The 71,035-nt window shown below is 48.0% G+C and overlaps 4 protein-coding genes and 1 non-coding gene across 5 annotated transcripts; 2 read left to right on the forward strand and 3 right to left on the reverse strand.

Annotated features, from left to right (window-relative positions):
- The first annotated feature begins 23,888 nt into the window (after positions 1–23,888).
- Positions 23,889–26,446, forward strand: LOC103649503 (proline-rich receptor-like protein kinase PERK15). The gene is made up of 5 exons (XM_020549236.3): positions 23,889–24,059; positions 24,213–24,666; positions 24,778–25,341; positions 25,420–25,712; positions 25,810–26,446. The coding sequence occupies exons 1-5, from the start codon at positions 24,000–24,002 to the stop codon at positions 26,263–26,265; spliced, it is 1,827 nt and encodes a 608-aa protein (XP_020404825.2). The 5' UTR covers positions 23,889–23,999; the 3' UTR covers positions 26,266–26,446.
- A 1,206-nt stretch (positions 26,447–27,652) lies between these two features.
- Positions 27,653–27,726, reverse strand: TRNAT-AGU (transfer RNA threonine (anticodon AGU)). The gene has a single exon. It is a non-coding gene; the product is annotated as a tRNA-Thr (tRNA).
- Positions 27,727–30,223: 2,497 nt separating this feature from the next.
- LOC103648312 (uncharacterized) lies at positions 30,224–31,534 on the reverse strand. Its single transcript, XM_008672805.3, has 2 exons — positions 31,063–31,534; positions 30,224–30,975 (listed from the first exon to the last, which is right to left on the reverse strand). Exons 1-2 carry the CDS (start codon positions 31,317–31,319, stop codon positions 30,669–30,671), a joined length of 564 nt encoding a protein of 187 aa, XP_008671027.1. The 5' UTR covers positions 31,320–31,534; the 3' UTR covers positions 30,224–30,668.
- Positions 31,535–35,063: 3,529 nt separating this feature from the next.
- Positions 35,064–37,270, forward strand: LOC103648311 (Formin-like protein 18). The gene is made up of 2 exons (XM_008672804.4): positions 35,064–36,127; positions 36,212–37,270. The coding sequence occupies exons 1-2, from the start codon at positions 35,430–35,432 to the stop codon at positions 36,879–36,881; spliced, it is 1,368 nt and encodes a 455-aa protein (XP_008671026.1). The 5' UTR covers positions 35,064–35,429; the 3' UTR covers positions 36,882–37,270.
- Positions 37,271–38,272: 1,002 nt separating this feature from the next.
- Positions 38,273–41,026, reverse strand: LOC103648310 (putative DUF594 domain containing family protein). The gene has a single exon (XM_008672803.3). The coding sequence runs from the start codon at positions 40,985–40,987 to the stop codon at positions 38,405–38,407; it is 2,583 nt and encodes an 860-aa protein (XP_008671025.1). The 5' UTR covers positions 40,988–41,026; the 3' UTR covers positions 38,273–38,404.
- Between the last annotated feature and the right edge of the window lie 30,009 nt (positions 41,027–71,035).

Here is a 71,035-nt window from a genome sequence, read left to right on the forward strand (position 1 = left end):
AAGCTTGGTCATTTTATTGCTAACTGTCCCGACAATGATAGTGATCAGGATCAAGGGATCAAGAGGGAGAAAAAGAAGAACTATAAGAAGGCAAAGGGCGAGGCACATCTTGGCAAGGAGTGGGATTCAGATTGCTCTTCGTCCGACTCCGACAATGAAGGACTCGCCGCCACCGCCTTCAACAAGTCATCCCTCTTCCCCAACGAGCGTCACACATGCCTTATGGCTAGGGAGAAGAAGGTATGTACTCGAAACTCTACTTATGCTTCTTCAAGTGAGGACGAATCTAGTGATGAGGATGAAATAGATTACTCTAGCTTGTTCAAGGGATTGGATAGAAATAAAATTGATAAAATCAATGAATTGATTGATGCCTTGAATGAAAAGGATAGGCTTTTAGAAAAGCAAGAGGATTTGTTATATGATGAACATGATAAATTTGTAGAGGCACAAAAATCCTATGCTTTAGAAGTTAAAGGAAATGAAATGCTTTCTTATGAACTATCTACTTGTCATGAAACCATTTCTACTTTACAAGGTGTTAACAATGATTTAAATGCTAAATTAGAAGTAGCAAATAAATCTAATTCTTGTGTAGAACATGTTATAATTTGTACTAGGTGTAAGGATTTTGATATTGATGCTTGTAGTAAACACCTAGTTGCAATTTCTAGATTAAATGATGAAATAGCTAGTCTTAATGACCAACTTAAGACTAGCAAAAGTGATTTTGATAAACTAAAATTTGCAAGGGATGCCTACACGATTGGTAGACACCCCTCAATTAAGGATGGACTTGGCTTTAAGAGGGAAGCCAAGGACTTAACAAGCCATAAGGCTCCCATCTCCACCAAGGAGAAAGGGAAGGCCCCTATGGCTAGTAGTGCTAAAAAGAACCATGCTTTTATGTATCATGACAAGAGACAATATAGAAATGCTTATAGAAGTTATAATGCATATGATGCTTTTGATTCTCATGACATGTTTGCTTCTAGTTCTTCCTATGTGCATGATAGAAATGTTGGTAGGAAAAATGTTGTTCACAATATGCCTAGGAGAAATGTTGCTAATGTTCATAGGAAAATTAATGAACCATCTACAATTTATCATGCTTTAAATGCTTCCTTTGCTATTTGTAGAAAGGATAGGAAGATAGTTGCTAGGAAATTAGGGGCAAAATGCAAGGGTGATAAAACTTGCATTTGGGTCCCTAAGGAAATTGTGACTAACCTTGTAGGACCCAACAAGAGTTGGGTACCTAAGACCCAAGCCTAAATTTGCCTTGCAGGTTTATGCATCCGGGGGCTCAAGCTGGATTATCGACAGCGGATGCACAAACCACATGACGGGGGAGAAGAAGATGTTCACCTCCTACGTCAAGAATAAGGATTCCTGAGAGCACCTAGAGGGGGGGGTGAATAGGTGATCCTGTTTAAAGTTCAAAACTTAAGCCACAAAAACTTGTTAAGGGTTAGCACAAGTATAGCCAAGTGGCTAGAGAGAACTCAAAACACGATAACCACAAGAAAGCAATCACAGAGTTGACACGGTGGTTATCCCGTGGTTCGGCCAAGTACAAAACTTGCCTACTCCACGTTGTGGCGTCCCAACGGACGAGAGTTGCACTCAACTCCTCTCAAGTGATCCAATGATCAACTTGAATACCACGGTGTTTTTCTTTCCTTTGATCTTTTCCCGTTTGCGAGGAATCTCCACAACTTGGAGTCTCTCGCCCTTACAATTGAGTTCACAAAGAAATACGGAGTAAGGTGGGAATGAGCAACGCACACAAGACTCGAAAATCAGAGCAACAACACGCACACAAGTCGCAACAAGAGCTCGCAACGCAACACAAAGAGTTCACAACTCCACAAGAGCTCTATATGCTATCACAATGAAACGAATGCGTGAGATTGATGTCTTGGTGCTTAGAAGAGTTGTAGGAATGCTTGGTGTGCTCCTCCATGCGCCTAGGGGTCCCTTTTATAGCCCCAAGGCAGCTAGGAGCCGTTGGGAACAAATCTGGAAGGCCATCTTTGCCTTCTGTCTCGTGGCGCACCGGACAGTCCGGTGCACACCGGACACTGTCCGGTGCCCGATTTGTTTCCATAAAAAGCGAAGCCGACCGTTGCCGACCGTTGCAGATCTGGCGCACCGGACAGTCCGGTGCACACCGGACAGTCCGGTGCTTCCTTCCGATCGTTGGCTCGGCCACGTGTCGCGCGCCGATCGCGCGGCCGACCGTTGGCCCGGCCGACCGTTGGCTCACCGGACAGTCCGGTGCACACCGGACAGTCCGGTGAATTTTAGCCGAAGTCGCCGGAGAAAAACCCGAGAGCGGCCTCTTCGGCCGAGGCAGCCTGGCGCACCGGACACTGTCCGGTGCACCACCGGACACTGTCCGGTGCCCCAGACCGAAGCAGCCCCTTGGCTGTACACAGCCAAGTCTTCTCTTCTTCTTCTTCTTTCTGTTTCTAAACACTTAGACAAGATATTAGTACACAAAACCAATGTACTAAGGCTTAGAAACATACCTTTACTTGTGATTTGCAACTTGTCCATCCATGGGCATATTTTCACATATTGGCACCTGTGTTTGCACTTAATCACCAAAATACTTAGAAATGGCCCAAGGGCACATTTCCCTTTCAATCTCCCCCTTTTTGGTGATTTATGCCAACACAACATAAAGCAACTAGAACAAGTGCAAAATCACTTCAAATAAAAACTCAAATTGGTTTTGATTCAATTTTGGCATATATGGATCATCCTTTGCCACCACTTGGTTTGTTTTTGCAAATCAAACTCAAATCTCTATCTCTAAGTCAAACACACATGTTGAAGCATAAAGAGAGTTATTCCAAAAGAGATTGATCAAAGATTTCAAAAACTCCCCCTATTTCCCATAATCAATACTTCTCCCCACAAGAAGCCAACTTTTGACAATAGTGACAATAAAAGCTTTTGACAAAACAAAAACTCTATTTCCCATAATCAAAATCTCTCAAGTGGTAGCTGATCCATTTATCACTTTGGCCTTTATTTTCTCCCCCTTTGGCATCAAGCACCAAAACGGGATCAATCTTGGCCCTCTAACCCCATTGCCTCACCAAAGTCTTCAATTAAGAGCAAATGGCAATAAGATTTCATGAGATGAACTTGGAATTAGTTACCCTCTCATCGGAGTGCAGTGGAAGTCTTTCATGGTCCAAGTCCACCTTTTCCCTTTCAATCCTCCTTCGAGACTCAATCAAGCAAAACTCAAGCAAATGGTTAGTCTCAAAGGGTCAAGTTGTAACACATCTCCCCCTAAACATGTGCATCACTTTGCAACGGACTTGTGAGGTCCAGGGAGTGTTGGTACAACTTGAGCACCACAATAAGCAACAAAATGCAGAATGAACCTGATCAAATGCATAAACACATGTATGCTACAATTCAATCCAAGTTCCGCGAATCTAAGACATTTAGCTCACTACGCAACCTGCAAAAGGTCTTCTCGTCTAGAGGCTTAGTGAAGATATCGGCTAGCTGGTTCTCGGTGCTAACATGAAACACTTCGATATCTCCCTTTTGCTGGTGGTCTCTCAAAAAGTGATGCCGGATGTCTATGTGCTTTGTGCGGCTGTGCTCAACAGGATTCTCCGCCATGCGGATAGCACTCTCATTGTCACATAGGAGTGGGACTTTGCTCAGATTGTAGCCAAAGTCCCGGAGGGTTTGCCTCATCCAAAGTAGTTGCGCGCAACACTGTCCTGCGGCAACATACTCGGCCTCAGCGGTGGATAGGGCAACGGATGTTTGTTTCTTAGAATTCCATGACACCAGGGACCTTCCTAAGAATTGGCACGTCCCCGATGTACTCCTCCTATCGACCTTACATCCAGCATAGTCGGAGTCTGAGTATCCAACTAAGTCAAAGGTAGACCCCTTTGGATACCAGAGCCCGAAGCAAGGCGTAGCAACCAAATATCTAAGAATTCGCTTCACCGCCACTAAGTGACATTCCTTAGGATCGGATTGAAATCTAGCACACATGCATACGCTAAGCATAATATCCGGTCTACTAGCACATAAGTAAAGCAAAGAACCTATCATTGACCGGTATGCTTTTTGATCAACGGACTTACCTCCTTTGTTGAGGTCGGTGTGTCCGTCGGTTCCCATCGGCGTCTTTGCGGGCTTGGCGTCCTTCATCCCAAACCGCTTTAGCAGATCTTGCGTGTACTTCGTTTGGGAGATGAAGGTGCCGTCCTTGAGTTGCTTCACTTGGAACCCAAGGAAGTAGTTCAACTCGCCCATCATCGACATCTCGAATTTCTGCGTCATCACCCTGCTAAACTCTTCACAAGACTTTTGGTTAGTAGAACCAAATATTATGTCATCGACATAAATTTGGCATACAAACAAATCACCATCACATGTCTTTGTAAAAAGAGTTGGATCGGCCTTCCCAACCTTGAAAGCATTAGCAAGTAAAAAGTCTCTAAGGCATTCATACCATGCTCTTGGGGCTTGCTTAAGTCCATAGAGCGCCTTAGAGAGCTTACACACATGGTCGGGGTACCGTTCATCCTCGAAGCCAGGGGGTTGCTCCACGTACACCTCCTCCTTGATTGGCCCGTTGAGGAAAGCGCTCTTCACATCCATTTGGTACAACCTGAAAGAATGGTGAGCGGCATATGCTAGCAAGATTCGAATTGACTCTAGCCTAGCCACAGGAGCAAAGGTCTCCTCGAAATCCAAACCTGCGACTTGGGCATAACCTTTTGCCACAAGTCGAGCCTTGTTCCTCGTCACCACCCCGTGCTCGTCCTGTTTGTTGCGGAACACCCACTTGGTTCCCACAACATTTTGCTTAGGACGAGGCACCAGTGTCCAAACTTCATTGCGCTTGAAGTTGTTTAACTCCTCTTGCATGGCCAACACCCAGTCCGGATCTAGCAAGGCCTCTTCTACCCTGAAAGGCTCAATAGAAGAGACAAAGGAGTAATGCTCACAAAAATTAACTAATCGAGATCGAGTCGTTACTCCCTTGCTAATGTCACCCAGAATTTGGTCGACGGGATGATCCCTTTGAATCATCGCTCGAACTTGGGTTGGAGGTGCCGGTTGCACTTCTTCCTCCATCACTTGATTATCTTGTGCTCCTCCTTGATCAAGCGCCTCCACTTGAGGTACCTGTTCGTCATCTTTGGTTGGGGTATGCACCATAGTTGAGGAAGAAGGTTGATCTCGTTCATCTTGTTCCTGTGGCCGTACTTCTCCAATCGCCATGGTCCGTATAGCGGCCGTCGGAACATCTTCTTCATCTACATCATCACAATCAACAACTTGCTCTCTTGGAGAGCCATTAGTCTCATCAAATACAACGTCGCTAGAGACTTCAACCAAACCCGATGATTTGTTGAAGACTCTATACGCCTTTGTATTTGAGTCATAACCTAATAAAAACCCTTCTACAGCTTTGGGAGCAAACTTAGAATTTCTACCCTTCTTCACTAGAATGTAGCATTTACTCCCAAATACACGAAAGTACGATACATTGGGTTTGTTACCGGTTAGTAGCTCATATGACGTCTTCTTGAGGAGGCGATGAAGGTAGACCCTGTTGATGGCGTGGCAAGCAGTGTTAACGGCTTCCGTCCAAAAGCACTCGGGGGTCTTGAACTCTCCTAGCATCGTCCTCGCCATGTCGATGAGCGTCCTGTTCTTCCTCTCTACCACACCATTTTGCTGTGGTGTGTAGGGAGCGGAGAACTCGTGCTTGATCCCTTCCTCTTCAAGGAACTCCTCCACTTGAAGGTTCTTGAACTCGGACCCGTTGTCGCTCCTTATCTTCTTCACTTTGAGCTCAAACTCATTTTGAGCTCTCCTGAGGAAGCGCTTGAGGGTCCCTTGGGTTTCAGACTTATCCTGCAAAAAGAACACCCAAGTGAAGCGGGAAAAATCATCTACAATAACTAGACCATACTTACTCCCTCCTATGCTCAGATAGGCGACATGTCCGAAGAGGTCCATATGCAGCAGCTCCAGGGGTCTTGAAGTGGTCATCACGTTCTTGCTGTGATGTGCTCCTCCCACTTGTTTACCTGCTTGACAAGCTGCACAAGGTCTATCTTTTTCGAAATGCACGTTAGTCAACCCTATCACGTGTTCTCCCTTTAGAAGCTTGTGAAGGTTCTTCATCCCCACATGTGCTAAGCGGCGATGCCACAGCCAGCCCATGCTAGTCTTAGCTATTAAGCATGCATCTAGACCGGCCTCTTCTTTTGCAAAATCAACTAAATAAAGTTTGCCGTCTAATACACCCTTAAAAGCTAGTGAACCATCACTTCTTCTAAAGACAGACACATCTACATTTGTAAATAGACAGTTATACCCCATATGACATAATTGACTAACAGATAGCAAATTATATCCAAGACTCTCTACTAAAAATACATTAGATATGGAGTGTTCATTAGAAATTGCAATTTTACCTAAACCTTTTACCTTGCCTTGATTCCCATCACCGAATACAATTGAATCTTGGGAATCTTTATTCTTGACGTAGGAGGTGAACATCTTCTTCTCCCCCGTCATATGGTTTGTGCATCCGCTGTCGATAATCCAGCTTGAACCCCCGGATGCATAAACCTGCAAGGCAAATTAGGCTTGGGACTTAGGTACCCAACTCATGTTGGGTCCTACAAGGTTAGTGCAAATTTCCTTAGGGACCCAAATGCAAGTTTTGTCTCCCTTGCATTTTGCCCCTAACTTCCTAGCAACAATTTTCTTATCCTTTCTACAAATAGCAAAGGAAGCATTTAAAGCATAATAAATTGTGGAAGGTTCATTCACTACTTTCCTAGGAGCATGAATAGCATTCTTTCTAGACACATGATGAATAGCATTTCTCCTAGACATATTTCTACCATGCATATAGGAAGAACTAGAAGCAAACATGGCATGAGAGTCAAAATCATCAAAAGCATTATAACTCCTATAAGCATTTCTAGTTTGTCTCCTATCATAATACATAAAAGCATGGTTCTTTTGCACATTACTAGCCATAGGGGCCTTCCCTTTCTCCTTGGCGGGAATGGGAGCCTTATGGCTTGTTAAGTTCTTGGCTTCCCTCTTGAAGCCAAGTCCATCCTTAATTGAGGGGTGTCTACCAACCGTGTAGGCATCCCTAGCAAATTTTAGTTTTTCAAAATCACTTTTGCTAGTCTTAAGTTGGACATTAAGACTAGCCACTTCATTATTTAGCTTTGCAATAGAAACTAGGTGTTCACTACAGGCATTAATATCAACATCCTTACACCTAGTGCAAATTTCAACATGTTCAACACAAGAGTTGGATTTATTTGCTTCTACTAGTTTAGCATTTAAATCATCGTTTATGCTCTTTAAGTTAGAAATAGAATCATGGCATGTTGACACTTCACAAGCAAGCATTTCATTCCTCTTAATTTCTAATGCAAGAGATTTTTGAGCCTCTACAAACTTATCATGTTCTTCATACAACAAATCCTCTTGCTTTTCTAAAAGTATATTCTTTTCATTCAAGGCATCAATTAATTCATTAATTTTGTCTATCTTAGATCTATCTAAGCCCTTGAACAAGCATGAATAATCTACTTCATCCTCATCACTAGATTCGTCCTCACTTGAAGAAGCATAGGTAGAATTGCGAGTACATACCTTCTTCTCCCTTGCCATAAGGCATGTGTGGCGCTCGTTGGGGAAGAGGGTTGATTTGTTGAAGGCGGTGGCGGCGAGTCCTTCATTGTCGGAGTCGGAAGAGGAGCAATCCGAGTCCCACTCCTTGCCTAGATGCGCCTCGCCCTTTGCCTTCTTGTAGTGCTTCTTCTTCTCCCTTTTGTTCCCCTTTTCCTGGTCACTTTCATTATCAGGACAGTTAGCAATAAAATGACCTAGCTTACCGCATTTGAAGCATGATCGCTTCCCCTTGGTCTTAGTCTTGCTTGGCTGTCCATTTCGACCCTTTAGCACCGTCTTGAAGCGCTTAATGATGAGAGCCATTTCTTCATCATTAAGCCCGGCCGCCTCAATTTGCGCCACCTTGCTTGGTAGTGCCTCCTTGCTCCTTGATGCCTTGAGAGCAATGGGTTGAGGCTCGTGGATTGGACCGTTCAACGCGTCATCGACGTACCTTGCCTCCTTGATCATCATCCGCCCGCTTACAAATTTTCCAAGAATTTCTTCGGGCGACATTTTGGTGTACCTGGGATTCTCACGAATATTATTCACCAAATGAGGATCAAGAACAGTGAAGGACCTTAGCATTAGGCGGACGACGTCGTGGTCCGTCCACCGCGTGCTTCCATAGCTCCTTATCTTGTTGACAAGGGTCTTGAGCCGGTTGTAAGTTTGAGTTGGCTCTTCTCCCCTTATCATGGTGAATCGTCCAAGCTCGCCCTCCACCAACTCCATCTTGGTGAGCATGGTGATGTCGTTCCCCTCGTGAGAGATCTTGAGGGTGTCCCATATCTGCTTGGCATTGTCCAAGCCGCTCACCTTATTGTACTCTTCCCTGCACAAAGATGCTAAGAGAACAGTAGTAGCTTGTGCATTTTTATGAATTTGTTCATTGATAAACATAGGGCTATCCGAGCTATCAAATTTCATTCCATTCTCTACAATCTCCCATATGCTTGGATGGAGAGAGAATAAATGACTACGCATTTTGTGACTCCAAAATCCGTAGTCCTCCCCATCAAAATGTGGAGGTTTACCAAGAGGAATGGAAAGTAAATGCGAATTCGAACTATGTGGAATACGAGAATAATCAAATGAGAAGTTCGAATTAACCGTCTTCCTGTAGTCGTTGTCGTCGTCCTTTTGGGAAGAAGAGGACTCATCGCTGTCGTAGTAGACGATCTCCTTGATGCGTCTTGTCTTCTTCTTCTTCCCATCTTTTCGCTTGTGTCCCGAGCCCGAGTTGTTGGACTTGTCATCCCTTGGCTCGTTGACGAAGGACTCCTTCTCCTTGTCGTTGATCACAATTCCTTTCCCCTTAGGATCCATCTCTTCGGGCGGTAAGTCCCTTTGTGAAGAGAACGGCTCCGATACCAATTGAGAGCACCTAGAGGGGGGGTGAATAGGTGATCCTGTTTAAAGTTCAAAACTTAAGCCACAAAAACTTGTTAAGGGTTAGCACAAGTATAGCCAAGTGGCTAGAGAGAACTCAAAACACGATAACCACAAGAAAGCAATCACAGAGTTGACACGGTGGTTATCCCGTGGTTCGGCCAAGTACAAAACTTGCCTACTCCACGTTGTGGCGTCCCAACGGACGAGAGTTGCACTCAACTCCTCTCAAGTGATCCAATGATCAACTTGAATACCACGGTGTTTTTCTTTCCTTTGATCTTTTCCCGTTTGCGAGGAATCTCCACAACTTGGAGTCTCTCGCCCTTACAATTGAGTTCACAAAGAAATACGGAGTAAGGTGGGAATGAGCAACGCACACAAGACTCGAAAATCAGAGCAACAACACGCACACAAGTCGCAACAAGAGCTCGCAACGCAACACAAAGAGTTCACAACTCCACAAGAGCTCTATATGCTATCACAATGAAACGAATGCGTGAGATTGATGTCTTGGTGCTTAGAAGAGTTGTAGGAATGCTTGGTGTGCTCCTCCATGCGCCTAGGGGTCCCTTTTATAGCCCCAAGGCAGCTAGGAGCCGTTGGGAACAAATCTGGAAGGCCATCTTTGCCTTCTGTCTCGTGGCGCACCGGACAGTCCGGTGCACACCGGACACTGTCCGGTGCCCGATTTGTTTCCATAAAAAGCGAAGCCGACCGTTGCCGACCGTTGCAGATCTGGCGCACCGGACAGTCCGGTGCACACCGGACAGTCCGGTGCTTCCTTCCGACCGTTGGCTCGGCCACGTGTCGCGCGCCGATCGCGCGGCCGACCGTTGGCCCGGCTGACCGTTGGCTCACCGGACAGTCCGGTGCACACCGGACAGTCCGGTGAATTTTAGCCGAAGTCGCCGGAGAAAAACCCGAGAGCGGCCTCTTCGGCCGAGGCAGCCTGGCGCACCGGACACTGTCCGGTGCACCACCGGACACTGTCCGGTGCACCACCGGACAGTCCGGTGCCCCAGACCGAAGCAGCCCCTTGGCTGTACACAGCCAAGTCTTCTCTTCTTCTTCTTCTTTCTGTTTCTAAACACTTAGACAAGATATTAGTACACAAAACCAATGTACTAAGGCTTAGAAACATACCTTTACTTGTGATTTGCAACTTGTCCATCCATGGGCATATTTTCACATATTGGCACCTGTGTTTGCACTTAATCACCAAAATACTTAGAAATGGCCCAAGGGCACATTTCCCTTTCAATTCCTAAGATTCAATCATATTCGGTGATGGGAACCAAGGCAAGGTGAAAGGTTTAGGCAAGATTGCAATATCAAATGAGCACTCTATCTCTAATGTGTTTTTAGTAAACAAGTGGGAGGAGCACATCCAGTGGTGGCCCTGAGGGTGGGGCAGAGGGGTGGGCGCCCCGGGCCCCCGAATTTATAGGGCCCAATTCTAGTCATGTGATCAAATAGCAAATCAACAAAATAATAAATATCTTAATATGTTATAAGAAAATTTCAAGGTAATACTATAATATATATGCTTTTATTTACTTATTATTTGATATAAATATTTTTAGATGTATTTTGAGTGTTTAATTAGTAACATTTATACATTAAAAATAATTTGAAGGGTCTCGTTTTGAAACTTTGTCCCGGGCCCCTAAAATGTTAGGACCGCCGCTAAGCACATCACAGCAAGAATGTGATGACCACTTCAAGACCTCTGGAGCTGTTGCATATGGACCTCTTCGGACCCGTCGCCTATCTGAGCATAGGAGGAAGTAAGTATGGTCTAGTTATTGTTGATGACTTTTCCCGCTTCACTTGGGTGTTCTTTTTGCAGGATAAGTCTGAAACCCAAGGGACCCTCAAGCGCTTCCTCAGGAGAGCTCAAAATGAGTTTGAGCTCAAGGTGAAGAAGATAAGGAGCGACAACGGGTCCGAATTCAAGAATCTTCAAGTGGAGGAGTTCCTTGAGGAGGAAGGGATCAAGCACGAGTTCTCCGCTCCCTACACACCTCAGCAAAATGGTGTGGTAGAGAGGAAGAACAGGACGCTCATTGATATGGCGAGGACTATGCTTGGAGAGTTCAAGACCCCCGAGCGTTTTTGGTCGGAAGCCGTGAACACGGCTTGCCACGCCATCAACAGGGTCTACCTTCACCGCCTCCTCAAGAAGACTTCATACGAGCTGCTAACTAGTAACAAACCCAATGTATCTTATTTTCATGTTTTTGGGAGCAAGTGTTATATTCTTGTGAAGAAAGGTAGAACCTCTAAATTTGCTCCCAAAGTTGTAGAAGGGTTTTTATTAGGTTATGATTCAAATACAAAGGCGTATAGGGTCTTCAACAAATCATCGGGTTTGGTTGAAGTCTCTAGCGACGTTGTATTTGATGAGACTAATGGCTCTCCAAGAGAGCAAGTTGTTGATCTTGATGATGTAGATGAAGAAGATGTTCCAACGGCCACGATACGGACCATGGCGATTGGAGATGTGCGGCCTCAGGAACAATTGGAGCAAGATCAACCGTCTTCCTCAACTATGGTGCATCCCCCATCCCAAGATGACGAACATGTACCTCAAGTGGAGGCGCATGATCAAGGGGGAGCACAGGATGATCAAGTTGAAGAAGAAGAAGCACCTCAGGCACCTCCAACCCAAGTTCGAGCGACGATCCAAAGGGATCATCCCGTCGACCAAATATTGGGTGATATTAGCAAGGGAGTAACTACTCGTTCAAGATTAGTTAATTTCTATGAGCATTACTCCTTTGTCTCTTCTATTGAGCCTTTCAGGGTAGAAGAGGCCTTGCTAGATCCGGACTGGGTGTTGGCCATGCAGGAGGAACTCAACAATTTCAAGCGCAATGAAGTTTGGACACTGGTGCCTCGTCCCAAGCAAAATGTTGTGGGAACCAAGTGGGTGTTCCGCAACAAACAAGACGAGCACGGGGTGGTGACGAGGAACAAGGCTCGACTTGTGGCAAAAGGTTATGCCCAAGTCGCAGGTTTGGACTTTGAGGAGACTTTTGCTCCTGTGGCTAGGCTAGAATCAATTCGTATCTTGCTAGCATATGTCGCTCACCATTCTTTCAGGTTGTACCAAATGGATGTGAAGAGCGCTTTCCTCAACGGGCCGATCAAGGAGGAGGTGTACGTGGAGCAACCCCCTGGCTTCGAGGATGAACGGTACCCCGACCACGTGTGTAAGCTCTCTAAGGCGCTCTATGGACTTAAGCAAGCCCCGAGAGCATGGTATGAATGCCTTAGAGACTTTTTAATTGCTAATGCTTTCAAGGTTGGGAAAGTCGATCCAACTCTTTTTACTAAGACTTGCGATGGTGATCTTTTTGTGTGCCAAATTTATGTCGATGACATAATATTTGGTTCTACTAATCAAAAGTCTTGTGAAGAGTTTAGCAGGGTTATGACGCAGAAATTCGAGATGTCGATGATGGGCGAGTTGAACTACTTCCTTGGGTTCCAAGTGAAGCAACTCAAGGACGGCACTTTCATCTCCCAAACGAAGTACACGCAAGACTTGCTAAAGCGGTTTGGGATGAAGGACGCCAAGCCTGCAAAGACGCCGATGGGAACTGACGGACACACCGACCTCAACAAAGGAGGTAAGTCCGTTGATCAAAAAGCATACCGGTCCATGATAGGTTCTTTGCTTTATTTATGTGCTAGTAGACCAGATATTATGCTTAGCGTATGCATGTGTGCTAGATTTCAATCCGATCCTAAGGAGTGTCACTTAGTGGCTGTGAAGCGAATTCTTCGATATTTAGTCGCTACGCCTTGCTTCGGGATCTGGTATCCAAAGGGGTCTAACTTTGACTTGATTGGGTACTCAGATTCCGACTATGCTGGATGTAAGGTCGATAGGAAGAGTACATCGGGGACGTGCCAATTCTTAGGAAGGTCCCTGGTGTCATGGAATTCTAAGAAACAAACTTTCGTTGCCCTATCCACCCCGCAGGACAGTGTTGCGCGCAACTACTTTGGATGAGGCAAACCCTCAGGGACTTTGGCTACAATCTGAGCAAAGTCCCACTCCTATGCGACAATGAGAGTGCTATCCGAATAGCGGAAAATCCTGTTGAGCACAGCCGCACAAAGCACATTGACATCCGGCATCACTTTTTGAGAGACCACCAGCAAAAGGGGGATATCGAAGTGTTTCATGTTAGCACCGAGAACCAGCTAGCCGATATCTTTACCAAGCCTCTAGATGAGAAGACCTTTTGCAGGCTGCGTAGTGAGCTCAATATCTTAGATTCGCGGAACTTGGATTGAATTGTAGCATACATGTGTTTATGCCTTTGATCATGTTCATTCTGCATTTTGTTGCTTATTGTGGTGCTCAAGTTGTACAAACACTCCCTGGACCTCACAAGTCCTTTTGCAAGTGATGCACATATTTAGGGGGAGTTGTGCTACAACTTGACCCTTTGAGACTAACCATGTACTTGAGTTTGGTTGTTTTAGTCTTCAAGGAGGATTGAAAGGGAAAAGGTGGACTTGGACCATGCAAGACTTCCACTGCACTCCGATGAAAAGAGTAACTTTTCCAAGTTCATCTTTATACTCTTATTGCCTATGTGTTCTTATTTGAAGATTTTGGTAAGGCAATGGGGTTAAAGGGCCAAGATTGATCTTGTTTTGGTGCTTGATGCCAAAGGGGGAGAAAATAAAGGCCAAAGCAATAGATGGATCAGCTACCACTTGAGAAATTTTGAAAATAGTAGATTAGAGCTTTTGGTGTGTCAAAACTCTCTTATTGTCTCTTATGTCAAAAGTTGGCCTCTTGTGGGGAGAAGTGTTGATTATGGGAAAAGAGGGAGTTTTTGAAATCCTTGTCAAATTTCTTTGGAAAACCTCTCTTTATGTCTCTACAAGTGGTTTTGACTTAGAGATAGGAATTTGAGTTTGATTTGCAAAAACAAACCAAGTGGTGGCATAGAGTGATCCATATATGTCAAATTTGAATCAAAACAATTTGAGTTCTTATTTGAAGTGACTTTGTACTTGTTCCACTTGCTTTATGTTGTGTTGGCATAAATCACCAAAAAGGGGGAGATTGAAAGGGAAATGTGCCCTTGGGCCATTTCTAAGTATTTTGGTGATTTAGTGTCCAACACAAGTGCCTAAGTGTAAAAGGTGGACAAAGTACAAATCAAGAATAAAGGTATGTTTCTCAGACTTAGTACATTGTTTTGTGGACTAATGTATTGTGTCTAAGTGCTGGAAACAGGAAAAATCCAATTGAAAATGCCTTGGCTCGAGCAGCCAAGACTTTGCTCAGTCTGGAGCACCGGACTGTCCGGTGCGCCAGGCTGGCTCGAGCGAACTGGCCGCTCTCGGGAATTCACCGGCGACGTACGACTATAATTCACCGGACTGTCCGGTGTGCACCGGACCGTCCGGTGAGCCAACGGTCGGCCGGGCCAACGGTCGGCCGCGCGATCTGCGCAGGACACGTGGCCGAGCCAACGGCTAGAAGGAGGCACCGGACTGTCCGGTGTGCACCGGACATGTCCGGTGCGCCAACGGCTCTCAGGCTGCCAACGGTCGACTGCGTCATTTCTGGAAAGAAATCGGGCACCGGACTGTCCGGTGCGCCAGTCGACAGAAGGCAAGATCAGCCTTCCTAGATTGCTCTCAACGGCTCCTAGCTGCCTTGGGCTATAAAAGGGACCCCTAGGCGCATGGAGGAGTACACCAAGTATCTCCTAAGCATTCCTAAGCACCAAGACATCGATTCCGCGCCTTTGATTCTTTGCGATAGCGATTAGAGCTCTAGTTGAGTGGTGAACTCATTGAGTTGTGTTGTGAGCTCTCGTTGCGACTTGTGTGCATGGTGTTGCTGTGATTTCTTGTCTTAAGTGCGTTGCTAATCCCTCCCTTGCTCCGTGCTTCTTTGTGAACTTCAAGTGTAAGGGCGAGAGGCTCCAATTTGTGGAGATTCCTCGCAAACGGGATTGAGTAAAGTAAACAAAACACTGTGGTATTCAAGTGGGTCTTTGGACCGCTTGAGAGGGGTTGATTGCAACCCTCGTCCGTTGGGACGCCACAACGTGGAGTAGGCAAGCGTTGGTCTTGGCCGAACCACGGGATAACCACCGTGCCATCTCTGTGATTGATCCTTGTTGGTTATTGTGTTTTGTTGAGGATTCTTCTCTAGCCACTTGGCAATTATTATACTAACGATTAACCAAGTTTTGTGGCTTAAGTTTTCAAGTTTCACAGGATCACCTATTCACCCCCCTCTAGGTGCTCTCACATCCATAAGTCAGAAAGTGGCCTAAATAATGGTGTGTCTAGATCAGGTGGTATTCTTGCTCCTCACGCGACACTGCTGCTCCTAGGTAGTGCCACTTAACCTGTTTTCAGCAGCCCGAATCAAAGCTCCAAACGACAAAATTGATCCATATGGACTTCATTCGAGACAAAAATTTGCACACATCTTTATAATGAAATTTCAAAGGTGTTCACAAATTTGGGATCCAAAAGATTTAAACTTCAACCTTAGATTGAAAAACACGAATTCAAATCAAGGTTTTCTCAAAAAATAGTTAAGGAGTTGGATTTTCATACTTGAGTTAAATCAGCCCAAATGTCCCCAAAAACCAAAATCCAAAAGGTCGGTTAAAAGATCAAAACCGAAGAGTTCTAGAAGAAAAATACAGGATAATACCTTTTAGCGAGCAAAGATACACAATAGTGGACTTCATTTTAACACGAACCATCGTGGTTAGGGACACACTTCCCAAATCTCAAAACACACAGATGTAAATATCTATACTAAAACATATACAGACCTCACTAGTAGAAAAACCCTAAAGATTGTGTGAAGAATACAAGCGAATAGTGGATGCGGGTACCATATTATACCTGTCGCTTGTAACGGGCACGAGTGCGGATTTAATATTAACCTCGGGGGTACAGGTTTATAAACCCTGTATCGTAGGTTTCAAACCCCTTGCTAGGTGCTAGCCACCAGTCACCACAACTAGTCACTCAGCTTCCATTCAAGTCACAATGCTCGTCCTTCACCACTGAAGTTTAATCTTTAATCAGCATGAACTCATATGATCTTCATCTTCGTCGTCGACCATTTTCATTGCCTCCACACCCGTGCACCATATGAAAAAAAACATGTTGCACACACTCATGCATGTTGTAAAATTAGAGAAATAAGTGACATGCTTTCTACATATTTAAATATATTAAATATATTAATTCTGAATAAAACAGGCATATAACTCAGATAAATGCCATATGTAATTATTGCAGCAATGAACAGTAGCAATTCTAGAACATGTAAACATGTAAAATAGTTGCTCAGGTCTATTTCATAGTTAAACATGGCTTGTAGATGAAGAAGGCAGATTAAACAAATAAACATGATTGTTTATCTTAAAATATTGCTCTCAAAATAGCGAGTTGCTGTAATAAACAGCCCTCCAACGCTAATAGGTGATCAGAGATCCTCGACTAACGTGACAGCCCTATCTTACCAAATCAGGGTTTTAGATCAGATGAAATAAGCCTAATAATCAAATCTAAATACTAATAGTAAAGAGCTGTGTACTAAATAAAATAACAGAATTTAACACAGGTAAACAGCCTCAACAAAGAGAGATTTAATTAGGCACAAATAATATCAATGCTGAAAATGATAATACACTAAAACCCAGACTGTCACGTTGTCTCACTACACCGCTATCATCATCGAGCAATCAAATCCGCCCACAAAAGTGCAATCACACCCAAGTATTTAATACTAGCAGATTGCACAAAATTAAACAATAAATAAAGTGAGACAACGAATAACTCACAACACGTAGACTGTCTACGTGGGAAGATCAGCTCAGCGAACACGAAGTTCTGTCCCAGAAAACCAATTCCGCCGCCCACGTCCGGGCCTGCACGGCGGGAGGTTGACGGAGATACTAGAGCCGCTGCCGGAACCGAGGGAGACGTCCACGGCACCAGCCCGAGAAGATGAACACCGCGCAGCAGGGAGCCCAAACACCAGGCCACGGTGGACAGAGACCAGACAGAGTGCACGGCACCACACAGGTACCCAGCACAACAACAGAGAGGAACACCGTACACAACCAAGCACAGTGTCACCTCTAGATCCAACAGAGAGGATAAAGTCCTCCACACTACAGCAGTCACAGCACTACCAGCGATGGTTGCCGCAATCGGATCAACTAGCAGGGAGAGGAAAAATGGAGCAGCGAATCTCACGGTGTGATACAGGCAGGGAGAGAACGCCCATCCTTTAAAGGGCCGAGAGGAGGAGCACTTCACCGAACTCCCGATCATCACGGCCAACTTGCCGTCCAAATCGATGAGCAGGTGAGAGCGCCGCCGCCGCACTCTTCTCCTACCCTAACCGCTCTGCTCTCGCTTCTTTTTCCACGCACGCAAAAGCTATCGAAGCTGCCTTCCTTCCAGCACTTACCGGCCGGCTGGGCAAGGCTGCTCGGCCGTGGGCCTGGCAGCGGCCCAGCACGGTTGGCCCCTTTGTTTTTTTAAAGAAAATGAAGGGAAAATCCCTTAAAATGAACAGCAATCCCCACCATTTTCACTCTTATTTTCTGATCAATGTCATTGAGCTCCCGTACTGTTTATATACTACTTTTCGGCAGAGGTACTTGTTAGGTTTGAACCAAAGCCTATCCTAGTGTACTCCAACCCTGCACGAGTAAGCGGAGGACTACGCCTTGATCCACAAACCCTAGTGTGAGAATCTTCGCACAAAAGGCACATAGTACTAGGCAGATTATCTACTTCTCTTACGGGGCAGGGCGTTACGGTCATGCCCTTAAATATCTATTCATGAGCTCACTAGAGAGAAAACCCCATTCTCTCCTGGACTGCGACCCCACAGTCAGCTCATATAGGTGAAATCGTTAAGGAAATTCTGTAGGACAATTTTCCTACTTATAGCATTGACTTCATTAAGAGCATATCGCTCAACCTGCCATACAGACAGAGCACAGCAGCTCATGAGACTCTTTGTCTTTTGTGCTCTTGGTTCCACAGTGCTTCGTTTCCTGGAGCCTGGATCTCGGGATCTCCGATCACACAGGACAGTTATCCGCAGTTGAAACCGCTAACAGGGTACGAGTCCCATTCCCATGCATGCTGCTTGGATTGGCTTTTGAGCCAGTCCTTTGGTGAAAGGATCAGCAAGGTTCCTTTCAGACTTGATGTAATCTACGGTTATTACACCCGTCTCTCTAGCATGCCGACATGAATCAAGTCGTCTTCTGATATGCCTCGAGGATTTTTGGTTGTCCTTTCTACTATTCACTTTCAGCAACACAGAAGTGTTGTCACAATATACTAGGACAGCCGGTATCGGTTTGCTAGCATTGGAAGGTCTGACAACAGGTCTCTCAACCATTCAGCCTCCAATGCTGCTGAATCAAGTGCAACTAATTCAGCCTCCTTGGTGGAACGTGTCGACACTGATTGTTTAGACGATCTCCATGACACGGCCCCACCAGCTAAAGTGAACACATAGCCACTTGTAGACTTCATTTGATCCGAGTCAGAGATCCAGTTTGCATCACTGAATCCTTCAAGCACTGACGAAAATCCGGTATATTTAATACCAAGATTCATCGCTCCCTTCAAATACCGAAGCACTCTGTACAAGGCTACCCAGTGTCTATCTCCTGGACTAACCGAATAACGAGCCAGTCTGCATACTGCATATGAGATATCTGGTCTAGTTGCACTGCTCAGGTACATGAGAGATCCGATGATCTGCGAATATAGTAGTTGGTTCACCGGCTCGCCTTCATATTTACTGAGCGTGTAGGATGGATCATAGGGCGTGGTGACTGGTTTACAGTCCATATGTCCAAAGCGAGTCAGGACCTTTTCCACATAATGGGATTCTGACAAAGTAATCCCATCCTCACCCTTTATCAGCTTGATGTTCAGTATAACATCAGCTTCACCCAAGTCCTTCATATCAAAGTTCTTGGAGAGGAATATTTTTGTCTCCATGATAGCCTCCAAATCGGTCCCAAATATCAATATGTCATCAACGTATAAACACATGATGACACCTTTGCCCCCAGAGAAGCGGTAATACACACACTTGTCGGCTTCGTTTACACAAAACCCGGCAGTGGTCAGAGTATTATTAAACTTCTCATGCCATTGTCTGGGAGCTTGCTTAAGACCGTATAAGGATTTAATCAAGCGACACACTTTGCTCTCTTGTCCTTTAACCACAAATCCTTCTGGTTGCTGCATATAAATTTCCTCTTCCAGCTCTCCATTTAGGAATGTTGTCTTTATGTCCATTTGATGAACAAGAAGTTTATAAGCAGCTGCCAGCGCTAATAGCACACGGATTGTGGGCAATCGAGCCACCGGAGAATATGTATCAAAATAATCCTCCTCTTTCTTTTGAGTAAAACCCTTAGTCATAAGACGGGCCTTGTTCTTTTCAATAGTACCATCGGGTCTCCTCTTCCTCCTAAAGATCCATTTGCAGCCCACAGGCTTGCAACCAGCTGGAAGATCAGTTATCTCCCAAGTTCCATTCGAGATGATTGAATCCATCTCGCTACGGACAGCCTCCCTCCAGTACTCTGCATCCGGAGATGTATATGCCTCTGTGAGGGAGCGTGGTTCTTCATCCACTAGATAGATAATATAATCATCACCCAGAGACTTTTCAGTCCTTTGTCTCTTACTCCTCCTTAACTCCAAATCTGGAGTCTGATCATTGACACTCGAGGGCAGAGAATATGTCCGAGATGGACCATCTGGGGCTACTACTTCCTTATCCCGCATAGGGAAGATGCTCTCAAAGAATGTCACATCCCGAGACTCCATTATTACATTTACAGTGATTTCGCTTGTCTCGGAATGGACCACTAGAAATCTATAAGCTGCATTGTTATGTGCATAACCTAGGAAGACACAGTCTACGGTCTTAGGGCCTAGCTTTCTCTTCTTCGGCAACGGGACATTCACCTTTGCAAGGCAACCCCAAGTCCGAAGATGCGAAAGATCTGGCTTCCTTCCTTTAAATCCTTCATAGGGTGTGGCCTCACGGTTGCGAGGCGGCACCCTGTTCAGGACATAGCATACTGTGAGTACTGCCTCGCCCCACCAGATGTCAGGCATCCCCGAACTTTGCAACAAAGCATTAGCTAAGTCACACACCGTTCGGTTCTTCCTTTCAGCTACCCCATTTGACTGAGGTGAATATGGAGCGGTGGTTTCATGAATGATTCCACACTCTTTGCAGTACTCATCAAAAAGGTTGGAAAGGTATTCACCTCCTCTATCAGACCGTAGCCTTTTAATTTTCTTGTCTAACTGGTTTTCAACTTTAGTCTTATAGATCTTAAAGTGTTCTAGTGCCTCATCTTTAGTTCTGAGTAAGTAAATATAACAGAACCTGGTAGCATCATCTATCAAGGTAAGAAAGTATCTTTTACCGCCTTTTGTGATTATACCATTCATCTCAGAGATATCTGAGTGAATTAATTCTAAAGGAGTGGTACTTCTGCCTTCAACCGTATGAAACGGTTTTCTAGGCTGCTTGGCTTGCACACAAATACCACATTTTACACCTTTAACATGTTTATATTCAGGAATTAAAGACATGTCACTTAATCTCTTAATGGCCTCAAAATTCACATGACACGAACAGGAATGCCATATATTATTAATGGAATCGTTATTACAGACCACATTAACATGGTAAGAAGAATGATTATTCAAAACAGAAAGACGGAACAAACCGCCTGACTCATATGACTTTCCAACAAAAGTACCAAACTTAGACAGGACCACTTTATTAGACTCAAACACTAATTTGAGACCCTGTCGACATAGCAGCGACACTGAAATGAGGTTACGGCTCATCGATGGCACATAGAGTACGTCCTTCAGCACGAGCGTCTTTCCTGAAGTTAACTTCAGGTAGACCTGTCCAGTACCTCGAACTGCTGTCGGAACACCATTTCCCATCAAGACTGGTGTGCTGTTGTATCCCTGGAATGAAGAGAACATGGATCGATCAGCACAAATATGAACAGTAGCACCAGAATCCATCCACCAGTCATCTGATGGACTTGCCATAAAGGCCTGAGGTGCATACCCTGGGGTGGAGTTAACCACCACGTTCCCTTCTTTGCGCTGAGGTGGAGGACCTTTTCCCTTCCTAAGTTTGCACCTCCGAGCTGTATGCCCGGAGACACCACAAACGTAGCAGATAAAGTCCTCCTTTTTCTTCTTCATCTTTTTGGACTTAGGTTGGTTCATATTCTTCTGTGGAGAGTTCTTCTTCTTCTTCTGGAATTTTCTATCTCCACCCTTCTCAACAACGTGAGCCTGGAGTTGCTGGGATGGCTTGTTACTGGACCTTGCACGCTCTTCCACATTTATCGCAGCTGACAACTCAGTGAGAGTCATTTGCTTCTTCATGTGGCGGCGTGAAGTCACAAAGTCTCGCCAAGAAGGCGGGAGCTTTGCCAGTATTGCATTCACCTGAAAACTGTCTGGTAGGACGCAACCATATTGGACCAAGTCCCTAACAAGGAGTTGAATCTCCTGTAGCTGCTCCATAACAGACCTTCCCTCGACCATTTTATAGTTAAGGTAGTTTTCCGTTGTGAATGACTCATTGCCATTGTCAACTTCAGAGAACTCGTTCTCAAGTTCAGTCCATAGACCCTTAGCGGAGGTAAAACCAGAGTACACGTCAAATAAGCGGTTCGACAAGACGTTCAGTAGACGAGACAAGCATGCCCCATTGGCTTCGTCCCACTTGGCCTTCTCCGCTAGTGCGGCGGCCTTCGCTGCATCATCAGAATCATCTGATGCAGTCTGGGGAACAGCCGACGTCACTACCCAAAATAATTTTAGGTCAGTGAGCCACATGCGAGTCTTAATCTGCCAACGCTTAAAGCTAGCGCCGTCGAACGCTTCAGGCTTAATGACATCAGAACTGGAGGCCATAATAGGAATTGGTTTTCTAGATTGTTGTAAAATTAGAGAAATAAGTGACATGCTTTCTACATATTTAAATATATTAAATATATTAATTCTGAATAAAACAGGCATATAACTCAGATAAATGCCATATGTAATTATTGCAGCAATGAACAGTAGCAATTCTAGAACATGTAAACATGTAAAATAGTTGCTCAGGTCCATTTCATAGTTAAACATGGCTTGTAGATGAAGAAGGCAGATTAAACAAATAAACATGATTGTTTAACTTAAAATATTGCTCTCAAAATAGCGGGTTGCTGTAATAAATAGCCCTCCAACGCTAATAGGTGATCAGAGATCCTCGACTAATGTGACAGCCCTATCTTACCAAATCAGGGTTTTAGATCAGATGAAATAAGCCTAATAATCAAATCTAAATACTAATAGTAAAGAGCTGTGTACTAAATAAAATAACAAAATTTAACACAGGTAAACAGCCTCAACAAAGAGAGATTTAATTAGGCACAAATAATATCAATGCTGAAAATGATAATACACTAAAACCCAGACTGTCACGTTGTCTCACTACACCGCTATCATCATCGAGCAATCAAATCTGCCCACAAAAGTGCAATCACACCCAAGTATTTAATACTAGCAGATTGCACAAAATTAAACAATAAATAAAGTGAGACAACGAATAACTCACAACACGTAGACTGTCTACGTGGGAAGATCAGCTCAGCGAACACGAAGTTCTGTCCCAGAAAACCAATTCCGCCGCCCACGTCCGGGCCTGCACGGCGGGAGGTTGACGGAGATACTAGAGCCGCTGCCGGAACCGAGGGAGACGTCCACGGCACCAGCCCGAGAAGATGAACACCGCGCAGCAGGGAGCCCAAACACCAGGCCACGGTGGACAGAGACCAGACAGAGTGCACGGTACCACACAGGTACCCAGCACAACAACAGAGAGGAACACCGTACACAACCAAGCACAGTGTCACCTCTAGATCCAACAGAGAGGATAAAGTCCTCCACACTACAGCAGTCACAGCACTACCAGCGATGGCTGCCGCAATCGGATCAACTAGCAGGGAGAGGAAAAATGGAGCAGCGAATCTCACGGTGTGATACAGGCAGGGAGAGAACGCCCATCCTTTAAAGGGCCGAGAGGAGGAGCACTTCACCGAACTCCCGATCATCACGACCAACTTGCCGTCCAAATCGATGAGCAGATCAGAGCGCCGCCGCCGCACTCTTCTCCTACCCTAACCGCTCTGCTCTCGCTTCTTTTTCCACGCACGCAAAAGCTATCGAAGCTGCCTTCCTTCCAGCACTTACCGGCCGGCTGGGCAAGGCTGCTCGGCCGTGGGCCTGGCAGCGGCCCAGCACGGTTGGCCCCTTTGTTTTTGTTTTTTTAAGAAAATGAAGGGAAAATCCCTTAAAATGAACAGCAATGCATAGATTAATCCATCCGACATAAACTTTACAGTATCAATCACTCATTATGAACTCGGACCATAAAAACATATGTATCGATCTTGTGTTTGTATGTTAATATTGAAAACAGTAGTATTATATATATTCACATATCGTAACATCTTTACTTGATAATTCTGAATCAAAATAAATATAAAAATACCTAAATTCATAGCGCCAGCTAGCGTCGAAAGGCGAAACTAGCCAGGTGAGGAAACAGCAAACCACCTCCCCTGCCCCTGGACCCTGTAGTTGGAACCTGTATTCGCGTGCTCCGGGAGCCGTACGTGCGAGAATAGCAAGCAGGTTGCCAGGTTGGTTGGCTCTTGCATTGGAGGCAGGCAGGCGTCGGGGGGCCCGGGCCGCGGGGACCGGAGGTCTCATCGTCCCAACTGAGGCCGCCGCCGTCACCGTGGATGCGCCGCCATAGTCGTCGTCGTCGTCGTTGTTGTCGTGACGGACGTGCCCGGCAACATGTTCGTTCTGCCCTTCCATACACATGCTGCTATGCATATGCATGCACAACGAACGAACACATGCATGGCCATGCATTCAAGCTCGTCGAGTTTTTACCCAGTTTTAGATTTACCGTTCTTTTGATCGGTTTTGTACTCCCATTGCATGGCCAGTCCTCCTCCTCGTCATCGTCGTGGTCATCCGCTTCGTTCTCCATCCAGATTACATGCATGTGCCTACAGCAGCAGACGCGGAGAGATGCGAGCATCCGTCCATCGCAGGTAATTAGCTGCGACGACCCAATTCCAGACCGGCCAATCCGCACCATGTCCTCCGATGGCCCCACGCCGTCGCCACCGTCGTCGCACGCTGCGAGCCGCCGCCTGTCGACCACGCACAGCTTCGGCAGCCATGGCAAGCTCCTGCCTTCTCCCGGACACGGCGCGACGGCGTCGCAGATCGCCGTCGCGGCGGCCGCCGCGGCGCTGCTCCTCGCCGTCCTCGCTGCCTGCTGTTGCTGCTGCTGCTGCAGGAGAAGGAGGAGGAAGGGGGACGCGGCGCAGCGTCAGCATCGGCCGCCGCCTCACGGCGGCATGAGGTTCTACGCCGACTCCTCCGGCTTCAAAGGTCAGTCAGTCAGTGCGTGTGCACGCGCATTGCGCAGCAGAGAGACACGGCAGCTGCAAACGCAAGCGCAACGCAGTACGTAACCGATGGCATGCGTGCGCGCGCGCGCAGGGAACACCTCGGGGTACTACTGGCCGAGCGGCGCGAGGCCGCCGCAGTGGCAGACCGGCGGCCAGGCGGTCACCGCGGCGATCTCGACCATGCAGCACGGCGCGGTGCTCCCGCCGCCACCGCTGCCGCCGCCGCCGCCGCCGCCGATGCCCGCGGACACGGCGACGTTCAGCTACGAGGAGCTGGCGGCGGCGACGGGCGGGTTCTCGGAGGCGAACCTGCTGGGGCAGGGCGGGTTCGGGTACGTGCACCGCGGCGTGCTCCCGGGGCCCGGCGGCCGCGTGAAGGAGGTGGCGGTGAAGCAGCTCAAGGCCGGGAGCGGGCAGGGCGAGCGCGAGTTCCAGGCGGAGGTGGACACCATCAGCCGCGTGCAGCACCGCCACCTGGTGGCGCTCGTCGGCTACTGCATCGACGGCGCGCGCCGCCTGCTCGTCTACGAGTTCGTGCCCAACCAGACCCTCGAGCATCACCTCCACGGGAAAGGGCTGCCGGTGATGGGCTGGGCGACGCGGCTGCGCATCGCGCTCGGCGCCGCCAAGGGGCTCGCCTACCTGCACGAGGAATGTAAGAGCTAGCGATTCAGGTTGATCTCAGAGTCCGTTGATGAACTGCAATGTGATGAACGCCATGCATATGCATCAGGCGACCCACGGATCATCCACCGCGACATCAAGTCGGCCAACATCCTGCTGGACAACGACTTCGAGGCCATGGTCGCCGACTTCGGGCTGGCCAAGCTCACGAACGTGAACCACACGCACGTGTCCACCCGCGTCATGGGCACCTTCGGCTACCTGGCGCCGGAGTACGCGTCCAGCGGCAAGCTCACGGAGAAGTCGGACGTCTTCTCGTACGGCGTCATGCTGTTGGAGCTGCTCACCGGCCGCCGACCCGGCGACCGCTCCTCCTACGGCCAGGACGGCCTCGTCGACTGGGTACGTAACACACACCTGCTTGTCGTCGTCGTCGTCGTCTGACTGTGTGTTTGAGTGTGTGACCGTCGACGTGCGCACATGCAAATATGCAATGCAGGCGAGGCAGGCCCTGCCGCGCGCCCTGGCCGACGGCAACTACGACGCGCTGGTAGACCCCAGGCTGCGGGGCGACTACGACCCGACGGAGGCGGCGCGCGTCGTGGCCAGCGCCGCGGCCTCCGTCCGCCACGCGGCGCGCCGCCGCCCCAAGATGAGCCAGATCGTCCTGGCGCTGCAGGGGGGCATGCCGCTGGAGGACCTCAGCGACGGGGCGCCACCGGGCCGCGGCGCATCGTTCGGCCCCGGCTCCGGCTCGCTCTCCGGCTCCGACGACGGCGGGTCCGGGTCGTCGTACACGGCGCAGATGGAGCGGATCAGGCGGGCCGCGCAGCCCAGCCCGGATTACAGCACCGACTACCCCGTATCCATCCCGGAGTTCGGCCACCCGTCGCCCGCGAGCAGCGCCAGCTCAGTCGAGCGGGATGACCGGCGGCATCGTGGAGGGCGCCGGTGAGTACGTGATCGACAGGTGTAAGCGTGATGTGCTGACGACTAATTGACTCCTGCGCATCCCTGTCACGTGTGTATAGCATATAGTCGTCTTGCTGTAAAAGTTTATGGCATACTCCCCTGTTTAAAATGTACAGGTTAAATTTGGCTTACTTCAACAAAGATTATATAATAAATTTGACTTACATCTGCATTAGTGGCCGGAGCTAGCTAGGGGGTTGGATGATTTCATGGCTGCCACCTGCCGAACTTAAAAATAGGAATAGCAAGGGGTTGCCATGGCATGCAGATGCAGGAGCGCGGTTGTGGTAAATAAAGCAGGAAACTTTGTCCTAGCTTTCTTGAAGAAAAACCTTGCTTATCATTAAGTAATTCACACGTATAGAAACTGTAATATGTCAAAGTTTTGGTGTTTATAATTATCTATGTTCTTGTCAAACATATATGATATCATTTTATTCTTTTAAAAGAAAATAATAAAGTCCAAGCTTATAAAACAAAAAAACATTTCATGGCAAAAAATCCTTTTTTCTGAAATACGGTATAGATACGTAGGGACATATGAGCACTTGCATTGCAAGAGACTATATATATATATATATATATATATATATATATATATATATATATATATATATATATATATATATATATATATATATATATATATATATATATATATATATATATTTGGTTTCAGCGTAAAATTGAACGACATACGACCATCGATAGATTTGTACTTAGGATTATTTGTATCATCTTTTTGGTTAGATTGATGGGATCAGCCATTTTTTAAATTATATGACAAGAGTGGATGAATTAAGAATAACAGTTGGCCTGTGAACCAAACACATTTAAAATGTAGATTGCCGATTTTCATTCATGAATATTCAGTAGCCAAACACATCATAAAGAGAAATTAAATAGAACTAGTCTCTATCTCTACTATATCAAAGCATATCTAACTCGGTCAAACATGTCTAATTTTAGGCGTAGCAAACTGTAGCAAGTAAGACAGCGAACCAAACATACCCGCAATATTTAAAAGTAAATATACAGTAATTATATAAAATCAATATAATTTGAACAAGCAATATTAAAAAAAGGAAGATACCTGAGTATATTGTTGCCATAAAATGACCTGGTTATATACATAGTAGTGTAAATAATACAGTACGCTTGCTGGTTGCTGTTGGATTCGACAGCAGCGCATAGTTTCTGATGGAAACGGTATTTCATGCTGATAAGCTGACGCTGCAGCCTGCAGGTAAATAGAGTACGGTGGAGAAATGAATTGAGCGAACAGGAAAATTTTCAACGGAGGAAGAGTAATGTAAAGGCGAGAAAAACACGAAAGCAGGAAACGAGCAAAAGTTAAAAAAAAACCAGAATGCTTTCGTTGAGAGTTGAACTCAAGACCTCCCGCTTACTAAACGGGTGCTCTAACCAACTGAGCTACGAAAGCAACTTGTTTCTACTTTTCTTCTAATGTTTTTGTTTTCTTATTTACCAGTTTTAGAATAGTCACAACCGTAGAAGAACGATCATGCATATGGAATGGCCATGCATGGTTGACAAATTTGTGTTGCGCATTGTCACCTTGGGCCACCGATAAATATATGCGCATAATATTTAGTACAATGAGTGGTTGTTATGAAGATAACTTATCGGTACCCTAGATCAGGGGTACCCTCTTCTACAGTATGAAGATGTTGTACACGTACGACGTCTTCAGGCCACACAGAGAACGGCACCCGACCCCACCACATGGGCAGGTCTAAGGGCACCACGTGGCAAGGAAAGATGATACATCCCAGGATTCAACATTGGGTCCGGACCTCCACAGAGGGACACTGGACCCCTCTACGTACAAGTCCGGAGCTCCCAAGAAGGCACGTCTGGTCCCTCGGGTGGGCCCCAGGTCCCTCCGAATAAGGTCCAGGCCTTAGCAAGGTCCCAGGAAGGGGAGGACCCCGGTATGAGTAAGGGTCCGGTGTTGGCACGTGTCCAGGTCTTGCCCTACGCTCCCCGCTCAGGCGGAGACCCGCTGCTGCCGCGTGGCTTGTGGCCCGTGACATAAGCCAACGAGCCGAGCCTGACGTAAGGCCCCTAAAGTCGCGCAGCCTCTGCATTTATTGCGGAGAGGACGCGCCGCTTGCCACCACACTGACAGGCGACGTGCCCTCTCAGCATTTAATGCGTCCTGTCCACTCCGCTGGCAGACGGCGTCAGGGTCATCCAGCAGACGGCGCGCCTGCCCAGTCTATTGACAAACAGTGCGTTCGTGCCATGCGGCGCACTATGCTCACCATCCCTTATACGAGAAGCTTCCCCTACACGTCGAGGATACGCAGATCTTGGGTGTCAGGGCACGAGAAGATTGCCCCAGCAGCGAACGTTTGAAGCTTCTCGTGCTATATTCTTTATGTCCCTGGGCCCACATGTCGGGGCTCAGTACCTTTGTGCATGCCCCCCTTCGACTATAAAAGGGGAGGCATGCGACGTTACAAGACAGATCCAATCTTAGGCTCACTCAGACACTCACAAGTTCATACAAGCTCTCAAGCAATACATCACATAGTGGAGTAGGGTGTTACGCCCCGGTGGCCCGAACCACTCTAAATCCTTGTGTGCTCTTGTGTTCTTTCCATTTTCCAACTAACAAGCAAAATGCTTAGGCCCCTTCTCATCTTAGGATTTAGGGCGGGTGCACTCCGCCACCCGGCCGGAGATTTCCTCTCTGACATAACTGATTTTGGTTAAGAATCCAACTACCTTAGCATAAGTATAGTATTATGCAACATATTTGTTTGCTTATGATGGATAACACCTAGACGGACGACAATAACATATAAGATTAAGTGGTTTCTTGTTAGCGAACTAGAAGCGGTAAATGACGAATGTCATGAGGCTTCAATCGAGGAGCTAAAAGACCGGTAGACTAACCATGGGTGTCTAACGCCTTGGGACAACGACAAATCCAAATGTACATGGGAGGAGTTGATCGTGTTGACCAAATTAAGATGGTGGTTGACCAAGTTAAATGGAGGAGCTAGAGGACTTGTTGATCATATGGCCAAGGATAAGTGACGACAAACGTTGAGAACGTGAAGGGGTCATAAAGGGTACACTACTTCATAGGGGGTTTGATGGTTTGCATGCCCTAAAACGTCTTAAAATTATCCGTTTCTTGAGACGGTTGTAGACCACAACATCCTCTAGAATTAAATTTATAGATGGAGCCACGGATATAGTCGCCTATGTAAACCATCTCTAGGTACTACTTACGTTATAGTGCGTTATAGAGGCGCCTCAAACAGGAGCCGTTTTTTGTGGGAAAAACATCATGTCTGCAAAAATGTATCTATATTAGCGTTAGTTTATACCTTTTTTGGGATCAATAGGGCTAGTTGGATGAACATGCCAACCTTATAGTTTTACTTCCTAGGCCTATTTCCCCTTATGTCCATATATGTTGTAACATGAACGATATTCAAAAGCGAGGACACCATTTCATTAGGTTTTTATGTGTATGGAAAGACTAAAATCGTAAGGTTATGCTTTACATGTCGAGCAAATGTCATTATACAATGTACGCATGCTATTGACTGAATTTGTGTGTAGTAGTAAATCTTGGTTGATCGCCTTTTATCGGTGCAATCTAATGACTCCATTAGTCGTAACATGTGAAACGCCAAAAAACGTTACGGGTTATTATGCTAGCTGCATGGACAACCTAGGAACCAACAGCGCGCGGTAGGTGGGAGATTTTCCTTTCTAGAATTCGTATCTTCTAGTTTAGAATTCCATAAAAGAATTGAAAAAAATTATAGAGAAAGTTTGATCTTCCAGATGATGAATTAATTAATAAAAAGATTGCACATTGTGATATGGTTCCAACACAACTTCAATATAATACTCAGGAGAAATGTCCTCATTTGCCAAAATAGAATCTCTAAAGATTGAGTAAATAAATGGACCATATTAATTTTGCATATCTCACAGTGGCCATATATATGAGATAGATATCGAAAAGTTACCCTTATTGCTTGATGTTTTAGATTCATCATGTCCACGAAAAGCAAGAACCTGCAAAAGGAGAAATCTTGTGATGCCTAACATGATAGACAAACGTGCTTTATATGCCTCCTCTTCGGCTGCACTTGTCGATGACCATACATGAGCTATACTTTGTCTCTGATTTGCAAAATCGAGGGCACGTTTCCTCGCATAACTATGAGAACCATCAATTGCTTGGACATGTTCCTTGAATACATCCTTTGCTTTTTTCCAATTCTTAAACCCAACTTTAGTGAATATATCTTTACAAAAGTTGTTGGTTCTTGGAGCCTTAAATAAAAAGCAATAAAAGCAATAAGTTGCATCTTTCTGTACACTGTACTCTAACTAATCGAACTGTTTGAACCAAGATTCAACAAAACCTCTAGTTTGAGAATTACCCGCTGTCCGTGGAAATGTATGACCAAATGGTTGACATGGACCCATTTGTAAATAAGCTCTTTTAGCATCATCTCTAATTTCATGGGGGAACTCATCAATTGGTTTTCTAAGGCCAGGATCTGCAACTATATCATCCATATCTAGCTCAATACGTGGCCTCTTTTGTTCTACACGGCTCTCATTTGTCCTAATTGTTTTAGAAATAGAAACATCTTTCTTCTGGTTCTTGATGAGAAATTTGTCCATCTTATTCCTACAATTAAACATGAGATTGCTATCAAATAAATAATTAAATTCAAATCAAAACTTCAAATCAAGCTTTAAATCACAATTCACAAACCCTTTGGCCTCTGTGTCGCTGTGGGCTGCGGCAGTGCTCTGGAGTCTGGCCTCTGCTGCTGGCGGCGGCTCCGGCCTCCAGGCTCCAGCCGGCAGCCGCTCTAGGCGAGCAGGAGCAGGCGAGGACGCGAGGTGCGGGCGGCCGTGCGGCGACGTTGCTGGGCGGTGGTCCGCTGGTGGCGCGGTGCCGTGGAACTGGACCGTGGTGGCCGCCGCCCGCCGGTGCCGCGTGTGTCCGCCGTCCGTGCGCGGCTGCATGCTGCTGGGGCTGCGCGCTGGTGGTGGCTGGCGGCTCCCTCTGCTGGAGGCTGGAGCGTCCGTGCGCGCTGCCGGAGCTTAGGTTAGGGGCTGGCGGCTGTGGGCATGGCGCATGCGCCTATTCCTCCCTATTCCCTCATCCTCGCGTTGTTGGGCCGCGACCGGGGCTGCAGCCCAGGCAGCCCCGGTCGCAAATCCACCCCTGCACGCGCGCCATGTCTTCCGTTCATAGCAACGACCGACATGGCAAGTGGGCCCGCACCAAAATGACCCGTGGCATGACAATTATTATAAGATGCCAGAAATGTTTGGTTGCATGTCTAAGGTGCTAAAAATTATCACACATTTTCTGTCACACTTATCTAAGATTAGACGCTCAAGTTATGTGCCACACCTTAGTCATGTCTAAGGAAATCTTGCCACACTTTACGAGTCATTGACGAGCGGGGCCTACATAGAATGAGAAAATCTTACCATGGCTGTGGCTACAAAACAAACGCATATCTAACTCGGTCAAACATGTCTAACTTTAGGCGTAGCAAACTGTAGCAAGTAAGGCAGCGAACCAAACACACCCGCAATATTTAAAAGTAAATATAAAGTAATTATATAAAATCAATATAATTTGAACAAGCAATATTAAAAAAAGGAAGATACCTGAGTATATTGTTGCCACAAAATGACCTGGCTATATACATAGTAGTGTAAATAATACAGTACGCTTGCTGGTTGCTGCAGAAGTTGGATTCGACTGCAGCGCATAGTTTCTGATGAAACGGTATTTCATGCTGATAAGCTGACGCTGCAGCCTGCAGGTAAATAGAGTACGGTGGAGAAATGAATTGAACGAATTAGCAAATTTTCAACGAAAGGAAGAGTTATGTAAATGCAAAAAAACACGAAAGCAGGAAACATGCAAAAACTAAAAAACCTAGAATGCTTTCGTTGAGAGTTGGAAATTTTCAACGAAAGGAAGAGTTATGTAAAGGCAAAAAAACACGAAAGGAGGAAACGAGCAAAAACTAAAAAACCTAGAATGCTTTCGTTGAGAGTAGACCTCCCGCTTACTAAACGGGTGCTCTAACCAACTGAGCTACGAAAGCAACTTGTTTCTATTTTCCTTTTAATAGATTTTGTTTTGTTATGTACCAGTTTTAGAATAGTACCGACCGTAGAAGAATGAGCATGCATATGGAATGGCCATGCATGGTTGACAAATTTGTGTTGCGCATTGTCACCTTGGGCCGCCGATAAATATATGCTCATAATATTTAGTACAATGAGTAGTTGTTATGAAGATAACTGATTTTGGTTAAGAATCCAACTAACCTTAGCATAAGTATAGTATTATGCAACATATCTGTTTGCTTATGATGGATAACACCTAGACGATCGACAGTAACATATAAGATTAAGTGGTTTCTTGTTAGCGAACTAGAAGCGGTAAATGACGTATGTCATGGGGCTTCAATCGAGGAGCTAAAAGACCAGTAGACTGACCATGGGTGTCTAATGCCTTGGGACAACGACAAATCCAAATGTACATGGGAGGAGTTGATCGTGTTGACCAAATTAAGATGGTGGTTGACCAAGTTAAATGGAGGAGCTAGAGGACCTGTTGATCATATGGCCAAGGATAAGTGACGACAAACGTTGAGAACGTGAAGGGGTCATAAAGGGTACACTACTTCATAGGGGGTTTGATGGTTTGCATGCCCTAAAACGTCTTAAAATTATCCGTTTCTTGAGACGGTTGTAGACCACAACATTCTCTCAAATTAAATTTATAGATGGAGCCACGAATATAGTCGCCTCTGTAAACCATCTCTAGGTACTACTTACGTTATAGTGCGTTATAGAGGCGCCTCAAACAGGAGCCGTTTTTTTGTGGGAAAAACATCATGTCTGCAAAAATGTATCTATATTAGCGTTAGTTTATACCTTTTTTAGGATCAATAGGGCTAGTTGGATGAACATGCCAACCTTATAGTTTTACTTCCTAGGCCTATTTCCCCTTATGTCCATATATGTTTGTAACATGAGCGATATTCAAAAGCGAGGACACCATTTCATTAGGTTTTTATGTGTATGGAAAGACTAAAATCATAAGGTTATGCTTTACATGTCGAACAAATGTCATTATACAATGTACGCATGCTATTGATTGAATTTGTGTGTATTAGTAAATCTTGGTTGATCGCCTTTTATCGGTGCAATCTAATGACTCCATTAGTCGTAACATGTGAAACGCCAAAAAACGTTACGTGTTATTATGCTAGCTACATGGACAACCTAGGAACCAACAACGCGCGGTAGGTGGGAGATTTTCCTTTTTAGAACTCGTATCTTCTAGTTTAGAATTCTATAAAAGAATTGAAAAAAAATTAGAGAAAGATCGATCTTCCAGATAATGTGAATTAATTAATAAAAAGATTGCACATTGTGATATGGTTCCAACACAACTTCAATATAATACTCAGGAGAAATGTCCTCATTTGCCAAAATAGAATCTCTAAAGATTGAGTAAATAAATGGACCATATTAATTTTGCATATCTCACAGTGGCCATAATATATATGAGATAGATATCGACTAATAATAATAAAACACTGAGCATCAGTATTCCCACAACCTCTATATAAATAAATAGTTATGTAGTGTACTGATCCATCGAACTATATCCTACTAGCGTAGGTCTACTACTACCCTCCCGTTTGACACTAAGAACCCAAAGAGAGCCATGGATCCCTACAAGGATATCGAATCAATAGACAACGAGCCCTTTGTTTCTCCGTTGCATGAAGCGCTGAGAGGCACTGTAGCAATGCCGCCCTTCGTAGGTTCAACACTGCACAACCAACCTAGTAGTACTACTGTCCACACACCACAAGAACCTACAAATTTCGTCTACCCATACCAAGCGGTTGAACCGACATCGTCGCTGCCATTAGCCTATAACCATACTACGGCCGCTACTAGCGAGAACCCAATCATCTCCGCCGCCGGCCCATTTCATTCCATGCTCTCGGCAAGCAGCTCATCAACAAGCAGCAACCATCAGAACACACTGTTGTTTCCAGAGCCAAATTTCGTGACGACGCCAGTAAGCGACTACCTCAGCTTATCTGATTCCATGAGGATCAGGTCTATGGATCCACCACCACCCATCACACTCTTGCTCCAAGGTAACCCCCTCGCGGTTCTCCATGCGCACTTTAATACCGTCGATGAGGTAGGCGACCTCGGCCCGGTCTTCGAGCGACCTGCGCAGCAGCAGGTGGTGCAGAGAATGCCGCCGCGCACCGCACTGGAGAATAATGGTAGAGGAGGAGGGCGACATGAATACGTGTGCAAGATCTGCTCCACGAGGTTCTTCTCGGCGCAAGCATTCGGCGGCCACATGAGCCACCACAGCAAAGTCAAGGCGAAGGAAGCTAAATTCATATAGCTTAAACCGGTGCGGTGCGGAGAGATTATATGAGGGACTAAAGTGTTGCGGTTGTTTCGGTACCGATTACGAGTGGGTTTTTTTTTTTAATTTCACAAGCCAATAATCTGATGTGCGGTGGCATATGGAACGATTTATCTGTGGTTTTTTGCGGTGATGTGTGGTGCTTCATGTTTTTGGTAATAATACATTATTATGTATCCTGTTCAAATCATGTATTTTAATCTAGTGATTTTATCAGTGGAAGATTGTCTCTTACCAAGTTAGTTCGATTCTCGTTGCATCGATCTGCTTGTCTAGCCACGTACTCCAGCTTTAGTATGTGTAGGACACGACCTCCCCTCCCCTGCAGGCTCACCGGCACCGTGAGCCCACGAACTGCGGCTTCCGTCGCTGAGAGAGTACTCCCTCGCTGCCGTCGCCGCCGTCAAGTGAAATGAGGGAGAAGAACCGGAGAAAGTGGGCACGTGTGCGGGATCCAGGCTGGCCGTGGCCTATGATCCCTCGTCACCACTCCTTCCCTTGGTCCCCACCATCGCGAAACTGAAAACGCACCACACCACCAGCCAGCCAGCCAGCCTTTCCTCTCCCTCTCTGGCCATTGCCTCGCCATCGCGTCGGACGGGACCGAGGAGGAGGCCTGCCGTGCCGTGCCGCGGGCGATGGACCCGTGCCCGTTCGTGCGGGTGCTGGTCGGCAACCTGGCGCTGAAGATGCCAGCATCGGCGTCGCCGGCGACCCCGCGCGCGTCCGGCTCCGGCGTGCACCCGACCGCGGCGCGCTGCCACTGCCGCATCCGCCTCAACAAGATGCCCTACCAGACGGCGTCCGCGCCGCTGCTGCCGGCCACGGAGGACGGCCCGGCGTCGTGCACGGCCGCCTTCGCCGCCGCCTTCCACGTCTCCAAGGCCGACCTGGACCGGGCCGCCGCCAGGCCGGCCGCGGCGCTGCTCCTCGCCGCGCGCCGCCGCCGCACCGCGCGCCTCAAGGTGGCCGTGTACGCCGGCCGCGGCGGGGGCGTGAGCGCGTCCTGCGGCGGCGGCGGCGCCACGTCGGGTAGGCTGCTCGGCAAGGTCGTCCTCCCGCTCGACCTCAGGGCTGCCATGGCCAAGCCCGTCGTATTCCACAGCGGCTGGGTCGCCGTCGGCAGCCGCCGCGGCAAGGCGGCGGCGGCGGCCTCCTCCTCCGCGCGCGCGCAGCTCAGCATCACCGTCCGCGCCGAGCCTGACCCCAGGTTCGTGTTCCAGTTCGACGGCGAGCCCGAGTGCAGCCCGCAGGTGCTCCAGGTGAAGGGCAGCATGAAGCAGCCCATGTTCACGTGCAGGTTCTCCTGCCGCAGCAGCAGCGACCTGCGCTCGCGGTCAGTCAGTATAGCAATCCCCACTGCATGCATCCATTTCTTCATCGATATGATATGATCCTATCCATCCATCCATCCATCTAGGTCCGTGCAGTCTGATCCGGGCGCGCGCAACTGGCTGGCGAAGCTGGGGTCGGAGCGCGAGCGCGCGGGGAAGGAGCGCAAGGGGTGGTCGGTGACGGTGCACGACCTGTCGGGGTCGCCGGTGGCGCTGGCGTCGATGGTGACGCCGTTCGTGGCGTCCCCGGGTACGGACCACGTGAGCCGGTCCAGCCCGGGCGCCTGGCTCATCCTGCGCCCCGCGGACGGGACCTGGGCGCCGTGGGGCCGCCTCGAGTGCTGGCGCGGGCGCGGCGACACCCTCGGCTACCGCTTCGAGCTGGTGCCCGGCCACGCCACGGGGGGCGCCGGCGTCTGCGTCGCCGAGGCCAGCGTCCCGGCCTCCCGCGGCGGGCGCTTCGCCATCGACCTCACGGCGGCGGCGCAGCCGTTCTGGTGCAGCAGCAGCGGCGACATGGGCCACGGCATCTGGCCCTTCGGCGGCTTCGTGATGTCGGCGGCGGTCCAGGGGGAAGGCCGCTGCAGCAGGCCCACCGTGGAGGTGGGCGTCGCGCACGTCGGGTGCGCCGAGGACGCCGCGGCCTTCGTCGCCCTCGCCGCCGCCGTCGACCTCAGCATGGACGCGTGCCGCCTCTTCTCGTGCAAGCTGCGCAGGGAGCTGTCGACGGCGTCCCGCGCCGAGTTTCTCCGGTGACCGGGCTTCTAGGTGCTTTTTAGAGTCTAGAAGCGGTGGAACTCGGGTTTCTGTGCCTACTGCGGAAGGATTCTCAAGCGTTCTCTGGACTCTGGTGGAGGAGAAAGAAACACCGCTGATGTGAACCATGTGATGTCTTCGTGTTCTGCTCTTGTTTTGTTCCTTTTGCGTGGAGCGAAGGCTTCTGCCGGAGCTAGCTGCTATATGGAACGAAGAAGAGGCCGGCATCCTAATGTCCGTCCACCGTCCATTTCCCGGCCCAGCGTCTCGTTCTCGACGACGAAGGGGGAGGGGGAGTCAGAAAAGGGTATGGAGAGACGGGGTGGAGACCCACAAAGACAGATCAAAATTTACAAAATAACCCTTTATTAATTCATTTTTTTTCTATTTGTATGGACCAGCAGTAAGAGTATATGAGGGGCTGTAAAAGGTGGGCTTTGCATCCGGTATGCAAAGAATTTTTTTCCCACGTGGGGCCCAAAGCCACATGGGGTGTTGGCTGCCTCTGCAGCTCTGCTTGCCCGTAGAGGATGGCAGGATGCAATGCCATCGCCCACATACCCTGTGGGCCTGTGGTGTGGCAAATGCAGCCATGCACGGCGCTCCAGGGAACATGGTTCTTGTTTCCCTTATCTTTCGTGCAAAAGCCTGGTCGTGACCAGCTGCTCTGTCTGCTTGACAGTGCCAGCGGCGTCGCGTTCTCTGCCAGTGTAGTGTCTAGTGTGTACTTTGCGGCGGCGGCGGCCGTGGAGGACTGCAGGTAGCAAGTTCCAATGTTGCTCGTTTCTAATTAAATCCCGTTGTTTAAACTGATGCTACAGCAAAACATTGTAAAAAGCATTAAAAATCGGTACAAATCCAAACGAACAAGCTGCCCTCTGGTTTCCTATTAATTATTATTTAGGACACCGATACAGTCCCCAAAATATAACACTGACCAATATTTTTAGTTAAATACGAATTAAATTTTAATACATTCATATTTTTATAAAAGTACTTTTAAAGATAAATAAATAGATAAATATAAACATTATGTTTTAAAACTAAAAAATAAAACAATTATTCGTGTTTAAAATTTTATAAGTTTGACTCAAACCTTGTCCAAAACTATAACTAATAGGATACCAGAGAAAGTAATTATTTTTAATCCTATTTTTGTTTCTATTTGGCACATGTGTTTATTAATATAATAAACTTAGATAAGTATAAAATATAGTCCAAGCTGCTTTTAAAATGTGTACTATAAAATAAGCTTTGTTTTTTAAGAACCTGTAGAAAAGCTAAAACATGTTCAGAATGCTGAATCAAACACAACCTAGGCAATATGCAGGTTTGATTGGCAGACTTTGCACTCCATAGCAACTTCACATTAAGGGGCATGTACAACCTAGTTCAAGTACAAGAGATATCTAAGAAATTGTATGATATAATAATGGGTCTCTAAATTATAAATACAATTAAGACACAGTACATGTAGAGAATCATGTAGGTGCCTTAAATACACTGAGTTCGTTGTACATGCCTTAAACACCAACCCCACTAGCAGGCCTAGTATGTATGCCAGCATGGAAGAGCAGCGCCCAGAGGAGAGTGACGAGCTCTCCACCACGGGCGATGGCCTTTCTGTGTCCTTTGAGATTGTTGGATGGCGCCACGTACAGGATCATCTCCGCCCAGAACCCTGCTAGGATTGCCCACGCTGTCTCCTCGCCCTCGACCAACTCCACCAGCTGCCTTCCGAGCCTCGCGCCATTCTTCACTACCACATGACTGGACCTCTCGCTAAGCAACGCCACCAGATCCTGGTACTCATCGTCAGGCATCATCAACGGCGGGGCCGGGGCGGCGCTGGCGGCACGGGCGGCGTCGAGGACACGCTCAGCATCCTCCTTGACAGCTTCATACAAGCTCTTGGTCCATGCGACCTCGTCAGGGAGAAGCTCCGGGGCCCAGGTCATGAGGTACGCGCAGTACCGTGACAGATGAGTGGCGGCGCTCCTATGCTCGACGACCGGAACTACTACCCGCGGGGAAGAAGAACCCTGCTCTGTATCTGTATCCTCCCAGCGGCAGCAAGGGTGCCTCACCTCGAAGACGCAGGTGGCGATGTGCCATGTAAGCATCACGTCGGCTGTACTCATCGTCCTGCCGTTGCACGCCCAGAGGAAACCCTTTCCGGCCTGGCTTCGCTGCAGGGACGCCGCGCCGCCGCCCACGCCTACCTGGCGCGCGGCCGTCGTCGTGGCTCTTGTTAGCGCGTCCACGACGCAAGCCTTCACCGCTGCTGGCACCTCGACCTTCACCTTCTCGTCTGGCAGGTGACGGAACACGCGACGACTGAGACGGCCAAGGAAGTTCGCTCCCGCGGCCGCCGTTGGGCGAAGCGCCAGCAGTACCGAGCACTGCCCCATCTTCTCCTCCCAGCAGCTGCTCACGACCTTCTGGCACCTGCACCGCAAGAGAAGCAGAGCAAACCATCGTCGGCGGCGAGGTCTTGCTTCTTGTTCACGTCTCACGTGGTGGCATATGATGGCCACTTTGGTCCAGTTGGAGCAGGCGTAGGAAGCGATGTCCCTCGCCTCAGCGATTACGACCAGGACCAGCAGCAGGAACTCCGGCAGCACGTCGAAGTACAGGCTCCCGAACTCTTTCTTCCGCAGCCGGCTCACCGGCTCGGTTGGCCCGCCGCTGCACCAGAACTCGCAGTTGATCTGCCCGCGGCCGCGCCTGTGCACCTCGCCCGCAAACGCGGCGATGAAGTACGCGGCCACGGCGCAGTAGCCGATGCTCATGAGCGAGACGAGCACGCTCACGGCTGGTAGCCAGCACTTAGCATACGACGTCGGTAGGGACGAGTTGTAGTAGTCGTGGACGAACGAGAGCTCGTCAGCGATCACCCTGAACACCCTGCTGCCGTGTTGCTCATCGCCATCGTCGTCCTTCAGCAGCAGGCTCGTCCATAAAGGCTCGTCGTGCCCCGTTGCGCCGCCGCGGCCGACGACGTCAGCGATGTCGTCATCGTACCTCGCGAACCGGCATCTCAGCAGCTTGAACAACGCGAAGGACAGGCATAGGTCTTTGGACGTCGGAGCCACGCTGTCCAGCTCCCACACTCTGTCGAGGGTCACCAAGCCAGCAGTGCTGCCGCCGTCAGTGGGCATTGTCCATGCGTCGCTGAACACGTACCCCCGAGGCCGCTTCTTCACCGGCTTGCTGTCTTCTCCCATGACCAGGAGAGGAGGAGGAAGTACCGCGTCCTGATCACCATCACCTACGGCTGTCGTCGTCGTCCCACCACGCTGCCGCTGGCTTCTTCTCACTCGCTGTAGCTCCTCCATGTACCCGAAAACAAGGCCAGGGTTGCGCCCCAGCGCGAAGGACTTCCGCGCCTTCCGGAACGAGTAGCACTTGATCCAGATCTTGGCACAGATGAGGAGGAAAGGCGCGAACATGACCTTGGAGCAGATGAGCGTGAGCGGCCCGTGGTTGGCGCTGGGGGAGACGCGGAAGAGGCCGCGGAAGAAGCGCTTGTTGGTGATGCTGGCGCCGAGGTAGAAGGTCCAGACGGCCTTGACGAGCAGCTCCCAGGGCGGGCCCGCCGCCTTCGTCCGGCCTTCGACTTCTCTGCTGCCGGCGGCGGAGGCGGCGCTGGTGGCCGCCATCTGGACGAGGAACGCCCACGTGATGACCATGCACGGGTGGAACACCGAGTGGCACAGCGCCGCCAGGGTCGTGCCGTCCTCTTTGTTGACGTAGTCGTTGGCGCTGTCGCGGAGCGTGGAGACGACGTAGGAGACGACGGGCAGGAACAGCGTGTTGGCTCCGAGGAAGACGAGGCGGGCGAGGCGGTGGCGGTGGCGGTGGCGGCCGGAGCCGCCGCCTACCCCCACCATGACTCCTGTCATGGCCGCGCTCGCGAGGAGCATGGCGTTCCCCAGCCATATCCGCCGGCCCATGGTGCCGTAGAAGGCCGCCACGGCGACGCTGGGGCATGCCCAGGTAGGGGCGCTCCGTGGATCCATGATCGTACGTCTATCTGATTGTTGCCGAGCTACAGAACTGAGGATCATTGGAGCAAAGCAATGGCCGCCGCCCCACAAATCCATAGCATCTCGCTCAGGCGCACCGCACGCCACCAACAGCTTCTTCTTTATTCCTTGCCTGCCAGGCGAGGTGGTACTTCTGTATGTGTACTTGTACCGCACATGCATTGCGCTTTGAGCCTTTAATTTTACTGTTTGACTGCACGTAAGTACGTCCGTTCGAGTATATGCTTGGATTAATTCCCTTTCGCTATATATTTCTTTACCGTCTCGTTTTTCTGTCTTTAACTTTACAGGCACGGTGGACATCTCAAAGTACTCGCCGTGCATGAGTCTGGCGACCCAATGCAGTATGCAGATGGTGAGTTTGCCGAATGATGGTGTGGCTCCGGCAAGCAGGGGCGAAGCCAGCTCAAAAATAAACCTGCTGTACACTTTATCAAATATAAAAGGAAGTATAGAATTTTAAAAGAAATACATGACAAATTTAAGACATATATTAACAAACTTTTACTTTACGCTTCGCACCTGCCGGCAAGGCTGCTGTCCTAGGCTACGTGGAGTGGCGGATCTAAGATTGATTCAAGAGGGAGCTATTAAGTTAAGGCTATAAATTTTTTTAAACCAAACAAAAAAATATAATTGATGTTTAATATGACACAAGAAGCAAGATATAATTTAAACATTCAACAAATATGTAGTCCAAAAATAAGTCGATACGAATTCTAGAAATACAATAATCTTGCACATACCATTCATGAGTTGATGTTGCGAGGTAAATTTATTTTTCGAGTTCTTAAGCCTTGAAAATGCTTCAAAATCTTTTCATCTTGAATATCTACACAAACATATCCCGCTCAATATAGCATAGCATGTTGTTATTCATCTATTCATCACCCATTTTGTTTCTTCTTTCAATCTTGATAATGTTCATAGCAGAAAAAGGCCCTCTAAGGCCAGGATCTGCAACTATATCATTCATATCTAGCTCAATACATGGTCTCTTTTGTTCTACACGGCTCTCATTTGTCCTAATTGTTTTAGAATTAGAAGCATCTTTCTTCTGGTTCTTGATGAGAAATGTGTCCATCTTATTCCTATAAACATGAGATTACTACCAAATAAATAATCAAATCAAAACTTCAAATCAAACTCAAAGCAAACAATAGCACACGTTTCACCTTCACTCTTTGTCTGCTTCACAAATCACAGCTTCACCTTCGCTGCTTCTGCTTTGCAGTTCGCATGGAGCGTCCTATTCCTGCATGATCTGTCACAAATTAGCAGAAACTCTCTTGGCCTCCTATTCCTCCATCGTCCCAAACTCCCAACAGAACAAGGAACCCCCAATAGAAAGCTTGGAGGGGCATTGGCACACGACGCACATCGTGCATGGCATTATGGCAAGGCCATACATCACTGGATGTCTGGCTCATCACTCCAACGCAAGAACAATCTGAAAGGGAAATATGCCCTTGGGCCATTTCTATAATGTTTTGGTGATTAAGTGTCTAACACATATTAAGTGAGTTGATTATGTGCCAAACAAGCAAGAAGTGCAAATCATGTAACAAGGTACGTTTCTAGACTTAGTACATTGTTTTGAGTACTAACATATATTGTCTAAGTGCTAGAAACAGAGAAAAGAAGAAAAGACTTGGCTGAGTACAACCGAAGTCCAGCTCGGCTTGGCACACCGGACTATCCGGTGGTGCACCGAATAGTGTCCGATGCGCCAGGCCAGCTGTAACACCCGGGTTTTAGGGGTCCAAAGCCCGGGCGTAAACATAATCACCAGGTGTGCTGGGACCAAGTCTCACACATATGATGTATAGTGGCACAGGATCGAATGTCACATCTTTATATATAACAGGAGTTCTATACAAAATAAATATTTACATTATAAGGAGACAACGGTCCAGCAACCCAAAGTTGACTGGGAGACGACGGCCTAGACCTCTCACGAAGTCATCACAGCATCCTCCATGCGCCTCCTCCTGTGGTACCTGCTCTTGACCTGTGGGGGGGGGGGGGGGTGTGAGACAGCAAGAGTGAGCTCACATACGTTCATCGCTCAACAAGTTGTGGGGAATAATGTGCATGAACTCGCCCAAGGTGGGAGCTCACGTGAAGTGTAAGGCTTACCAAAGAGGATGGTTAGAGCTGAGCATTGCTTTTAAAGTTGGTCAAAATTTTATTAGCAATTACTAAGTATAAGTAAATACCAGCCCAATTAAGTAGTAGATCAAAAGTAACAAACTCACCTGCGATGCAATGCATATGACAAATTGAGTTTAAGTTCCATAATTTAATCATGTGAGTGTCCGAGCTGCTCATGACCGTGAGCACGGCTAGTATACCAGTTTTACACTCTGCAGAGGTTGCGCATCTTTACCCACAAGTCATGTTACCCATCTGCCAAGGGATCGCGACTTCCCATACACCTCTACCGAGGAGGCGAGGCAGGGTAACACTACGAGGCCTTTACAAAGTTCCACTAGCTTCAGAAAACCCGCTACAGTTTATAGGAAGCTCCAATGCAGGAATCCCTTGCAGGACCGCCATCACAGCAAAATCCTCCCGAGGGCCTCCCCAGGAATCCCTTGCAGGACCGCCATCACAGCGAAATCCTCCCGAGGGCCTCCCCAGGAATCCCTTGCAGGACCGCCATCACAGCAAAATCCTCCCGAGGGCCTCCCTACACTGACCACTCCCCTACTGCCCTTGCCCCTTTCGGGTAAGGTAGTCCTCCACTAGCTTTCCTAATTAGTCAGCCAAGGGCGTCCATAAACCCTTGTGGTAGCACTGTTTTCCCGGGTGGTTCTCCATGTTCCAATTAACATAATGATCTTATCATGAACAGTAAATAATAAACAGATAATAAAAAGTGTAATCATGAATAGTGTATCTCCATACCCAAAACCACATAAAGCAATAGCAGGTACTACCCAAAAAGTCCAGTGGTAATCAAGGTATAAAGATAGTCAAACTGGGGTAACCTATTGGGTCCCATCAAAATTAACCTATGCAGATCATTATGATTAATCAGAACATGAGTGGGTAAAAGGAAGTGATCAAGGGCACAACTTGCCTGGGCCTTGAGATTCCAGGTACCAGGATGATCTTCAGGTGATACGTGACCTCGCACTAGTCGTAGCAATACAAACAAACAGTGTATAGGCAAAATTAACATTACACCAAACATGTATGCCAAAATACATATTAATAATCTACATATTAAAATAAGATCACAGGAAAAAGAATTATTAATTTTTGAGTTATAGAATTCAAGTTATGAATTTCCTAAGATTTAAGGTGATTATAATAGGATTACATGATAAATTTATTTCCTAACAGAGTTCATGTCAAAACAGTGATTCTAAATGATAGAGAATATTATTACAAAATTTTAGGAATTGGAATGACTCAATTTGGAGCTAAAATGAATTTTCTATGCATTTTACAAGTTTCTAGATTTGTTTTTGTATTAAAAATGAATTTCTAATATTAATTTCTCTGTTTTTAATACACTCGGGACTGGGCGTCAAATTCCAGAAAACTCAGGGGCCACGGAGTAAGTTTTCCGTGACACAGTGAATAGTAATAGGTGGACGGCGGGTTTATTTCCCGGAAACCCGAGGACTCTTTAACAAAATGACCCGCGAAGGGGGTATGATGTGATCTGGGTCGTCCGATCGCGCGCCAACCGCCCAGATTAGATCACCCATAAAACGAACCGGTACGCAACGACCACCGTACGATTAGAGATCCACGGTCCACGAATGCCCACGATCCAAACTACCCCGAACCACACGATTGAAGTTCGACGGCTCGGATTTAAAATGACGAAGGGGTACGCCCCGATCTAATCGGGACCGTCCACGCGCCATCCGACGGTCCGAGGATCGCCCCCAACCTTAGCTCAACGGGGAGCGCCGCCGAGGCATCTCCACGGCGGAGCTGGTCGCCGCCGCGCGTCGCTCGACGCTCCCGAGCCCGAATCCCAAAATTGACCATCGCTAAACCATGTGAAGGACATGACGGAAGCGTGCGGGTGGTAAATTACCTTGTTTCACGGCGGCAAGGTCACTGCCCACGGCGGTGTGCGGATCCGCGGCGGAGCGTGTACTCCGGTGAGAAATCCAGGGCGCTTGGGTGGTCGGCCGAGCGCAATACTTCGCGCCAACAATCCCCAGGCGCCGATGAACGGACACGACACCGCACCGGCCACCAATCGGCGATATAAAGCGGAGTCGACGGCGATGGCGCGGAGGTCGGCGAAACACTACCGCGGCGCGCGTGGTCTTTCGGTGTCGGCTTAGGATGAAGGAGTATGGGGTGGCGGCACATATTTATATTCCCGGCAACGGCCGAAGAATCCGGGCGGAAGTAGCGCCGTTGCGGCAACCACGGCGAGGAAGTCGCGCGCGTTTCTGTTGAGCTCGGCCGCGGAGTCCGTGAAGACGACGGCTGACAAAGCGGGCCCCGCGGACCAGAGAGAGGGAGAGGCAGGCGAACGCGCGCGTGAGAGGCCGCACGTGGGACCCGCCCGTAAGCGACCGGCGTGAAGCGAGCGACCGCTGGTGGCTGACCCGTGGGCCCTCCGTGTCGGCGCCAGGATTTGGAGTGGGCTGCGCGCGTGTAAGGGATCCTTAGGTGGGCCGAAATGAATCTAGCCGGCCCATGAAGGTTTTTTTATTCTTTTTCTTTTTATTTTCTATTTTCTTTTCTCCATTTTCAAATCCAATTTGAATTCAAACTTAAATTCAAACTTCTATGGCTCATCATTTCAACTTTATTTTTGTGAAGTTAGGGATATTAATTCTGAATATATTTATTTATATATATATTATTTATATTTTTGTTTTATATCCCTTCTCTTTTATTTTCTATTTTCTATTCCAAATTCAAATTTATACTTCTATTTTAGTTTTCAGATTTTTCAAATGTATCAATTGAAATCCAAGGGTGAATATAAACCATACTATTTTATTATTACTAATGTAAGTTTTATTCTCCTTGTTATTTATTTCATGGGATGTATAAATGGTTTCTTTTAAAAGAAAAAAAAAATTCTCTTCCCATCTTTTTCTTATCTTCTAATGATACTTTGTTCAGATTTCTTCTACCAATTCCAAATTCAGAATTTGGGTGTTACAAATCCTACCCCCCTTAAAAATAATCTCGTCCTCGAGATTAGTAAGAAAGAGGATATAGGAAGAGTGGTTTGCAATTTAGCTTTCAGTTTCTAATTAGTTCAAAATCAAGAGTCTCTCTTTTTTTTTTAATAAGTGATTAGGAGAGCATGGGTAATATAGGTATGTCTACTTTATTATGTAGGATAGAAGATGTCTTTAGGGTATATATAGGTTTGGGATAAGAAAGAGTAGGATAAGAAAAGACTTCATCCTAGATTGTGGATCTTGACTCATCTTGGTGACCTTACTTGATCCTTGAAGCTTTGGGTTGGTGTTCATCCTTCCTTGATGAAGTTGATCATATTCTTCGGTCTTGTCTTATTGATTCGAGGTTAGTGTATATCATTGGAGTTGGGGAACGTGGTTAAAATAGACACGGATGAGATAGACTACATGATGTAGATCAAGAGTTTGTTTGATGTTAGGTGGGAATAGAAAGGTTATACCATTCATCATGGTTCTATGGGTTGGGTTAGCTCATGGTTGAGTTGGTCTAATGTGCTAAGTTAAGTTAACATATGGCCATTAGGGTCTAATCTCTTCTACTAGTGTCATTAATCTGTTTAAGTGGACCACATTAAGTTAGATAACATTAGACCACACTAGATCAGGTCACTTTTAGGCACAGGACTTCAAAGTGTGAAATCCACATTTGTCTTTAGAATGAAAAGGTAAGAATAATCAGAGTAAGCGGAATTAGATGAGAAATGATTAAGAAAAGTTTAGAAAAGAATCAGAGTAGCAGAGGTAAGTAGATAATGGTTGTCCAGTTCTATCTAGGTTTCGTCCTACAGTCAACACTCCTCTGATACCACTTCTGTAACACCCGGGTTTTAGGGGTCCAAAGCCCGGGCGTAAACATAATCACCAGGTGTGCTGGGACCAAGTCTCACACATATGATGTATAGTGGCACAGGATCGAATGTCACATCTTTATATATAACAGGAGTTCTATACAAAATAAATATTTACATTATAAGGAGACAACGGTCCAGCAACCCAAAGTTGACTGGGAGACGACGGCCTAGACCTCTCACGAAGTCATCACAGCATCCTCCATGCGCCTCCTCCTGTGGTACCTGCTCTTGACCTGTGGGGGGGGGTGTGAGACAGCAAGAGTGAGCTCACATACGTTCATCGCTCAACAAGTTGTGGGGAATAATGTGCATGAACTCGCCCAAGGTGGGAGCTCACGTGAAGTGTAAGGCTTACCAAAGAGGATGGTTAGAGCTGAGCATTGCTTTTAAAGTTGGTCAAAATTTTATTAGCAATTACTAAGTATAAGTAAATACCAGCCCAATTAAGTAGTAGATCAAAAGTAACAAACTCACCTGCGATGCAATGCATATGACAAATTGAGTTTAAGTTCCATAATTTAATCATGTGAGTGTCCGAGCTGCTCATGACCGTGAGCACGGCTAGTATACCAGTTTTACACTCTGCAGAGGTTGCGCATCTTTACCCACAAGTCATGTTACCCATCTGCCAAGGGATCGCGACTTCCCATACACCTCTACCGAGGAGGCGAGGCAGGGTAACACTACGAGGCCTTTACAAAGTTCCACTAGCTTCAGAAAACCCGCTACAGTTTATAGGAAGCTCCAATGCAGGAATCCCTTGCAGGACCGCCATCACAGCAAAATCCTCCCGAGGGCCTCCCCAGGAATCCCTTGCAGGACCGCCATCACAGCGAAATCCTCCCGAGGGCCTCCCCAGGAATCCCTTGCAGGACCGCCATCACAGCAAAATCCTCCCGAGGGCCTCCCTACACTGACCACTCCCCTACTGCCCTTGCCCCTTTCGGGTAAGGTAGTCCTCCACTAGCTTTCCTAATTAGTCAGCCAAGGGCGTCCATAAACCCTTGTGGTAGCACTGTTTTCCCGGGTGGTTCTCCATGTTCCAATTAACATAATGATCTTATCATGAACAGTAAATAATAAACAGATAATAAAAAGTGTAATCATGAATAGTGTATCTCCATACCCAAAACCACATAAAGCAATAGCAGGTACTACCCAAAAAGTCCAGTGGTAATCAAGGTATAAAGATAGTCAAACTGGGGTAACCTATTGGGTCCCATCAAAATTAACCTATGCAGATCATTATGATTAATCAGAACATGAGTGGGTAAAAGGAAGTGATCAAGGGCACAACTTGCCTGGGCCTTGAGATTCCAGGTACCAGGATGATCTTCAGGTGATACGTGACCTCGCACTAGTCGTAGCAATACAAACAAACAGTGTATAGGCAAAATTAACATTACACCAAACATGTATGCCAAAATACATATTAATAATCTACATATTAAAATAAGATCACAGGAAAAAGAATTATTAATTTTTGAGTTATAGAATTCAAGTTATGAATTTCCTAAGATTTAAGGTGATTATAATAGGATTACATGATAAATTTATTTCCTAACAGAGTTCATGTCAAAACAGTGATTCTAAATGATAGAGAATATTATTACAAAATTTTAGGAATTGGAATGACTCAATTTGGAGCTAAAATGAATTTTCTATGCATTTTACAAGTTTCTAGATTTGTTTTTGTATTAAAAATGAATTTCTAATATTAATTTCTCTGTTTTTAATACACTCGGGACTGGGCGTCAAATTCCAGAAAACTCAGGGGCCACGGAGTAAGTTTTCCGTGACACAGTGAATAGTAATAGGTGGACGGCGGGTTTATTTCCCGGAAACCCGAGGACTCTTTAACAAAATGACCCGCGAAGGGGGTATGATGTGATCTGGGTCGTCCGATCGCGCGCCAACCGCCCAGATTAGATCACCCATAAAACGAACCGGTACGCAACGACCACCGTACGATTAGAGATCCACGGTCCACGAATGCCCACGATCCAAACTACCCCGAACCACACGATTGAAGTTCGACGGCTCGGATTTAAAATGACGAAGGGGTACGCCCCGATCTAATCGGGACCGTCCACGCGCCATCCGACGGTCCGAGGATCGCCCCCAACCTTAGCTCAACGGGGAGCGCCGCCGAGGCATCTCCACGGCGGAGCTGGTCGCCGCCGCGCGTCGCTCGACGCTCCCGAGCCCGAATCCCAAAATTGACCATCGCTAAACCATGTGAAGGACATGACGGAAGCGTGCGGGTGGTAAATTACCTTGTTTCACGGCGGCAAGGTCACTGCCCACGGCGGTGTGCGGATCCGCGGCGGAGCGTGTACTCCGGTGAGAAATCCAGGGCGCTTGGGTGGTCGGCCGAGCGCAATACTTCGCGCCAACAATCCCCAGGCGCCGATGAACGGACACGACACCGCACCGGCCACCAATCGGCGATATAAAGCGGAGTCGACGGCGATGGCGCGGAGGTCGGCGAAACACTACCGCGGCGCGCGTGGTCTTTCGGTGTCGGCTTAGGATGAAGGAGTATGGGGTGGCGGCACATATTTATATTCCCGGCAACGGCCGAAGAATCCGGGCGGAAGTAGCGCCGTTGCGGCAACCACGGCGAGGAAGTCGCGCGCGTTTCTGTTGAGCTCGGCCGCGGAGTCCGTGAAGACGACGGCTGACAAAGCGGGCCCCGCGGACCAGAGAGAGGGAGAGGCAGGCGAACGCGCGCGTGAGAGGCCGCACGTGGGACCCGCCCGTAAGCGACCGGCGTGAAGCGAGCGACCGCTGGTGGCTGACCCGTGGGCCCTCCGTGTCGGCGCCAGGATTTGGAGTGGGCTGCGCGCGTGTAAGGGATCCTTAGGTGGGCCGAAATGAATCTAGCCGGCCCATGAAGGTTTTTTTATTCTTTTTCTTTTTATTTTCTATTTTCTTTTCTCCATTTTCAAATCCAATTTGAATTCAAACTTAAATTCAAACTTCTATGGCTCATCATTTCAACTTTATTTTTGTGAAGTTAGGGATATTAATTCTGAATATATTTATTTATATATATATTATTTATATTTTTGTTTTATATCCCTTCTCTTTTATTTTCTATTTTCTATTCCAAATTCAAATTTATACTTCTATTTTAGTTTTCAGATTTTTCAAATGTATCAATTGAAATCCAAGGGTGAATATAAACCATACTATTTTATTATTACTAATGTAAGTTTTATTCTCCTTGTTATTTATTTCATGGGATGTATAAATGGTTTCTTTTAAAAGAAAAAAAAATTCTCTTCCCATCTTTTTCTTATCTTCTAATGATACTTTGTTCAGATTTCTTCTACCAATTCCAAATTCAGAATTTGGGTGTTACACCAGCCTCCGGTGAACATGCCACTCTCGGGAAAAATCAGCGGCGTACGGCTATAATTCACCGGACTGTCCGGTGAGCCAACGGTCGCCAGCGCAACGGTCGGTCGCGCGATCCGCGGGCGACACGTGGCCCGCGCCAACGGTCGGCAGGGGGCACCGGATGCGCCAACTTCCCTGGAGCTGCAACGGTCGTCTGCGCCAGAAAAGGAAGGAGATCGGCACCAGACCGTCTACAGTGACTGTTCAGTGGCGCACCGGACTGTCCGGTGTGCCACTCGACAGAAGGCAAGGATGGCCTTCCTTGTTTGCCTCCAACGGCTCCTAGCTGCCTTGGGGCTATAAAAGAGACCCCTAGGCGCATGGAGGAGCAACCCCAAGCATTCACTAAGCATCCTAAGATTCCAAGACTCCAACTTCACACATTCGATTCTTTGTGATAGCCATTTGAGCTCTATTTGAGTTGCGAACTCCGTGTGTTGTTCTTCAAGCTCAAGTTGTGACTTGTGTGCGTGATTGTGCTATGATTTGAGTCTTGTGTGTGTTGTTCTCCCCTCCCTTACTTCTGTGCTTCTTTTGTGATCATCATTGTAAGGGCGAGAGGCTCCAAGTTGTGGAGATTCCTCGCAAACGGGAGAAAAGACTAAGGAAGAAAGCCGTGGTATTCAAGTTGATCATTGGATCACTTGAAAGGGGTTGAGTGCAACCCTCGTACATTGGGACGCCACAACGTGGAAGTAGGCAAGTGTTACTTGGCCGAACCACGTGATAAAAATCGTGTGTCTCTTGTGTTACTCCTCTCTGTGATTTATTGTGTTCGCAAGAGATCGCTTCAAGCCACTTAGCCGTACTAACACTTATAACTAAGTTTTGTGGCTAATAGTGTTAAATTTTACAGGATCACCTATTCACCCCCCTCTAGGTGCTCTAACAATCTAATAGCTAAACACACTTTCTTCTCAGCACGTGTGTACAAACCTGAGCTAGCTCCACGAATTAGCATAAGGAGGGAGAGCAGAGCGACGACTGGACAGCGGCGGTGCTCCGGGCGGGGCGAGCGGCGGTGCTCCGGGCGTCGGGGCGTGGGCGACTAGCGGCTGGAGGCATAGAGCTGGAGGGTAGAGGGAGGAGGAGCGACCTGCGACGGGGGGGGGGGGGGGGGGTGTTCATGCGGTCGCACGGCTGGAGCTGATGGGCCTATTCGCTAATTTTTGGGCCGCGACCGAGGCTGCAGCCCAGGCAGCCCCAGTTGGAGATCCGCCCCGGCTATGTGTGATCGTATGGTGGAGATCATGTAACTTAACGATGTAAGACTTGATTTTTTAAGCAAAATGTATTAGTAGTCCATAAACTTAGTTACTTGGATTTCCGAACTAAAAAACTAGTAAAACATATCTCGTAACTTGGTTGGCTCGTGTAAAACCGTTTAAAATTAGATTTGCTAAAAACCGAATTATGCATCAAAATGCATGGTGGGGACTAGTGCTGGGAATATGGGCCAGGCTTTTTGGGCCAACACAAGCACGACCGGAAAACATGAGACCAAAGCACGACCGGAAGATGGGCCTGGGTTGGGCCTCAAATTTCGAATCGTTGGGCCCCTGGCATGACCCACATAAATGGGCCAGGCTTTTTGGGCCAACACAAGCATGACCGAAAAACATGAGCCCAAAGCATGGCCCAAAGATGGGCCTGAGCTGGGCCTCAAATTTCGAATCGTCGGGCCCCTAGCACGACCCACATAAATGGGCCAGGCTTTGGCCGTCCCGGCCCAATTAAACCCATATTGTTTAATTTATTGAATTTAGTAAGTTATAGACTTTATATTGTTGTGATGTTTGGATTTCATATGGCCAAATGATGTTAGCATTGTTTAATATCCTTAATTTAGTAAGCTATGGACTTTACGTGGTTATAATATTTTAATTTTATGTGGTCAAATATATGGACCGGGCTTGGGGCAACACGATCCAATGAAGGAACGACGTAATTTAGGGTTAGGTTGGACCCCTGTTTTTACACTTTGGGCTGACACGACAAAGCATAATTTTTTTTAGACTTTCTTGGTCCAAACCCGTTTAACACGAAGCACAATAGGCTTAGATCGGACCGGTCCGGCCCGACCCAATTCCACAGTGGGGACTGGGGAGCTCATCACTCTCCTCTGGGCGCTGCTAGCTCTTCCATGCTAGAATTCTTATAATAAAGAGCAGGGAGCAAAGCTGAATCCAGGTGCAGCCACGTCACCTGTTTAATATCAACCACAGGATCGTTGTCGGACGACCAGAAATACGTATTCTCACGCGCCTCCTCTAAGTGATGAGATAGTTCCAGAAAACTTTCGTGTCATCTTTGCTGCTCCACCCCTTACTCCGCCGCTACTCCAACTCCCCGATGGCGTCATCCCTTCCCCACACCGCCTCCATGTGGACAATCTGATCTAGCGAACCGACGCCATCCTCCTCCTCGCCGTGTCCTTCTCACCCATCTTCTCTATCGTTTGCCCAGTCTCCGGCGCACGCATATCAGCTGTTGTGGAGCTTTTCGCCCCCTCCACTGACGAATCTTTCGGTTCACCGCTCCGCCGCTGCTCCCACTCTCCGAGGGCGTCATCCCTTCTCCACGCCACCTCCATGGGGCTGCCTCCATGGAACCCGATGCTGAACGAGTATGGATGTGCAGGTCGCCGCACCGCTGATGGCAGGAGGCGTTTCCGTACGACGCTGGTAGTGACGCGACGACTGATACAGATGGCGGCCATGCTGAGACGAGAAGCACAACAACGATGAGTGTGGGTGTGACGACAAGCATCTACTGCTGCCTCCAATCCTACAGGTAAAGCTGTTGTTGTGACTTTGTGAGGAAGCGAATCGTTGTTGAAATCAAACACGAATGATGATATAATTTCTCACCATTGTTTTTGTTAGGAGTAGGCTTTGGACATCGTTGTTTTTTTGCATTGATTGACAAGTAAGGTAAAGGTAGACGTGTTCTAAGGTAGACGTGTCATCAGTGTGGTATTTGATGGATTGGTAGGATGGTTTTCAATATTCTTTTAGGCGTATAAAACTTTTCCTATTACAGTGTACCCTGCTTTTGGGTGGGCTAGGAGCTGCTACCATAGCTCTAAAATATTCAGTTATTTTATACTAGGGTTTCACAAATGTTGAGGACATATTGCATACTAATGAAAGTGCTTCTGCTCCTACTACCTGATAGCTAACTCAAATAGCAGCTGCAAAGGTAGTTACAATTGCCCTCTGCAAGGACTCTGACCTTTTAAACAGGCTATATGCTCTAAGTCTTATGATTGGAGCTGCTGCTGGAACTGTTTTGGAGGGCGTCGGTAGCTTATTTAATAATTTCAACTTTACTGAGGGTAATGTTGTCGTTGCACTGCCACAAGCCTAGGCTCTGGTAAGTTGCTTTGCAACTCACTTTTCCTGATGCGATAAGTAATGATGTGCACTATCTCTATTTTTCTGTAGGTCAGAATGGCTGCTACACTAGCTTCAGTCTATTCATTCCCATTGACTTTATTGCTTCTCTTTGAGCTGACGAAGGATTACATGATTTTGCTTTCTTTCATGGTAAGTGTTAAATGTCAGTGCAGCCTTACTATATTTTTGTGCAACTGCTATTCATGTGTTGTCCTTGTATACGTATGCATTTCTTAAAGACACCATTAATTTTGTTCATAGATATTACCATGCAATTAGCAATCTATGACCTACCTAATTCTCCATGTTAATTTCAGTGCAGAAGATATAGATAACTAACACATGTACTTTCCCCAATTTTCTATTAACTGTACACCGATTTATGTGGATATTAACCTATTTTTTACTGATTCCACATATCGGTCCATTGCATGGAGACATCACAACTTCACTTTCCAAAAGTCATCACTCCGAGGAAAACATGTATGCTTAACACATTTCATGTTTGCTTTTCTAAATATGCACCTTTTAATTTGTATATTTGCTAGCCAGGATGTAAATAATAGTAAATTAACCTTAAATTCATCTAATACACACAATAGAGTTATCAGCCTCTATTATGGTGTCCTTAAGATCATTAATCTGAAACTTAGAATGTTGACATCTAGATTGCTGATGCTGCTACATTTGTAGACTAAATTGTTCTACTACCGTGGACAATTGTTTGTTTAGATATATCCACATATGTCATTTCTCCATATATCTAAAACAACACGCTTTTTAATGTGTTCAACACTGATCGAAGACTCACGCTAGGCGCGAACAAGTTACTAGTAGCTACGAGGAAACGGCGACGCTGCTCGTACTGGCGTCAGTGTGTGCAGTTGCTGCAAAGTATGCCAATCATGCATGCTTAACATAGGTCTTCTCAATCTTGCAGAGTCCATCTATTACCTAAGTATAATATTTAGTAACAAAAAAAACATGAGCCACAAGTGGCATGTCAGCATGTGTCTCCTATGAGTACACACCGATCACCTTGTTGTTTCCCTACTGTTCATTGCCAAACAAAGATGTGTATTAACCTTTGATAATTATCCATCTCTGGAGCACAAGTAGATTATACAACATACATGGGATGTTTGGTTTTTTGAGACAAATGTTTAGTTCCTTCATTTATTACCATTTAGTTTCTAAATTACTAAATACGGAAACTAAAATAAAGTTTTAATTTCTATATTTAGTAATCTAGAGACGAAAATAGAATAAAATGGAATCACTAAAAATTAGTCACTAGAAACCAAACATCTCTTATTGCTTTGCCCATAAGTCATAACCTACCTTTAACACCATTCTGACCAAAGCGTACGTCCAGCCACATTGTTTCCCACTCGGCCAGCGAAACAACGTATCTTCCTTTGTCTGTTTCTTCTTCTTCTTCCATCCATGGTGGCCTAGTTTGTGAGAAGATATCACCGGGGCCAGGACTGGACCTTCGTGGTTGCAGAGGAAGCCCATATGAAAAGATTGTTTTTAAGGCAGTTCAGTTTTTCCCCCTTCTTTGAGGGACTTTTAGAACAACCTAGATGGGCCTAATTTAGCTCATGTTCTTTTCGAATTATAATGGCCCAACTTAGAAGCAGCACTGGGCCCTAGCATTCCCATGAGTCGAAATTTGTGTATGTTACAAATATAAAATATTCACCATTCTCCACTATATTTAAAATCTCTACTATATTTAAGCAGGAAGATCTTTCCATGGCCCTGTTTGGCACAACTTATTTTTAGTTTCTTCACAGATTTAAGCAGAAGCTGTGCCAAACAAGACGCTTCTGCAGCAGCTTATCAGTTCAGTTGCTTGTCAGAATGAACTAAAAACAGTCAACAGGTAAGTTGCTTTTGTTCCAAACAGGGCCCATGTCTCCGTCCCACGTGCACCACCAGAAAAATAAAAAAGCATAAAACCTAAGGTTTTAACCCTAACCTCTCAAGTTTAGCTTGTAACCACTAGAATATATGTTTTTTTGCGTTCTACAAAAGATAATATTGAAATATTGTGAATATAGAAAACATAGTAAAACACCGGTAACTGACTAGTCAAAATGATGTATGTATTTATGTATGTATGAATGGAGGGGTTTATAGAACGATACCGACGATTCTAAACATATGTGTACTGGTGTTTTTCGTAACCGCCAGTACTAAGGGCTAATAAAATATATTATTTTTTATAGGCGATTAATTGAGAACCGCCAGTGAAATCGATATCTATTGGCGATTGATTTAAGAAAACCGCCAATAAAAATCCTTTCCAGAAAACATAAAAATTCGCGTGCTACGCGACCCGTGGGATTGAAAACCAAGCCTCCTCTACTAGTCTTTCATGATTTCTAGTGGTGGTTTTTTAAGAAAATCGTCTGTAGAAATCATGAATTTTTAATTACATGTAGGTTTCTTAAGAAACAGTCAGTAGAAATATTTGTACAGGTTGTTTTCTTAAGGAACCACTCGTACAAATATGTCGGGTACCGTAATTAGGGGTACCCCCAACACTCCTAAACACGGCTGGTAAGCATCCTCAGCACAAACTGCAAAGACTGATGGGCACGGTTCAGGTCAAGGCCTCGTTTACCAAGGGATGCAATCTCGCCTCGCCCGAGCCCAGCCTCGGGCGGGTACAGTAGTCCCGGACGAATTCACGCCTCGCCTGAGGGCCTCCTCAGGCAGTGGGCGCACCCTCGGCTTGCCCGAGGCCCAGCACGGGCAGGCTTCATCGAGAAGCAACCTTGGCCGAATCGCCTCACCAACCGACTGTATCGCGGGCGCATTCAATGCGAGGATCACCTGACACCTTATCCTGACATGTGCGCCTCAGTCGGCAAGGTCGAAGTGACCGCAGTCACTTCGCCCTTTCACTGACCGATCTGACAGGAAAACAGCGCCGCTCACCCCACTCCGACTGCTGTGCCAGCCACCCGGGCAAGGCTAACAACAGCAAGTTCAGCCTCGGGCGCAACAGGAAGCTCCACCTCGCCCGACCTTAGGCCTCGACCTCGGGAGGAGGTCTCTGTCGGTGTTTTGGGTCCGACCGCACACCCAGGGCTGCCCCTCGAGGTGTTTTTAGGAGTAGGACGGTGTCGAAGACTATAGCAAAATGGTTCGTGCCAGATGCACGAGAGACAGTGGACAATGTTTACAGGTTCGGGCCGCTTAGAGATGCGTAACACCCTACGTCCTGGTGAGTATGCTTGGTGAATGTGGTTACAAGAGGGCTCTCTGGATTGAGAATACAGAGAGTTGACGTGGGTGGCTAAGTAATAGGGTCGATCGTTCTGAAGGGGTGCCCCCTAGGCCTTATATATTCGACCGTGGGGCAATACATGTGGATATGATAACAACAAGTAGCTAAAAGATAGTGAACCTCTTGAGTTTATCCCTGCGTAACCCTCGCCGACTTATCCTCGCATGGCTCCGTTGCATGGGGGCTCGAGCGCGGGAAAGTCGGATCTCTGTTGTGGTCACTCGCTCGACGTTGTGGGCCGTCCGGGTTTGCACCAATCCGGCCTCATGTCGATCTGCTTTGCTGGTTGCTTCTCCCCAGGCCCACGAAAGAATGACCTTACGATTTATTGGGCCCTTGGGCCTTTCGTGAGGTCTTTTACTCTTTTAGTGGACCCGGGGGATATCTATCCCCCACAAGCCCCCGATCTTTGGGTTAATTTAGAGGTAATCAGCCCAAAGATCCCAGGTCCAGCTTGCAGGTGATTTGAGAAAAATGACTTCTTGTGGTCTTCTCCTGCTTTGATCACTCGTAGACCGAAACCTTGTTTCGTGCTTGTGCCTTAGAGGTCGGCATTCCAATTTGTAGGATTCTGAACTTCATTGGGTGCACCGGAGGTGCACCCAATGGGTGTAGCCCCCGGGCTTCGAGTAGATTTTAGAAAATAATCTACTCGAAGGTCTTCTCAGAAATTATTTCCATTTGTGCTCCTGCGTTTTAGTTGAGAGCTGGCCTTTTAATCTTGTTCCACGCTCTTTAGAAGTCGGCACTATCTTGGCTTGGAATGATAATCCATGGGGTGCACCGGAGGTGCACCCAATGGGTGTAGCCCCCGACCTTCAAATGGATTTTTGAGGATAATCCATTCGAAGGTCTTCCTTTTGTGTCTCTTTGATGAAAATTATCCTTTCTGGTTTGTAGAAATCGGCATGAAGCTATTCGCGTTATGCTTTGGAGGTCAGCATTATGTCATCAATATTTTGCTTCAGAGGTCAGCATATATTTTGTCTTTAGCAGCCGAGTTCGCAATCCATCCATATCTTGCTAGGTAGTGCAATTTATTTGCTCTGCGACTGATTGGACGTCTGATGGACGTTCTCTGTCTAGTCTTCACATCGCTTCTGTCGGCCATATTTTGTACTTCACTGGCTATATTTGGCTTTCCTCTGATCCTTACTGGTATCTCATTTTTGTCTTGAGGTATTCACTGCGTGCCCTGCACAGATGTGATCGTTTTGAAAAATATACTGATAATCCCTGGGCGTCCCCCCAATGGGTGTGGGCAAGGGATGGCTTGGTGCGCTGAGTGTTTTAGCCGGCTGCTTCTGAGTAGTAATGTGATGTGACGGCGGGTGTAATCATATCCTCCGCGCTGTTGACTGGAGTCCCAATGGGTGTTGTGTTGCGTGAAACGGCGTCAGCCGCCTGACGTGTCTTCAGACGGGTTGAAGTGCTTATTGAATGCTTTGCGACTGTTCAGTGACCGCGGTTGGAGGTGAGCGGTTGCCTTCTTCTTCTATAAATAGTGCCTTTGCCTCTCTAGTTATTTCACATCTCTTGCTATTCTCCGCTGCTTGCTTTCTTTCTCTCCTTGCATTTCCACCATGGGCAAGAACAACAAACGCAAGCGCGAGCCGACTCCTCCGTCAGAGGACTTTGGCGACTCGGAATACTCAGAGGAGGAGTTCTCCTCTGAGTCCGAGGGGTCTCCGGCTCCCGTCTCTCCCCCAGCGTCGTCCGATGACTCGGACGACTCTCAGGGGATTGTCGCGGAGGTCTGGACGTACATCCGGGCCGTCGAGCGCTCCGGGCTCGAGGGCTCGGATGAGTCAGAGTACTCCTCGGATGAGGAGGACTCGGACGGCGGCGGCGAGGACGAGGACGACGACGACGACGACGGCGGCGACGACGGTGACGGTGACGGCGACGGCAGCGGCAGGGGCAGCAGGGCAGCAGGGGCGGCGGCAGGGGCGGCAACGGCGGCAGCAGGAGCGGCAACGGCGGCAGCAGCAGGGGCAGCGGCGGCGGCAGCAGCAAGGGCAGCAACAAGGCCAGTGGCTAAATGCCACTGGTTTTTAGATATTAGTATAGATTAGAAGTAGTATAGTAAAGTAATGTAGTAGTATTAGTAGTGTAGAGTAGTATAGTGTAGCGTAGTAGTAGTAGGGGAGTATCAACTCATAATGAGTTGATTTGTAAGTGTTGTTACTTCCCTTAATGAAAAATGACTGTCTCCTCCTGTGCCAATTATTTTTGCTTCATAGTAAATTGACCTCTTGTTTTGTGAAGTTGATTCATTCGGAATAGTATCTAAATAACTCGGGCATCATACTGATGCTTTTAGGAATAGTCACCGAGTAACTTGTTAGACGGTGCTGGCGCTTTAGAGGTAACACCGAGCAACTGAAGACTGTATCAGTGTTTTAGAAGTAACGCCGGGTGATTGGGAAGCGACGTCGGCATTTTAGAGGCAACGCCGAGCGACTGAACACTGAATCAGCGTTTTAGAGGCAGCGCCGAGTGATTGGGAAGCGACGTCGGCATTTTAGTGGTAATGCCGAGCGACTTGAGACGGTGCCAGAGGGCGATTTCAGCGTTTTAGAGGTAACGCCGAGCCTCTGAGAGGCGACGTCGGCGTTTTAGAGGCAACGCCGAGCGACTGAACACTGTATCAGCGTTTTTAGAGGCAACGCCGAGTGATTGGAAAGCGATGTCAGCATTTTAGAGGTAATGCCGAGCGACTGAACGCGATATCAGCATTGTAGAAACAACGCCGAGCGACTGAACACTGTATCGGCGTTTTAGAGGTAACGCCGAGTGATTGGAAAGCGATGTCAGCATTTTAGAGGTAACGCCAAGCGACTGAACGCGAAGTCGGCGTTTTGGAGGCAACGCCGATCGACTGGAAAGCGACGTTAACATTTTTAGAGGTAACGCCGGGCGACTGAACACGAAATCGGCGTTTTGGAGGCAACGCCGAGTGATAGCAGACTGCGCGAGCCAATTTGAGGACGATGGCCGAGTGATGAGGTGGCGCACCGGTGTTATGGAGATAACTGTCGGGTTTCCACGTGACATGCTGGGGTTTTGGAAATAACTGCCGGGTGATGACTGGGCACTTTTTGAAACGGTATCTGGCTCGAGAATATCCCATAAGAGCTGCGCTTTTAGCCGCCTTTGCTTTCCGTGCCCTAGTTCTTGCTTTTCTGCTTCCGAATCCTCTCCGCCATTCGCCTTCCGCTCTGCTCGCTGTTAGAATTGAGATGACACCCAAGAGGAAGACCGCGAGCTCGTCTGCTGTGGTGATTCCTCCAATCGACCCCAACAGCCAGTTGCCTTTCGCAGGTAACCACACGTCCATCATTTCTGAAACCGAACTTCTCCACCTCGTATCTATCGGGGTTCTTCCTCCGCGAGAACTCTGTTCTTGGCGGATTTGCCATGGGTTTATTGTTCCGACAGAGGATACCCATGAATCCGTTGTTTACGCCCCTTTTCTTCTTCGCGGCCTCGGCCTTCCCATCTCTCCCTTTTTCCGCGGCCTCCTTGATTTCTACCATATTAACTTGACCCATTTGAACCCCAATTCAATTCTTCAAATCTCATTTTCGTTCACTTATGCGAAGCCTTTCTTGGCGTGCTGCCACATTTCGGTTTATGGAAATACTTGTATCATTGTCGCCCTGGGATGGCCGGGGGACAACATCAGTTGGTCGGGGGTGCCAGCTTGGAGATGCGCCGCGGGAGGAAAACTGAATATCTCGAGATCCCCCTCAAGGACAGTATTAAGGGATGGCGCCTAGAGTGGTTCATAGTTGATAATTATGGGAATTCTCTCCCCTCCCGGTCGGGAAGACAGCCGGACGTTCGCACCCCAAGCTGGACCGAGTCTCCCACAGATCAGGAGGTAGCTGAGGCAAGTGTGTTGCTAGCTGAAGTTGGACTGCTGAAAGAGAGGGGTCTAACTGCTGAAGCTGTGGTTACTGACTTTGTTTTCAAGAATATTCAGCCACTGAAAGACAGGGCCTATCCGGCTTATCTGTATCGAGGGCTAGCCGACTCAACTCGGGTTACCAATAGGAGAATTCTTTCTGCAGACTTGGTGAGCCGACTTGAAATGATCCTTAGGGGCAAGGTGTCAAATGTTGGTGCTCCAGTGGTGTACTCGGCCTGGAACTTGCCTCCTCCCAAAGCCTTCACCCTTTTCGTGTCGAACCCACCCGTTACTGATGGCAGTTTGGGCCTTAGAGTGCGACCCTCTGTTGAAGAAGTTAGTGCTTTGGTTGCTTCGCTTGGGGAGATTCCTGATGACGAACGACAGGTCCATTTTGAGGTGCCCCTGAACCCTAGTGATGCAGATATAAACGCTATGCTCGATTTGCTAGCTGAGGATTCATCCGATGCTGCTCCTGCTGGGGCGTTGGCAGTGGTGCCCCTCCCAGAGGTTGATACGACTTTGGATGCACAGAAACCTGTCAGTACTCGCCCGAGGCGCCCTTGTCGAGCCAATCAGCCTAATCCTTCTGCTGATGAGCAGAAGAAGAAAAGAAGACACCTCCGGCGAGTATCCAGCTTTGATCAGGACGTTGGTACCTCGGTTCCTGCTACTGAAGAAATGCCTGCGACTGGACTTATTGATGCTGACCCCACTGGGTGTACCCAATCGGCTGCTGATCCCAATGTGGGTGCTCCACCTGTTGCTGATCCCAATGGGGGTGCTGCTTGTGTTGCCAATGTGGATGATGAGGAGGAAGAAAATGAAGCTCCTTTGACTCGGAAGAACAGTCGGCAATTCATCACCAGCGGTGGAAGTAGTGGAGTTCCCTCTCCTGCTTTGTCTGCCCTCATTGGTCTGCAAGAACTGTCCCTAGCCAACTTTGATCAAACTCTTGAAGATATGGTCCCAGAAGACTTGTTATTGGAGCTAGTGGATGATGGTGCAATGGAGGCTTGCGTTGACGTGCCTGAAGCTGGGTTGAGGTCATCCCGTGCCTCGTCGACCTTAGAGCGCGATCTCGAGGGGTCGGGAAGCTAACTTGGATTGTCCTGGTCTTATGGAAGTAGCTGAGGGCCCGTCAACCATAGAGGTGGTTACTGCGGAGAGCTTGGACCTCAAGAATGGTGCTGACACATGCCCAGCCCCCGAGGATGTCGCCGGGGATGACTTAGCTCGGGTGAAGAGTGTAAGCCACTGCCCAGCCCCCGAGGGTGCTGCCGGGGATGATCCGGCTCAAGTGGGCAGTGCCAACTATGACCCAACCCCCGAGGGTGCCTGAGCAGGGTCTCCTTCCTGTACTTCCATGGACGTTCACGCGGGATCTCCTCCACACTCTGGTTGTATGGTGGTAGCTCAAACTTTGGATCGGGGAGTCGCTTTAGAGGGCAGCGTCCCTGCTGACCGAGTGTTGGGCTCTGTTGAAGGTACTGAGCTGATCTCTGCTGGTTCGTTGCAAGCTGCTTCGGGTGGTGGCCTTACGCCTGCTTATCAACTGATCTCCCCTAATTTGGAAATCCCTTCGTTCTTTTCCAACCTCCAGGTACTGTGATGTATTTTAGCTTGATTTTCACATTGTATGAACTGCTGTCATCACACTCATCTGTTTTCCTCATCAGGCTTTGGTGGATGGGATGGCCAGCCAGCTGAGATTGCGGGGAGCCTCCGTTCCAGAAGTGGCTTCGTCTCTTGCATGTTGGAATCCAGTGTCACTTCAACATCGCATCTCTGAATTGGAGGCAACCAACGCTGGTTAGTGCCCTTTTTGCTTTTCTTTGCCTTTGCTGTGTACTGTTTTACCTTCTGACCCCGTTTTGTTTGATTATCTCTTGCTAGGAATGACTCGGCAGATTTCAATTATTGAAGAAAAACACTCCCGAGATCAGGCTGAATGGGTCCAGCGGTGCGCTGACTTCGAGGAGAAGTACTCTCAGAGCCAAACTGAACTGGGTCAAGTCTCCGCTGCCTTGGATGATGCCAATGCCCTGAGTTCTTCTCTTCATGCTCAGCTCAATTCTGAAAAGGTGATTTACAAAACTGTGCCTTGCCTTGCTGAGTTCCTATTACTTGCTCGGTTTTTGAAGGAGTTGATTTTTGCTTGCAGGAGGAAAAACGTATCCTTGCTGCTTCTCGTGACAATCTTGAAAGACTGTATCGTGATTCTAGCAACTCGCTGACCATCTTGGAGAGGAGTCACCGCTTTACAATGAAGGAATTGGACAATCAACGTTGTAGGCTGCAGGAATCTGCGGACGAAGTGACCCGCCTCAAGCAGTTGATATCAGCAAAGGATGCCACCATTAAAGAACTCCGAGCTTCCAAGAAATCCATTGCCCAAGAGTTAGAGACTGCTCGACTGGCTGCTAAAGTTGCCGAAGAAACTTCTGTTACTCTCAAAGCCCAGCGCGAAAAAGCCATGGACAAGGCTATTCGGGCGGGACGAATCTTGATGAGGAGGCCCGGCGTGGTTGTTCCTGAAGACATAAGGGCTGACGTGAATGCTGCCCTCGATTCCTCGAGTCGCCCTTCTTCGTCGGTCGCCCTTGAGAAAGACATTGCGAAATAGAGAAACATTTTGCGTGCTTTGAGCGCGCGGTTAGCATGATCGAGTATTTGTTAGAGGACATCAGTTCTGCATTCGAATGATATAATTACTCTCTTATTGTATCAGAATTCATCAGTTCGTAAATTTGCAGTAATGAAACGACGCACGATGATTATGAGATTTGTTTGCGGGATATAGAAGTCATCCCCTGAATTGCATGGGCATGAGCATGTTGCACCGCCTTAAGTCGTTGCCGACTTAAGTCGATTACTCCGTTAGTAGGGCATAGTGGTCACCCCATTTTAAGTAAGCGTGAGCATGTTGCACCGCCTTAAGTCGTTGCCGACTTAAGTCGATTGCTCCGTTAGTAGGGCATAGTGGTCACCCCATTTTAAGTAAGCGTGAGCATGTTGCACCGCCTTAAGTCGTTGCCGACTTAAGTCGATTGCTCCGTTAGTAGGGCATAGTGGTCACCCCGAGTTAAGTAAGCGTGAGCATGTTGCACCGCCTTAAGTCGTTGCCGACTTAAGTCGATTGCTCCGTTAGTAGGGTATAGTGGTCACCCCGAGTTAAGTAAGCGTGAGCATGTTGCACCGCCTTAAGTCGTTGCCGACTTAAGTCGATTGCTCCGTTAGTAGGGTATAGTGGTCACCCCGAGTTAAGTAAGCGTGAGCATGTTGCACCGCCTTAAGTCGTTGCCGACTTAAGTCGATTGCTCCGTTAGTAGGGTATAGTGGTCACCCCGAGTTAAGTAAGCGTGAGCATGTTGCACCGCCTTAAGTCGTTGCCGACTTAAGTCGATTGCTCCGTTAGTAGGGCATAGTGGTCACCCCGAGTTAAGTAAGAATGCAAGTCAATCGTAAACGAACTGAGTATCTTTGAAACCTCTTTTTATTGATGACATATTTCCACCTTACAGAGTACATCGTCATCCCAGCAGTTTTGAAATACGGCTAGGGATAAAACTTTCTGAGGTGTTCTATGTTCCAGGAGTTCCCAACTTCTGTGCCATCCATCTGAGTGAGGCGATACGATCCGGGCCGAGTGACTTCTGCTACCATGAAGGGTCCTTCCCATAAGGGTGATAACTTGTGTCGTCCCTCCCCCGTTAGAATTCGGCGGAGGACGAGATCCCCTACTGAGAAGAATCGTTGTCGCACAGCCTTGTCATGATAGCGCCTTAGAGTCTGCTGATACCGTGCTGATTGGATTACCGCGTTTAGTCGTTCTTCTTCAAGTACATCAATGTCCTCCAGCCTGGTGGCCTCAGCTTCTGCTATGCTTTCGAAGATCAACCTTGGCGCCCCGAACTTGAGATCAGCGGGTAGCACTGCCTCCGACCCATAGACCATGAAGAAAGGAGTGTTTCCATGCAGGGCTCGGCTAGGTTGGGTTCTTAGGCTCCAAACGACATATGGCAATTCCCTTATCCACTTTCCTGCGATTTTTTCATTCTTATCAAAGACCTTTTTCCTGAGTGCTTCCAATATCATTCCGTTGGCTCGCTCAACCTGCCCGTTGGCTCTTGGATGTGCTACGGATGCATACTTGATCTGAATGCTCTTTTGCTCGCAGAAGTCGGAGAATTCTGAACTTGTGAAGTTGGATCCCAAGTCAGTTATGATGCTGTTTGGTATCCCGAATCTGAATATTATGTCTTGTATGAATTCCACGGCCTTAGCAGAGGTTAAAGAGGCAATGGGCTTGAACTCTATCCATTTAGTGAATTTGTCAATCGCCACCAGTACATGAGTGTATCCTCCTTGAGCTTTCTTGAAAGGTCCAATCATATCTAGTCCCCAGCACGCGAAGGGCCAAGTTACTGGTATGGTCTGCAGTTGCTGTGCTGGCAGGTGTTGTTGCTTTGACAAGTATTGGCAAGCTTCGCACCTCTGAACTAACTCGACTGCGTCGTTCTTCGCTGTCGGCCAATAAAATCCCGACCTGAAGACCTTCCCGATTAGTGTTCTGGAGGCTGCATGTATTCCACATTGCCCAGCATGGACCTCCTCCAGAAGTTGCTTCCCGATGGACGGGAGAATACACTACATGAGGACTCCTGATGCACCCCTTCTGTATAATGTTTCCCCAATGAGTGTATAGTGAGCCGACTATCTAGCAATGCGCTCTGCCGACTTCTTGTCGTCTGGTTCTTCTTCATTTTTTATATACTTGATGATTGGCCTTCTCCAGTCATCAGAGTCTGACTCAGGCCGATCTATAATGTTGCACTCTTCTGCTTGATCCATTGAGATACTCGGCTGTAGTATTTCTTGCACAAAGACTCCGGGTGGGACCTGAGTTCGACTGGATCCTAGCTTGGACAGTACATCGGCTGCTGTGTTCCGATCTCTTTCTACATGATGAAATTCCAGACCCTCGAATTTATCTTCCAACTTTCGGACGGCAGCGCAGTATTTTCCCATTGAATCGCTTGAACAATCCCACTCCTTGTTTATTTGGCTGATGACTACCAGAGAGTCTCCATATACCATCAATCTCTTGACGCCCAATGATATGGCGATGTTCAATCCATGAATCAGAGCTTCATACTCGGCTGCATTGTTGGAGGCCGGAAATAGCAACTTGAGGGCGTACTTGAGGTGTTCGCCTCCAGGTGCGGTGAAGAGAATCCCTGCTCCTGCTCCCTGCAGCTTCAGCGAGCCATCAAAATACATTCGCCATACTTCTGCAGTCTCTGGGTTATCTGGTACTTGCTGTTCAGTCCACTCTGATACGAAATCAACCGGTGCTTGAGTTTTGATGGCGGTGCGGGGTCGGAACTCGATGTCATGAGATCCCAGCTCACAAGCCCACTTGGCTATTCGGCCAATGGCCTCCTTGTTGTGAAAAATATCACCTATCGGAAAACCAGTGACTACTATGACTTTGTGGTCATCAAAGTAGTGACGTAGCTTGCGGGCAGTTAGAAGTACTGCATATAATAGCTTCTGAACTTGAGGATACTTTTTCTTTGAGGGGCCCAGAACTTCACTGATGAAGTAAACATGATGTTGTACTGGGTAGGCTTGTCCTTCTTCTACTCGCTCGACTACCAACGCGGTGCTTACCACGTGAGTCGTGCAAGAGATATACAGTAGCAAATCTTCAGCCGGTTGAGTTGACGTAGCTCACCGGGGTGGCTTCAGTATTGGTGGTGTTGTCAAGAATTTTTTCAGTGCATCTAGAGCTTCTTGTGCTTCTGAAGTCCATTGAAACTTATCCACCTTCTTGAGTATCTTGTAAAATGGTAAACCTTTTTCTCCCAGCCTGGATATAAATCTGCTTAGAGCTGCCATACATCCAGTAAGTCGCTGAACCTTCTTTTGTGATCGAGGCGCTTCCATCTTCATGATAGCTTCAATCTTTTCTGGATTAGCCTCAATTCCTCGGTGGCTGACGATAAACCCGAGTAACTTTCCAGCTGGTACCCCAAAAACACATTTTTCAGGATTAAGCTTCCATCTATACCGTCTCAGACTGTTGAAAACCAGCTGTAAGTCTTCGATGAAGTCTTCCGAATTCTCCGTTTTGATTACCACATCATCTACGTAGGCCTCCACACGCTTGCCCCAGTGATCGGCTAAGCATGTTTGAATGGCTCTCTGATAAGTCGCTCCAGCGTTTTTGAGTCCGAACGGCATGGAGGTATAACACAAAGCACCAAACGGAGTGATGAACGTTGTTTTTTCCTCGTCTTCCTTCGTCAAACTAATCTGATGATACCCGGAATAGCAATCTAAGAAAGACAGCACAGAACATCCAGCGGTGGAGTCCACCACCTGATCTATCCTTGGGAGCCCGAAGGGATCCTTCGAACAGTGTTTGTTGAGATCAGTATAGTCGACGCACATGCGCCAATCCACTTTATTCTTTTTGAGTACAAGAACAGGGTTGGCTAACCACTCGGGGTGTAATACTTCTCTAATAAACCCAGCCGCGACCAAGCGAGCTAACTCGGCGCGAATGGCCTCTCTCTTGTCGGGCGTGAAACGACGTAGCTTTTGCCGAATTGGCCTCGCCTGGGGATAGACCTTCAATTTGTGCTCGGCCAGTTTTCTTGGGACTCCCGGCATATCCGCAGGTTGCCATGCGAATACATCTCGGTTATCTTGCAGAAACTGGACGAGCGCGCTTTCCTATTTGTCGTCCAAGCTGGAGCTGATGATGGCAGTCTTGCGTTCATCAGCGAACCCCAGGTTGATCGTCTTAGTTTCTTCAGTCGGCCGCATAGAGGTCGCGGCCTGAGCTTCGTTTGTCGGTACCGCGAGGTCCTCCTCAGGCTTAGAGTTCGCCGGTGTAGAAGGAACCGTCGACGGCTTGGTGGTGAGGGCTGCTTGGATGGCCACTCGGAAACACTCTGCGGCGCCTTGGAAGTCAGCACGCACAGTTATGATCCCTTGCGGTGCTGGCATCTTCAGTATCATGTATGTGTAATGCGGAATGGCCATGAATTTGGCCAATCCCGGCCTTCCGATGATGGCGTTGTACCCGCAGTCGAAGTTCGCCACTTCGAACCTCAGGAACTCGGTTCTGTAGTTCTCCGGAGTTCCGAAGGTGACCGGCATGTAGATGTGGCCCAACGGATATTCCCCCTCCGTCGGCACGATGCCGAAGAAAGGAGTGTCCGACTCGTGGAGCTCTTTGAGGTGAACTCCCAAGCCTTGGAGTGTCCGGGGGAAGGTGACGTTGATGCTGCTTCCCCCGTCCACTAGCACCTTCTTTACCCGGCTCTCTCGGATTACTGGATCGACGAGGAGCGGGTATTTGCCCGGGTGGTCGAAGTTGAGCCATTGATCCTCCCGAGTGAAAGTGATCGGGTGCTCCGACCATCGGTATGGGGCGGGAGGACCGGTGTTCGCCACCAGTATCTGGCGGTCGTTGAGCTTTTGTTGCCTTTTGTTCTCCTGCGACCCATGTCCGCCGAAGATGACATTGACCTCCCTGTCGACGCGTGGGAAAGCTCCTCCTCCTTCCCCCTCCTCCTGCTGATGGGGTTGTCGTGGTTCATCTGGTCCTCCCCTCGGCGGAGGAGGAGGTAGAGGCTGGAAGGGTCGGCCGTGCCCGACGGAATGCTTGAAGTCCCGACAGTTTCGAAGAGTGTGGCGCATGTCCTTGTGGTACGGGCACTGGGCGTCGAGGATGTCGTCCAGCGTGCGTTCGCCTCCGCGAGGTCCTCCCCGGGCGCGAGAGGCAGGTGGTCCGGCAGCGTGTACTTCTTCGCGAGGCCTCTTCTCCCATCGTTTGTCGGGTTGCTGGTTCGCGTCGCGTCGTGGTGCTGCCGGTGCGGGCTTCGTTCCTCCGATGAGGTCCTGGGCCCGCTCGTCGGCGGTGATGTAGAGGTCGGCTTCCCGGAACAGCTCCTCGGAGGTAGTCGGCGCCTTCTGTAGTATGGCTCGGACGAAAGCCGAGTCGTTGGATCCTCTGTAGAAGTCTTCGATCACGGCTGCCTCCGTAACCTCGGGGATACGATTTCTCATGGTCTGGAACCTTTTGAGGTACGACCGGAGAGTCTCGTCCCCCCGGCGCTTGATGGATTTGAGGTCCCATGGTTGCGCCGGCTTGTCGGAGAGGGACTGGAAGTTGGCGGTGAAACGTCGACTGAAGTCCCCCTAGTTGTCGATGCAGTGTCGGGGTAGATGTCGCAGCCATTGCAGCACGTCTTGCCCAAGGACGATGGGTAAATACGCGGTCATCACGTCTTCGGATGCCCCGGTAGCTCGAGCAGCGGTGGTGTAGACGGCTAGCCAACCCCCTGGATCCTGCTTAGGTTCATATTTGTCGACATTGGATACCTTGAAGTTGGGAGGCCATTGAATGGCCTTAAGGCGCGGAGTAAGAGCGGATACTCCGCACGTGTCCTCCTGTCGTTGGGGACGATGTCTGTCCCGGGGAGGGGAGTTGTGGTTGTGGTTCCTCGACCGTCCTCGGGTGGTACCGCCAGTTGAGGCCGTTGCCGACTCAGTTCTGGTGGCCTGGCTCTGAGCCGGGATGCCATGATCCCTGTCGTACTCTTCCCGACGGCGAATCTCATTCTCATGCCACCGTTCGCGCGAAGCATTGATGGAGCTTCGCGCATCTCGGCGACTGTTGATGGCGTGTCGTAGATCGTTCGGCGGGTGAGCAAGCGGTAGAAGATGGTTGGCTGCCTGGGTGAACAGGCGTCGATAGCCCTCAGCGTCGGGAGTCCGAGGAAGTCCATCAGCTATCCGAGCTAGTACCCCTCCGACTTCGCTCGGCGTGTTCATGGCTCGGGCGAAGTCGGGATTCAGGTTGCGCCCGAAGAATGGATTCTCTCGGCGTTGCCTTGCATCTTGCTCGGCTTGTTCCTGAGCCCGTCGGCGATCGCGTCGTCAGGAGTTCCTTCGTTCTCTGAAGACGCGTTCTTCCGGAGTTTCTCCTATCTCCGAGACCTCGTCTCGCGAGACAGGCTGCTCCGGATCCCGTTCTCCGGCCGCGTGATGTCGTCAAACGTTCCTGCGCCGATTCCTCCGTCTACGGGATTCTCGTTGAGGCGGTTCTTCTCCGGGTGCGGTTGGCTCGTCGTCGGAGACGGTGGGCGACTCCACTCTCCCGATGAAGAGGACGTCGGGGTAGAACGGTGCTGCTGTCGTGGCGACCTTCTTTCCGTTCTCCTTTGAGGCCAGAGGAACGGAAAGAACAACTTGCTTCTCCCTGGTCTCCTTCTTCCTCGCGATCCGTGTCCATTCTTTTGTCGGGGAAGTAGACAGTGGAGTTTTTCGGGTCAGCGAGCCCTCGGCCCCTGACTTTCCGGAGACGATCTTTTTTCGAAGAGCTGGAGGTTGCGCTTCTCCGGCATTTTCGGAGTTCGTTGGAGGAGACTTCTTTTCCGGCGGATCCGCGATACGGTGTAGAATTCCCTCTTCATCCGCTACAGATGAGATTGTTCTGAAGCAGAATACGGATCCGGGGCGCAGGGTGATCTTGCTGTGGAAGGTGACGGCCATTGAGCTAGCTTGGATCGTCGACACACCCCCTACTTGGCGCGCCAGCTGTCGGTGTTTTGGGTCCAACCGCACACCCAGGGCTGCCCCTCGAGGTGTTTTTAGGAGTAGGACGGTGTCGACGACTGTAGCAAAATGGTTCGTGTCAGATGCACGAGAGACAATGGACAATGTTTACAGGTTCGGGCCACTTAGAGATGCGTAACACCCTACGTCCTGGTGAGTATGCTTGGTGAATGTGGTTACAAGAGGGCTCTCTGGATTGAGAATACAGAGAGTTGACGTGGGTGGCTAAGTAATAGGGTCGATCGTTCTGAAGGGGTGCCCCCTAGGCCTTATATATTCGACCGTGGGGCAATACATGTGGATATGATAACAACAAGTAGCTAAAAGATAGTGAACCTCTTGAGTTTATCCCTGCGTAACCCTCGCTGACTTATCCTCGCATGGCTCCGTTGCATGGGGGCTC

The sequence above is a fragment of the Zea mays genome, chromosome 2 (assembly GCF_902167145.1).
Source record: "Zea mays cultivar B73 chromosome 2, Zm-B73-REFERENCE-NAM-5.0, whole genome shotgun sequence".
NCBI classification, from domain to species: Eukaryota; Viridiplantae; Streptophyta; class Magnoliopsida; order Poales; family Poaceae; genus Zea; species Zea mays.

Excerpts from the sequence above, each read along its gene's own strand:
- LOC103649503 (XM_020549236.3), top strand. The coding sequence starts at position 24,000 with ATGCGCCGCCATAGTCGTCGTCGTCGTCGTTGTTGTCGTGACGGACGT. Across the intron at positions 24,060-24,212 it reads ACGGACGTGCCCGGCAACAT|TCCTCCTCCTCGTCATCGTC; the intron begins GTTCGTTCTGCC and ends TTGCATGGCCAG. Across the intron at positions 25,713-25,809 it reads AGGACGGCCTCGTCGACTGG|GCGAGGCAGGCCCTGCCGCG; the intron begins GTACGTAACACA and ends TATGCAATGCAG.
- LOC103648311 (XM_008672804.4), top strand. The coding sequence starts at position 35,430 with ATGGACCCGTGCCCGTTCGTGCGGGTGCTGGTCGGCAACCTGGCGCTG. Across the intron at positions 36,128-36,211 it reads AGCAGCGACCTGCGCTCGCG|GTCCGTGCAGTCTGATCCGG; the intron begins GTCAGTCAGTAT and ends CCATCCATCTAG.
- LOC103648310 (XM_008672803.3), bottom strand. The coding sequence starts at position 40,987 with ATGGATTTGTGGGGCGGCGGCCATTGCTTTGCTCCAATGATCCTCAGT.
- LOC103648312 (XM_008672805.3), bottom strand. The coding sequence starts at position 31,319 with ATGCAGCCGCGCACGGACGGCGGACACACGCGGCACCGGCGGGCGGCG. Across the intron at positions 30,976-31,062 it reads AGCGACACAGAGGCCAAAGG|GAATAAGATGGACAAATTTC; the intron begins GTTTGTGAATTG and ends GTTTAATTGTAG.